The 72,089-nt window shown below is 40.3% G+C and overlaps 1 protein-coding gene across 1 annotated transcript; it reads left to right on the forward strand.

Moving 5' to 3' along the window:
- The first annotated feature begins 25,374 nt into the window (after positions 1–25,374).
- On the forward strand, positions 25,375–52,344 carry LOC128661247 (gastrula zinc finger protein XlCGF26.1). Its single transcript, XM_053715525.1, has 3 exons — positions 25,375–25,433; positions 43,130–43,203; positions 50,855–52,344. Exons 1-3 carry the CDS (start codon positions 25,375–25,377, stop codon positions 52,216–52,218), a joined length of 1,497 nt encoding a protein of 498 aa, XP_053571500.1. The 3' UTR covers positions 52,219–52,344.
- The last annotated feature ends 19,745 nt before the right edge of the window (positions 52,345–72,089 follow it).

The raw sequence follows: 72,089 nt of genomic DNA on the forward strand, positions 1-72,089 counted from the left end.
TGTGATATTTATATAGGGAGAGAGGGCTGTACCCTGTGATGTGTGATATTTATATAGGGAGAGAGGGCTGTACCCTGTGATGTGTGATATTTATATAGGGAGAGAGGGCTGTACCCTGTGATGTGTGATATTTATATAGGGAGAGAGGGTTGTGCCCTGTGATGTGTGATATTTATATAGGGAGAGAGGGCTGTACCCTGTGAGGTGATATTTATATAGGAGAGAGGGCTGTACCCTGTGATGTGTGATATTTATATAGGGAGAGAGGGCTGTACCCTGTGATGTGTGATATTTATATAGGGAGAGAGGGCTGTACCCTGTGATGTGTGATATTTATATAGGGAGAGAGGGCTGTACCCTGTGAGGTGTGATATTTATATAGGAGAGAGGGCTGTGCCCTGTGATGTGATATTTATATAGGGAGAGAGGGCTGTACCCTGTGATTTGTGATATTTATATAGGGAGAGGGCTGTACCCTGAGATGTGTGATATTTATATAGGGAGAGAGGGCTGTACCCTGTGATGTGTGATATTTATATAGGGAGAGGGCTGTACCTTGTGATATTTATATAGGGAGAGGGCTGTACCATGTGATGTGTGATATTTATATAGGGAGAGAGGGCTGTACCCTGTGATGTGTGATATTTATATAGGGAGAGAGGGCTGTACCCTGTGATGTGTGATATTTATATAGGGAGAGGGCTGTACCCTGTGATGTGTGATATTTATATAGGGAGAGAGGGCTGTGCCCTGAGATGTGTGATATTTATATAGGGAGAGGGCTGTACCTTGTGATATTTATATAGGGAGAGGGCTGTACCATGTGATGTGTGATATTTATATAGGGGAGAGGACTGTACCCTGTGATGTGTGATATTTATATAGGGAGAGGGCTGTACCATGTGATGTGTGATATTTACATAGGGAGAGAGGGCTGTACCCTGTGATGTGTGATATTTATATAGGGAGAGGGCTGTACCCTGAGATGTGTGATATTTATATAGGGAGAGGGCTGTGCCCTGTGATATTTATATAAGGGGAGAGGGCTGTGCCCTGTGATATTTATTTAAGGGGAGAGGGCTTTGCCCTGTGATATTTATTTAAGGGGAGAGGGCTGTGCCCTGTGATATTTATATAAGGAGAAGAGGGCTGTGCCCTGTGATATTTGATATGTATATAGGGGGAGAGGGATGTGCCCTGTGATATTTGATATGTATATAGGGGGAGAGGGATGTGCCCTGTGATATTTGATATGTATATAGGGGCAGAGGGCTGTGCTGTGTGATATTTATATAGAGAGAGAGGGCTGTGCTCTGTGATGTGTGATATTTATATAGGGGCAGAGGGCTGTACCCTGTGATATTTATATAGGGGGAGAGGGCTGTGCCCTGTGATATTTATATAGGGGCAGAGGGCTGTGCCCTGTGATATTTATATAGGGGGAGAGGGCTGTGCCCTGTGATATTTATATGGGGGAGAGGGCTGTGCCCTGTGATATTTATATAGGGGGAGAGTGCTGTGCTCTGTGATATTTATATAGGGGGAGAGGGCTGTGCTGCTCTCTGCTAGTGAATGGGTTAAAACACAATGTGCAGCTCTCTGTGCTAGTGAAGGGTTTATACACACTGTGCTGCCCTCTGTGCTAGTGAAGGGTTAATACACACTGTGCTGCTCTATGTGCTAGTGAAGGGTTAATACACACTGTGCAGCTGTGCTCTGTGATATTTATATAGGGAGAGAGGGCTGTACCCTGTGATGTGTGATATTTATATAGGGAGAGAGGGCTGTACCCTGTGATGTGTGATATTTATATAGGGAGAGAGGGCTGTACCCTGTGATGTGTGATATTTATATAGGGAGAGAGGGCTGTACCCTGTGATATTTATATAGGGAGAGAGGGCTGTACCCTGTGATGTGTGATATTTATATAGGGAGAGGGCTGTACCCTGTGATGTGTGATATTTATATAGGGAGAGGGCTGTACCCTGTGATGTGTGATATTTATATAGGGAGAGAGGGCTGTACCTTGTGATTTGTGATATTTATATAGGGAGAGAGGGCTGTACCTTGTGATTTGTGATATTTATATAGGGAGAGGGGGCTGTATCCTGTGATGTGTGATATTTATATAGGGAGAGGGCTGTACCATGTGATGTGTGATATTTATATAGGGAGAGAGGGCTGTACCCTGTGATGTGTGATATTTATATAGGGAGAGAGGGCTGTACCCTGTGATGTGTGATATTTATATAGGGAGAGAGGGCTGTACCCTGTGATGTGTGATATTTATATAGGGAGAGAGGGCTGTACCCTGTGATGTGTGATATTTATATAGGGGGAGAGAGGGCTGTACCCTGTGATGTGTGATATTTATATAGGGAGAGAGGGCTGTACCCTGTGAGGTGTGATATTTATATAGGGAGAGAGGGCTGTACCCTGTGATGTGTGATATTTATATAGGAGAGAGGGCTGTACCCTGTGATGTGTGATATTTATATAGGGAGAGAGGGCTGTGCCCTGTGATGTGATATTTATATAGGGAGAGAGGGCTGTACCCTGTGATATTTATATAGGGAGAGGGCTGTACCCTGAGATGTGTGATATTTATATAGGGAGAGGGCTGTACCTTGTGATATTTATATAGGGAGAGGGCTGTACCATGTGATGTGTGATATTTATATAGGGAGAGAGGGCTGTACCCTGTGATGTGTGATATTTATATAGGGAGAGGGCTGTACCTTGTGATATTTATATAGGGAGAGGGCTGTACCATGTGATGTGTGATATTTATATAGGGAGAGAGGGCTGTACCCTGTGATGTGTGATATTTATATAGGGAGAGAGGGCTGTACCCTGTGATGTGTGATATTTATATAGGGAGAGAGGGCTGTGCCCTGAGATGTGTGATATTTATATAGGGAGAGGGCTGTACCTTGTGATATGTGATATTTATATAGGGGATATTTATATAGGGGAGAGGACTGTACCCTGTGATGTGTGATATTTATATAGGGAGAGGGCTGTATATATAAATATCACACATCACAGGGTACTGCCCTCTCCCTATATAAATATCACACATCACAGGGTACAGCCCTCTCCCTATATAAATATCACACATCACAGGGTACAGCCCTCTCTCCCTATATACAGATCACACATCACAGGGCACAGCCTGTGAGGTGTGATATTTATATAGGAGAGAGGGCTGTGCCCTGTGATGTGATATTTATATAGGGAGAGAGGGCTGTACCCTGTGATGTGTGATATTTATATAGGGAGAGGGCTGTACCCTGAGATGTGTGATATTTATATAGGGAGAGAGGGCTGTACCCTGTGATGTGTGATATTTATATAGGGAGAGGGCTGTACCTTGTGATATTTATATAGGGAGAGGGCTGTACCATGTGATGTGTGATATTTATATAGGGAGAGAGGGCTGTACCCTGTGATGTGTGATATTTATATAGGGAGAGAGGGCTGTACCCTGTGATGTGTGATATTTATATAGGGAGAGAGGGCTGTGCCCTGAGATGTGTGATATTTATATAGGGAGAGGGCTGTACCTTGTGATATTTATATAGGGAGAGGGCTGTACCATGTGATGTGTGATATTTATATAGGGGAGAGGACTGTACCCTGTGATGTGTGATATTTATATAGGGAGAGGGCTGTACCATGTGATGTGTGATATTTACATAGGGAGAGAGGGCTGTACCCTGTGATGTGTGATATTTATATAGGGAGAGGGCTGTACCCTGAGATGTGTGATATTTATATAGGGAGAGGGCTGTGCCCTGTGATATTTATATAAGGGGAGAGTGCTGTGCCCTGTGATAATTATTTAAGCGGAGAGGGCTGTGCCCTGTGATATTTATTTAAGGGGAGAGGGCTGTGCCCTGTGATATTTATATAAGGAGAAGAGGGCTGTGCCCTGTGATATTTGATATGTATATAGGGGGAGAGGGATGTGCCCTGTGATATTTGATATGTATATAGGGGGAGAGGGATGTGCCCTGTGATATTTGATATGTATATAGGGGCAGAGGGCTGTGCTGTGTGATATTTATATAGAGAGAGAGGGCTGTGCTCTGTGATGTGTGATATTTATATAGGGGCAGAGGGCTGTACCCTGTGATATTTATATAGGGGGAGAGGGCTGTGCCCTGTGATATTTATATAGGGGCAGAGGGCTGTGCCCTGTGATATTTATATAGGGGGAGAGGGCTGTGCCCTGTGATATTTATATGGGGGAGAGGGCTGTGCCCTGTGATATTTATATAGGGGGAGAGTGCTGTGCTCTGTGATATTTATATAGGGGGAGAGGGCTGTGCTGCTCTCTGCTAGTGAATGGGTTAAAACACAATGTGCAGCTCTCTGTGCTAGTGAAGGGTTTATACACACTGTGCTGCCCTCTGTGCTAGTGAATGGTTAATACACACTGTGCTGCTCTCTGTGCTAGTGAAGGGTTAATACACACTGTGCAGCTCTCTGTGCTAGTGAAGGGTTAATACACACTGCTGCTCTCTGTGCTAGTGAAGGGGTTAATACACACTGTGCTGCTCTCTGCTAGTGAATGGGTTAAAACACAATGTGCAGCTCTCTGTGCTAGTGAAGGGTTTATACACACTGTGCTGCCCTCTGTGCTAGTGAAGGGTTAATACACACTGTGCTGCTCTCTGTGCTAGTGAAGGGTTAATACGCACTGTGCTGCTCTCTGTGCTAGTGAATGAGTTAATACACACTGTGTTGCTCTCTGTGCTAGTGAAGGGTTTATACACACTGTGCTGCTCTCTGTGCTAGTGAAGGGTTAATACACACTGTACTGCTCTCTGTGCTAGTGAAGGGTTAATACTCACTATGCTGCTCTCTGTGCTAGTGTTAAGGGTTAATACACACTGTTCAGCTCTGTGTGCTAGTGAAAGGTTAATACTCTCTGTGCTAGTGAAGGGTTAATACGCACTGTGCTGCTCTCTGTGCTAGTGAATGAGTTAATACACATGGATGCATAATTATTTCACAAGGTAGGGAGGTCTGCCTGTATAGAGAGAGGTAAGGTAGGGAGGTCTGTGTGTATAGAGAGAGCTAAGGTAGGGAGGTCTGCCTGTATAGAGAGGTAAGGTAGGGAGGTCTGTGTGTGTATAGAGAGGTAAGGTAGGGAGGTCTGCCTGTATAGAGAGAGGTAAGGTAGGGAGCTCTGTGTGTGTATAGAGAGGTAAGGTAGGGAGGTATGTGTGTGTATAGAGAGAGGTAAGGTAGGGAGGTCTGCGTGCGTGTATAGAGAGAGGTATGGTAGGGAGGTCTGCATGTATAGAGAGAGGTAAGGTAGGGAGGTCTGCGTGTATAGAGAGAGGTAAGGTAGGGAGGTCTGCGTGTATAGAGAGAGGTAAGGTAGGGAGGTCTGCGTGTATAGAGAGAGGTAATGTAGGGAGGTCTGTGTGTGTATAGAGAGGTAAGGTAGGGAGGTCTGTGTGTATAGAGAGAGGTAAGGTAAGGAGGTCTTATTGTATAGAGAAAGGTAAGGTAAGGAAGTCTGTGTGTATAGAAAGAGGTAAGGTAGGGAGGTCTGCCTGTATAGAGAGAGGTAAGGTAGGGAGGTCTGTGTGTGTGTATAGAGAGGTAAGGTAGGGAGGTCTGCGTGTATAGAGAGAGGTAAGGTAGGGAGGTCTGCCTGTATAGAGAGAGGTAAGGTAGGGAGGTCTGTGTGTGTATAGAGAGGTAAGCTAGGGAGGTCTGCGTGTATAGAGAGAGGTAAGGTAGGGAGGTCTGCGTGTATAGAGAGAGGTAAGGTAGGGAGGTCTGCGTGTATAGAGAGAGGTAAGGTAGGGAGGTCTGCCTTTATAGAGAGAGGTAAGGTAGGGAGGTCTGCGTGTATAGAGAGAGGTAAGGTAGGGAGGTCTGCGTGTATAGAGAGGTAAGGTAGGGAGGTCTGCCTGTATAGAGAGAGGTAAGGTAGGGAGGTCTGCATGTATAGAGAGAGGTAAGGTAAGGAGGTCTGTGTGTATAGAGAGAGGTTAGGTAGGGAGGTCTGCATGTATAGAGAGAGGTAAGGTAAGGAGGTCTGTGTGTATAGAGAGAGGTTAGGTAGGGAGGTCTGCATGTATAGAGAGAGGTAAGGTAAGGAGGTCTGTGTGTATAGAGAGAGGTTAGGTAAGGAGGTCTGCGTGTATAGAGAGAGGTAAGGTAGGGAGGTCTGCCTGTATAGAGAGAGGTAAGGTAGGGAGGTCTGTGTGTATAGAGAGAGGTAAGGTAGGGAGGTCTGCCTGTATAGAGAGAGGTAAGGTAGGGAGGTCTGCCTGTATAGAGAGAGGTAAGGTAGGGAGGTCTGCGTGTATAGAGAGGTAAGGTAGGGGAGGTCTGCCTTTATAGAGAGAGGTAAGGTAGGGAGGTCTGCGTGTATAGAGAGAGGTAAGGTAGGGAGGTCTGCCTGTATAGAGAGAGGTAAGGTAGGGAGGTCTGCCTGTATAGAGAGAGGTAAGGTAGGGAGGTCTGCATGTATAGAGAGAGGTAAGGTAAGGAGGTCTGTGTGTATAGAGAGAGGTTAGGTAGGGAGGTCTGCATGTATAGAGAGAGGTAAGGTAAGGAGGTCTGTGTGTATAGAGAGAGGTTAGGTAAGGAGGTCTGTGTGTATAGAGAGAGGTAAGGTAGGGAGGTCTGCTCTTCCTGTAGGTATAGTTTAGTTGCTGGTTGTGATTTCAGTGAGCAAAAGCAGTAATTATAGATAAAGAAATAAACCTAAAAGAGCATTTCCTGTACATTCAAAGAGGCTGTGTTATGTAATATGTGTTCCCCTTTATATGCTCCCAGTGACTTGTTATACCAGCTACAGAGTTAAATACACAGGAAATTGCTCCTTTATGTTTATTCTCATTCAAACAACCATCCGTTGTTCTCGAATATTCCCATTCAGATCTGCTTATCAATCTCTCAATACACACAGACCAATACTTCCTGATATTAGGTAGTTAGCGCTCATTTTTATTCTGTAAAGTATATTATATAGGTAGTTACCGCTTATACTTATTGTGTAAAGTGTATTATATAGGTAGTTACCGCTTATATTTATTCTGTAAAGTATATTATATAAGTAGTTACCGCTTATACTTATTTTGTAAAGTATATTATATAGGTAGTTGCTGCTTATATTTATTCTGTAAAGTATATTATATAGGTAATTAGATATTTATTCTGTAAAGTATATTATATAGGTAGTTACCGCTTATATTTATTCTGTAAAGTATATTATATAGGTAGTTACCGCTTATATTTTTTCTGTAAAGTATATTATATAAGTAGTTACCGCTTATACTTATTCTGTAAAGTATATTATATAAGTAGTTACCGCTTATATTCTGTAAAGTGTATTATATAGGTAGTTACCGCTTATATTTATTCTGTAAAGTATATTATATAAGTAGTTACCGCTTATACTTATTATGTAAAGTATATTATATAGGTAGTTGCTGCTTATATTTATTCTGTAAAGTATATTATATAGGTAATTAGATATTTATTCTGTAAAGTATATTATATAGGTAGTTACCGCTTATATTTATTCTGTAAAGTATATTATATAGGTAGTTACCGCTTATATTTATTCTGTAAAGTATATTATATAAGTAGTTACCGCTTATACTTATTCTGTAAAGTATATTATATAAGTAGTTACCGCTTATACTTATTCTGTAAAGTATATTATATAGGTAGTTACCGCTTATACTTATTCTGTAAAGTATATTATATAGGTAATTATCTCATATTTATTCTGTAAAGTATATTATATAGGTAGTAACCGCTTATACTTATTCTGTAAAGTATATTATATAGGTAGTTACCGCTTATACTTATTCTGTAAAGTATATTATATAGGTAATTATCTCATATTTATTCTGTAAAGTATATTATATAGGTAGTAACCGCTTATACTTATTCTGTAAAGTATATTATATAGGTAGTTCTCAAATGTATTCTGTAAAGTATATTATATAGGTAGTTCTCATATGTATTCTGTAAAGTAAATTATATAGTTACCTTTCATATTCATTGTGTTAAAGGGACAGTCAACCCAAAACGGCTTTTAAATCCTACATATAGAGTTTAAAACGATTATTATTTTTAAATGTAGCCCAATTTTCAACAATATTGCTTTAGCATGTAAAAAGACTTACTATGTTTGTTTCTGTAGTTTAAATATTTCCGCCTGCCCCATCCCCTATTTCGTCACAAGCGTCTTCTCGCATTCACTTTTCTATTGTACACGCTCCCGGCGTTTGTGCCTTTAAGTGTATATCCTTCTACAGAGGATTTAGTAATTGATTCTCCCCCCGCACCTTATGAGAGATAATATAGTGTATTTCTGATTAAAGACAGAATCATTATTCACATCCAGCTAAGTCACGTGATATGTTGGCACCCAGATAAGTGCCTGGCATTTAGTGACATAACACTATGTACTGTACTTGCTCAGAGCAAACGCTAACCTAAGAGTTATATGCAGATGCATTTCATACCAATATTAGTTGTTTATATATTGAAGAAATAAGTGTGCAGTTTTAGTCTCTGGAACATAATTTCCCTAGTTATGAAACGTGTTTCCTTATCTCCTCTGCTGAGGCCAGTTAGGGCTGGCTATAAATTAACTCATAGAGGTTCTAATGTCACTTTAACCCTTTGAATGTTGCAATGACTAATGTTCCACAGGTTTTATCTTCAGAGGTGTTTACACAGGGCAAAGTCTGAAAAACACAAAAGTGCCTGTTTAATATATAACCACCAAACGTGTATTTATCTTTGTCACTTGTCATCGGTTACTTGATATAGTCAATGGGTAGAAAGTTGTAAACTGAAATGTGCATATGTGTATTTCACTTTTAAATAGAAGCATTTTCCCACTAGTAAGTAATGTGCGGCATACGCACATATGCTGGGAGGCCCCTGCACCAGTATTCATGTTAACAAAGCTGGCGGTGGTGTGTATTGTGTCTGTGTCGTACACTCTCTGTGCATGAGTACAGGTGCACAGGCCCTCACAGCATATGTGCGTATGCCACTAAAACCAGTAATAACCTTTTACTAGAAGCATTTCTTTCATGTAATTAGCAAGAGTCCATGAGCTAGTGACGTATGGGATATACATTCCTACCAGGAGGGGCAAAGTTTCCCAAACCTCAAAATGCCTATAAATACACCCCTCACCACACCCACAAATCAGTTTTACAAACTTTGCCTCCTGTGGAGGTGGTGAAGTAAGTTTGTGCTAGATTCTACGTTGATATGCGCTCCGCAGCAGGTTGGAGCCCGGTTTTCCTCTCAGCGTGCAGTGAATGTCAGAGGGATGTGAAGGGAGTATTGCCTATTTGAATTCAATGATCTCCTTCTACGGGGTCTATTTCATAGGTTCTCTGTTATCGGTCGTAGAGATTCATCTCTTACCTCCCTTTTCAGATCGACGATATACTCTTATATTTACCATTTCCTCTACTGATTCTCGTTTCAGTACTGGTTTGGCTTTCTACAAACATGTAGATGAGTGTCCTGGGGTAAGTAAATCTTATTTTCTGTGACACTCTAAGCTATGGTTGGGCACTTTTATATAAAGTTCTAAATATATGTGTTTAAACATTTATTTGCCTTGACTCAGGATGTTCAACGTTCCTTATTTTCAGACAGTCAGTTTCATATTTGGGATAATGCATATGAATAATTCAATTTTTTCTTACCTTAAAATTTGACTTTTTTTCCTGTGGGCTGTTAGGCTCACGGGGGCTGAAAATGCTTCATTTTATTGCGTCATTTTTGGCGCGGACTTTCTTGGCGCAAAAAATTTCTTGTCATTTCCGGCGTCATACGTGTCGCCGGAAGTTGCGTCATTTTTTTGACGTTTTTGCGCCAAAAAATGTCGGCGTTACCGGATGTGGCGCCATTTTTGGCGCCAAATAATGTGGGCGGCTTTTTTGGCGCTAAAAAATTTGAGCGTCATTGTTGTCTCCACAATATTTAAGTCTCATTATTTATTGCTTCTGGTTGCTAGAAGCTTGTTCATTGGCATTTTTTTCCCATTCCTGAAACTGTCATTTAAGGAATTTGATCAATTTTGCTTTATATGTTGTTTTTTCTATTACATATTGCAAGATGTCTCAAATGGACTCTGAATCAGAAGCCACTTTTGGAAAAACGCTTAACTGAGTTTCAGTTCTACCAAAGCTAAGTTCATTTATTTTAAATGTTATAAATGTTTATCTTTAGCTATGGTTTGTAATAAGATATTATGTTATACTTTTACATGCGGATTCCATTAGTATTTATGCTTTATATATTTTCTTTTCTTACAAGAAATATTTAGAAGACTTATAAGAAATATTTTTCTGATTCTATGTTATGGCTTTGTCTGACTTCGTGCCTTCTAATAAAATTTTTAGGTCTTTTTCACTTCTTTTTTAATTATTGAAGTTTCAAATGACCAACAACATACTGATTTTATCCTTCTCTGATGATGTTTTTTTTCAGAAATTTTCTTCATCAGATATTGACACTAACAAATCTACTTTTTTATTATTTTTCAATTATTAAAGTACATTTGTTCTTTGTTGAAAAGGTGTTGATTATTTTGGATATTAAGGTAACTAGTTCTTTAAGACTAGCTGACATTATTTCTGCCTATTTATTTCTTTAGAGGTTTAGGGAATGGAATAGGCTGAGAATTTTCTTTTATTCCTTCTTCAAAGGTTTTAAACTATATTCTTTGCCAGCAGTTAAATTCAATTTGGAGGGTTCTCCAATTTATTGGGGCTATCTCTAATTCTACTAATTATGCTATTGTTTCTATAGCAAAATAGTATTTATTTTCCTTTAGATAGTTGTATCTTATTTATGGAAAATTATTTAGTTTCAGGTACTTTTCTTGGTCCTGTGATTTATTTGGATATTGCAATTGCTTCATTTTCTCTGTTTACTTTAAGATCAAGTATCAGATTATGATTTATTTTAGCATTGTTAAAGGGACAACATTTACTAGACTAGGTGCTGTTGCATTTGTCTTGTTGTTTTGCATTTATTGATTATGCAAGTCCACTGTATTGGCTGGTCCTTTAATCTGGACTATCATGCTAATAATTTCATTTGTGTCTTCATTTTATTGAATATTTTCGCAAATGAGGGTTAATCTATGTCTTTAGCTTTTTTAGCTAGAAGAATTTTGTGATTTTTAAAAAAAAATAATAATCCATATTTCCTTTGTTCTAAGATAATCAATTATTTGTTTTATAATTGGATTCAATTCTTAACTGTTACTCTGGGCTTCAAAGTTGAGTTCTAAGACTAAAACTTTAAGCTTATACTAGTTTGGTTGTTCTTATTAAGGAACGAATTCCTGAGTTCTTTCCCAAGTAACATGTCTATAATTGGAGTTCGAAATCAGCTCCCTAATTTTGCGATGTACGTGCCGTATTCCAGCTTGGCTGGTAAGGGGCAGGTTAAGGCTTCTTTGAAATTTATTTTGTCCAAAATTTCTTTGACTTTATTCCAGCAAGGCTAACACTTTCTTTAACTGTGTTTCTGTCCTATATATTTTGGGTACTGTTGAAGCATGGCTGGGCACCCATGGGGTTCAAGCGCTGCTCAGACCTGGAATCTTCTGGGGTATTTCTTCCAGTTTCTTTTGAGGAACCGGGTTTTGGAGTTTTATTCAAACTATTTTGCCTTTTTATGGTCTTTGATAGCATTATTTGTTTTCATTAGATACAATAAATGCATATTTTCATTTTTCTGTTTTCATTCAGATTATTTTCTGAGGTTGCGGAATCTCATATGATTCACTTACTCTTCAGGACATAGTTAGAGGATCTTCTTTTCTAAAGCTCTTGATCCCTCACACAAGGGTCACCTTTTTTAGGTTTCCAGATAGTTTGTGTCACTGTCCTTGTCTCTATCAGACAAGGGATAATGTTATTGGGTTCCGTCTATCGGTACCTTTAGTCTCTATTATTTCCTTCAGTTGCTATATATGCATAGAAGTTTTAGGTCTTATGGCCACAGCATTGGATTCAATTCCCTTTGCTCATTTTCTCTAGAAAGAACCTTTTCAGTCTTTTATAAGTGTTGTTTCTTCAAGAACATGATTGGAGGATCAATTTACCAAAAAGTTTGATTCCTCAGACAAGGGTAACCTTTTTAGGTTTCCTGATGGATTCAGTGTTCTTGATTCTGTCTCTGACGGACAAGAGGCGTCTGAAATTGGTTTCAGCTTATCGAAACCTTCAGTCTCAATCATTCCCTTCGGTAGCTTTATGCATGGAAATTCTAGGTCTTATGACTGCTGCATTGGATGCGATTCCCTTTGCTCGTTTTCACATGCGACCTCTTCAGCTCTGTATGCTGAACCAGTGGTGCAGGGATTATACAAAGATATCTCAATATCTTTAAAACCGATTGTTCGACACTCTCTGACGTGGTGGACAGATCACCATTGTTTAGTTCAGGGGGCTTCTTTTTGTTCCTCCAACCTAGACTGTGATCTCAACAGATGCAAATCTGACAGGTTGGGGAGCTGTATGGGGGTTTCTGACAGCACAAGGGGTTTGGGAATCTCAGGAGGTGAGATTACCAATCAACATTTTTGGAACTCCGTGCAATTTTCAGAGCTCTTCAGTCGTGGCCTCTTCTAAAGAGAGAGTCGTTCATTTGTTTCTAGACGGACGATGTCACAACCGTGGCATATGTCAATCATCAAGGAGGAACTCACAGTCCTCTGGCTATGAAAGAAGTCTCTCGAATACTTGTATGGGCGGAATCCAGCTCCTGTCTAATTTCTGCGGTTCATATCCCAGGTATAGACAATTGGGAAGCGGATTATCTCAGTCGCCAAACACTACATCCGGGCGAATGGTTTCTTCACCCAGAGGTATTTCTTCAGATTGTTCAAATATGGGGACTTCCAGAAATAGATCTGATGGCTTCTCATCTAAACAAGAAGCTTCCCAGGTATCTATCAGATCCAGGGATCCTCAGGCAGAAGTAGTGGATGCATTGTCACTTCCTTGGAAGTATCATCCTGCTTATATCTTTCCGCCTATAGTTCTTTTTCCAAGATTCTAAGGAACGTTCGTTTATTCTGCTGGTGGCTCCAGCATGGCCTCACAGGTTTTGGTATGCGGATCTTGTCCGGATGGCCACTTGCCAACCGTGGACTCTTCTGTTAAGACCAGACCTTCTATCACAAGGTCCTTTTTTCCATCAGGTTCTCAAATCCTTCAATTTGAAGGTATGGAGATTGAACGCTTGATTCTCAATCATAGAGGTTTCTCTGACTCTGTGATTAATACTATGTTATTATCGAGTCTGGAAGATTTTCATTTCTTGGTGTTTTTCTCATCTTTTTTCTTGGCATTCTTTTAGAATTCCTAGAATTTTACAGTTTCTTCAGGATGGTTTGGATAAGGTTTGTCTGCAAGTTCCTTGAAAGGTCAAATCTCTGCTCTTTCTGTTCTTTTTTTTCACAGAAAGATTGCTAGTCTTCCTGATATTCATTGTTTTGTACAAGCTTTGGCTCGTATAAAACCTGTTATTAAGTCAATCTCTCCTCCTTGGAGTTTGAATTTGGTTCTGGGGGCTCTTCAAGCTCCTCCGTTTGAACCTATGCATTCGCTAGACATTAAATTACTTTCTTAGAAAGTTTTGTTTCTTTTGGCCATCTCTTCTGCTAAGAAGAGTTTCTGATTTATCTGCTCTTTCTTGTGAGTCTCCTTTTCTAATTTTTCATCAGGATAAGGCGGTGTTGCGAACTTCTTTTACATTTTTACCTAAGGTTGTGAATTCTAACAACATTAGTAGAGAAATTGTGGTTCCTTCATTGTGTCCTAATCCTAAGAATTCTAAGGAAAACTCGTTGCATTCTTTGGATGTAGTTAGAGCTTTGAAATATTATGTTGAAGCTACTAAGGATTTCCGAAAGACTTCTAGTCTATTTGTTATCTTTTCCGGTTCTAGGAAAGGTCAGAAGGCTTCTGCCATTTCTTTGGCATCTTGGTTAAAATCTTTGTTTCATCATGCCTATGTCGAGTCGGGTAAAACTCCGCCTCAAAGGATTACAGCTCATTCTACTAGGTCAGTTTCTACTTCCTGGGCGTATAGGAATGAAGCTTCAGTTGATCAGATTTGCAAAGCAGCCACTTGGTCTTCTTTGCATACTTTTACTGAATTCTACCATTTTGATGTGTTTTCTTCTTCTGAAGCAGTTTTTGGTAGAAAAGTACTTCAGGCAGCTGTTTCAGTTTGATTCTTCTGCTTATAATTTCAGTTTTTTTCATTATAAGATTTAAACTTTATTTTGGGTGTGGATTATTTTCAGCGGAATTGGCTGTCTTTATTTTATCCCTCCCTCTCTAGTGACTCTTGCGTGGAAGATCCACATCTTGGGTAGTCATTATCCCATACGTCACTAGCTCATGGACTCTTGCTAATTACATGAAAGAAAACATAATTTATGTAAGAACTTACCTGATAAATTCATTTCTTTCATATTAGCAAGAGTCCATGAGGCCCACCCTTTTGTGGTGGTTATGATTTTTTTGTATAAAGCACAATTATTCCAATTCCTTATTTTATATGCTTTCGCACTTTTTTCTTATCACCCCACTTCTTGGCTATACGTTAAACTGATTTGTGGGTGTGGTGAGGGGTGTATTTATAGGCATTTTGAGGTTTGGGAAACTTTGCCCCTCCTGGTAGGAATGTATATCCCATACGTCACTAGCTCATGGACTCTTGCTAATATGAAAGAAATGAATTTATCAGGTAAGTTCTTACATAAATTATGTTTTTTACTACTGGAAGTATATTGGGGAAATGCTTTTATTTCACATTGGCACGAACTTGCGCTTATTCCAGTCGTGACCTTTCTATCCCTTTAGAGCTAAAAACCTAATTATATCAAGTCTAGAAAATGGTTAAAAGTAGATGTTTATGTCTAATTATTTATACATGAGAGTTGCTGTAATAAGTTTTGCATTTAGCAGACCCAACAGGCTTTTTATTTAAAAAAACAAAACCGAATTTTCCATTTTTTTCCTAAATATACTGAAAGTTTATGTTTTACCCAGTGGAAGCTACCGGCCTCGCTAGCTGCAGCCATTTGTACAATACATTAATTACGTGTCTAAACGTATATGTCTAGGCCGGTATGAAGGGGACTAAAGGGACAGTCAAGTTAAAAAAAAAATGTCATGTTTCAAATAGGGCATGTCATTTTAAACAACTTTCCAATTTAATTTTATCACCAATTTTGCTTTTTGTTCTCTTGATATTCTTAGTTAAAAGCTAAACCTAGGGAGGCTCATGATAATTTCTAAGCCCTTGAAGGCCGCTTCTTATCACATGCTTTTTTATTTGCTTTTCACAATAGGGGAGAGCTAGTTCATGTAAGCCATATAGATAGCATTGTGATCACGCCCGTGGCTTGTGCCAGACACTGCACTAATTGGCTAAAGTGAAAGTCAATAGATAATAAGTAAGATGTCATGTGATCAGGGGGCTGTCAGTAGATGCTTAGATAAAAGGTAATCACAGAGGTAAAGTATATTAATATAACTGAGATAAGGGGCAGTCTGCAGAGGCTTAGATACAGGGTAATTACAGAGGTAAAAAGTATATTAATATAACTGAGATAAGGAGCAGTCTGCAGAGGCTTAGATACAGGGTAATCACAGAGGTAAAAAGTATATTAATATAACTGAGATAAGGAGCAGTCTGCAGAGGCTTAGATACAAGGTAATCACAGAGGTAAAAAGTATATTAATATAACTGAGATAAGGAGCAGTCTGCAGAGGCTTAGATACAAGGTAATCACAGAGGTAAAAAGTATATAAATATAACTGAGATAAGGAGCAGTCTGCAGAGGCTTAGATACAGGGTAATCACAGAGGTAAAAAGTATATTAATATAACTGAGATAAGGAGCAGTCTGCAGAGGCTTAGATACAGGGTAATCACAGAGGTAAAAAGTATATTAATATAACTGAGATAAGGGACAGTCTGCAGAGGCTTAGATACAGGGTAATCACAGAGGTAAAAAGTATATTAATATAACTGAGATAAGGGACAGTCTGCAGAGGCTTAGATACAAGGTAATCACAGAGGTAAAAAGTATATTAATATAACTGAGATAAGGGACAGTCTGCAGAGGCTTAGATACAGGGTAATCACAGAGGTAAAAAGTATATTAATATAACTGAGATAAGGGACAGTCTGCAGAGGCTTAGATACAGGGTAATCACAGAGGTAAAACGTATATTAATATAACTGAGATAAGGAGCAGTCTGCAGAGGCTTAGATACAGGGTAATCACAGAGGTAAAAAGTATATTAATATAACTGAGATAAGGAGCAGTCTGCAGAGGCTTAGATACAGGGTAATCACAGAGGTAAAAAGTATATTAATATAACTGAGATAAGGAGCAGTCTGCAGAGGCTTAGATACAAGGTAATCACAGAGGTAAAAAGTATATTAATATAACTGAGATAAGGAGCAGTCTGCAGAGGCTTAGATACAAGGTAATCACAGAGGTAAAAAGTATATAAATATAACTGAGATAAGGAGCAGTCTGCAGAGGCTTAGATACAGGGTAATCACAGAGGTAAAAAGTATATTAATATAACTGAGATAAGGAGCAGTCTGCAGAGGCTTAGATACAGGGTAATCACAGAGGTAAAAAGTATATTAATATAACTGAGATAAGGGACAGTCTGCAGAGGCTTAGATACAGGGTAATCACAGAGGTAAAAAGTATATTAATATAACTGAGATAAGGGACAGTCTGCAGAGGCTTAGATACAGGGTAATCACAGAGGTAAAAAGTATATTAATATAACTGAGATAAGGGGCAGTCTGCAGAGGCTTAGATACAGGGTAATCACAGAGGTAAAAAGTATATTAATATAACTGAGATAAGGGACAGTCTGCAGAGGCTTAGATACAGGGTAATCACAGAGGTAAAACGTATATTAATATAACTGAGATAAGGAGCAGTCTGCAGAGGCTTAGATACAGGGTAATCACAGAGGTAAAAAGTATATTAATATAACTGAGATAAGGGACAGTCTGCAGAGGCTTAGATACAGGGTAATCACAGAGGTAAAAAGTATATTAATATAACTGACATAAGGAGCAGTCTGCAGAGGGTTAGATACAAGGTAATCACAGGTAAAAAGTATATTAATATAAATGAGATAAGGGGCAGTCTGCAGAGGCTTATATACAAGGTAATCAGAGGTAAAAAGTATATTAATATAACTGAGATAAGGGGCAGTCTGCAGAGGCTTAGATACAAGGTAATCACAGAGGTAAAAAGTATATTAATATAACTGAGATAAGGGACAGTCTGCAGAGGCTTAGATACAGTGTAATTACAGAGGTAAAAAGTATATTTCTATAACAGATAAGGAGGCAGCCTGCAGAAGCTTAGATACAGGGTAATTACAGAGGTAAAAAGTATATTTCTATAACAGATAAGGGGGCAGTGTGCAGAAGCTTAGATACAGGGTAATTACAGAGGTAAAAAGTATATTTATATAACAGATAAGGAGGCAGTCTGCAGAGGCTTAGATACAAGGTAATCACAGAGGTAAAAAGTATATTAATATAAATGAGATAAGGGGCAGTCTGCAGAGGCTTAGATACAAGGTAATCACAGGTAAAAAGTATATTAATATAAATGAGATAAGGGGCAGTCTGCAGAGGCTTAGATACAAGGTAATCAGAGGTAAAAAGTATATTAATATAACTGAGATAAGGGGCAGTCAGCAGAGGCTTAGATACAGGGTAATCACAGAGGTAAAAAGTATATTAATATAACTGAAATATGGAGCAGTCTGCAGAGGCTTAGATACAAGGTAATCACAAAGGTAAATAGTATATTAACCCCTTAATGACCAGACCATTTTTCAATTTTCTTACCCTTAATGACAATGGCTATTTTTACATTTCTGCAGTGTTTGTGTTTAGCTGTAATTTTCCTCTTACTCATTTACTGTACCCACACATATTATATACCGTTTTTCTCGCCATTAAATGGACTTTCTAAAGATACCATTATTTTCATCATATCTTATAATTTACTATAAAAAAATATAAAATATGAGGAAAAAATTGAAAAATCACACACTTTTTCTAACTTTGACCCCTAAAATCTGTTACACATCTACAACCACCAAATAACACCCATGCTAAATAGTTTCTAAATTTTGTCCCAAGTTTAGAAATACCCAATGTTTACATGTTCTTTGCAAGTTATAGCGCAATAAGTACAAGTAGCACTTTGCTATTTCCAAACCACCTTTTTTCAAAATGAGCGATAGTTGCATTGGAACCCTGATATCTGTCAGGAATACCTGAATATCCCTTGACATGTATATATTTCTTTTTAGAAGACATCCCAAAGTATTGATCTAGGCCCATTTTGGTATATTTCATGCCACCATTTCACCGCCAAATGCGATCAAATAAAAAAAATTGTTGACTTTTTCACAATTTTTTTCACAAACTTTCAGTTTCTCACTGAAATTATTTACAAACTGCTTGTGCAATTATGGCATAAATGGTTGTAAATGCTTCTCTGGGATCCCCTTTGTTCAGAAATAGCAGACATATATGGCTTTGGTGTTGCTTTTTTGTAATTAGAAGGCTGCTAAATGTCACTGCACACCACGCGTGTATTATGCCCAGCAGTGAAGGGGTTAATTAGGGAGCTTGTAGGGAGCTTTTAGGTTTAATTTTAGCTTTAGTGTAGTGTAGTAGACAACCCCAAATTATTGATCTAGGCCCATTTTAGTATATTTCATGCCACCGTTTCCCCGTCAAATACGATCAAATAAAAAAAAACTGTTATATTTTTCACAATTTTAGGATTCTCACTGAAATTATTTACAAACAGCTTGTGCAATTATGGCACAAATGGTTGTAAATGATTCTCTAGGATCCCCTTTGTTCAGAAATAGCAGACATATATGGCTTTGGCGTTGCTTTTTGGTAATAATAAGGCCGTTAAATGCTGCTGCGCACCACACTTGTAATATGCCCAGCAGTTAAGGGGTTAATTAGGTAGCTTGTAGGGTTAATTTTTAGCTTTAGTGTAGAGATCAGCCTTCCATCTGACACATCCCACCCCCTGACCCCCCTCAAACAGCTCTCTTCCCTCCCCCACCCCACAATTGTCCCCGCCATCTTAAGTACTGGCAGACAGTCTGCCAGTACTGAAATAAAAAGCATTTTTTTTTTTTTTATTATTTTCTTCATACAGTCTGCAGTGATGGATCCCCCTTACCTCAAAACCTCCCTGATCCCCCCATACATCTCTCTAACCCTCCCCCCTACCTATTTGCCGCCATCTTGGGTACTGGCAGCTGTCTGCCAGTACCCAATTTGCCCCCAAAAATAGGTTTTTTTTACTTTTTTTATTTAAAACATTAGTTTTCTGTAGTGTAGCTGCCCCCCCCTCAATAATCTACATCCCTCCCCCTCCCAGATCCCTTACTTAACAACGGAGATCCCTTCCTTCAATTGCATCATCGTTTTTTTTTACAGGAGTGCATAAGTTGCGTGCGCGCGCACGCGCGCACACAACCCACCCCCCGCCCCCCCCCCGGCCGCAACCGCCGACAGAACAACATTTGAGCCGATCGGGCTACAACTTTGAAAAAAAAAAGCCAACGCAATTGAGAGGAGTTGCTCCCACCCACCAACGAATGTGTGAGCCGCAATAGACGATGCAGAGAGGGTCACAGAGTGGCCCTCTCTGCATCGGTGGGTAAAATATGGGATTGCAGTGATGGCTCAATGTTGAGGCATCACTACAATCCCTTGTAAGCAGCTGGAAGCGATCATGATCGCTTCCAGCACTTCAAACAACAGAGGACGTACCAGGTACGTCAATTGTCATTAAGGGGAGCTTTTCCTATGACGTACCTGGTACGTCCTCTGTCATTAAGGGGTTAATATAACTGAGATAAGGAGCAGTCTGCAGAGGCTTAGATACAAGGTAATCACAAAGGTAAATAGTATATTAATATAACTGAGATAAGGAGCAGTCTGCAGAGGCTTAGATACAAGGTAATCACAAAGGTAAAAAGTATATTAATATAACTGAGATAAGGAGCAGTCTGCAGAGGCTTAGATACAAGGTAATCACAAAGGTAAATAGTATATTAATATAACTGAGATAAGGAGCAGTCTGCAGAGGCTTAGATACAGAGTAATCAGAGGTAAAAAGTATATTAATATAACTGTGTTTGTTATGCAAAACTGGGGAATGGGTAATAAAGGGATTATCTATCTTTTTAAACAACAATAATTCTGGTGTTGCATGAATATCCGCAAACACAGAACGCTAAATGATTTTTATAACCCAGTGCCATCTGTGACACACGAGGAACTGTTTAGCTTTGTGAATCTGAACTACATCCATATAACCATCCACTGTTTCCATTGTACGCTCTGCATGTGGTGCAAGTTTATGTGCAGACGATGGCTGTGGCTGGTCTGCAATATCTGGTATAGGCTAAACCTGATTTATATCCCTGTGCTCATGCAACCTACACAGTGATTGTAATACTGCCCTCTATCTGCCTCTAGTGACATCTTGTGGACATATAATAATATGACATCAAAAACAATATAACATTATTTAAAGGCAATGTACTATTTAGCTATAATTTCTTAAGTGCAATGTATAAACGCACAGTTATCTGACATGCGGAAATAATTCTTTATTAGACAAAGAACATCATACTAATTTTAGTCTAACCATCAAAATAGTCATTTTCCTAAAATATCTGGTAAAGATTTATTGTGGAGATTGTGCTGTTTCTCACCAATCAGTAGATTTTACACTGGTGCTGGATTTGTTTGCTTCTGATTATGCAGAATTGTACTGCTACAGCTCTCCTGCAGCCAAAAAACCAGAGCTCCCGGCGTGGAGGGGCTACCGCAGCCAGCTCCAAAACAGCTCTTCCTGAGGTCAAACTGTTTACTTCTGCTTGTGAGGGCATCTTCCCAGTGCTCCATACTAGGGTCCTCACCTCTTCCACTGCTGATTACAGTACTGGGTAGGTCTGTGAGACTTGCCTGTCCTGACTGCCCTCCACCTACCCAAACAATGCCCGCCCAAGGTGCGCCCAGCACTGACAGACCAGCACTGCTGCTTGTTATGCAGGTAGAAATAAACCAGCCACGCGGGCAAGAAACTAACCAGCTGCACCACACTCAATGTTAGGTGCCTCTGGCAGCAGCAAGGGGCACCCATATGTGTATTGGATCTAATGTTAATAGTACCCAGGTTTTTGTTTTCATTATGTACTGACAAATATAGTTTTTTCATTTATTTTATGAATTTATTATGGTTTGTTTGAGAAATACACTATAGTTGGTAACACAATTTCCCCCCAGAAATGCTGAATAAAAACTATTGTGTTAGTGGACTCCGTTTGCACAATAAGGTATAAAGCAGTCTCTGCTTGTTGTATAAATAAAGATGTATCAAGGGAAGGGAGTAACCCAGATACGTGTGGGGGAATAGCGAGTACATCTTGTTGCTTTTATACCTATTGTGCCAGAGGCTACATGGTTACTTTAAATACTGTTGGTAGAATTCCTGCCCATAGCTATTGAACTTGGTGACGTCTTACAATTGAATGATTATGAACATTATAACTTGTAAAAGGGGCATTTTTTGTATGTTTGTGGGATGAAAACAAAGCTTTTTTTCTGGGCTATGTCATTATGTCCTATAAAGCTGTGGGCTTGTTCTTTATCTGCCAATGAGCCGCCATCTCCTGCGCCAGCTTTGCACAGACAACGCCTTTCCTCTTCATTTCAAAATCTAAACCACTTTACCATAAGCATCATCGTATGATATAAAAACCTATTCCCACTAACAAATCTAAACCACTTTACCATAAGCACCATCGTATGATATAAAAACCTATTCCCACTAACAAATCTAAACCACTTTACCATAAGTATCATCGTATGATATAAAAACCTATTCCCACTAACAAATCTAAACCACTTTACCATAAGCATCATTGTATGATATAAAAACCTATTCCCACTAACAAATCTAAACCACTTTACCATAAGCACCATCGTATGATATAAAAACCTATTCCCACTAACAAATCTAAACCACTTTACCATAAGCACCATCGTATGATATAAAAACCTATTCCCACTAACAAATCTAAACCACTTTACCATAAGCACCATCGTATGATATAAAAACCTATTCCCACTAACAAATCTAAACCACTTTACCATAAGCATCATTGTATGATATAAAAACCTATTCCCAATAACAAATCTAAACCACTTTACCATAAGCATCATTGTATGATATAAAAACCTATTCCCACTAACAAATCTAAACCACTTTACCATAAGCACCATCGTATGATATAAAAACCTATTCCCACTAACAAATCTAAACCACTTTACCATAAGCATCATTGTATGATATAAAAACCTATTCCCACTAACAAATCTAAACCACTTTACCATAAGCATCATTGTATGATATAAAAACCTATTCCCACTAACAAATCTAAACCACTTTACCATAAGCACCATCGTATGATATAAAAACCTATTCCCACTAACAAATCTAAACCACTTTACCATAAGTATCATCGTATGATATAAAAACCTATTCCCACTAACAAATCTAAACCACTTTACCATAAGCATCATTGTATGATATAAAAACCTATTCCCACTAACAAATCTAAACCACTTTACCATAAGCACCATCGTATGATATAAAAACCTATTCCCACTAACAAATCTAAACCACTTTACCATAAGCATCATTGTATGATATAAAAACCTATTCCCACTAACAAATCTAAACCACTTTACCATAAGCACCATCGTATGATATAAAAACCTATTCCCACTAACAAATCTAAACCACTTTACCATAAGCACCATCGTATGATATAAAAACCTATTCCCACTAACAAATCTAAACCACTTTACCATAAGCACCATCGTATGATATAAAAACCTATTCCCACTAACAAATCTAAACCACTTTACCATAAGCATCATTGTATGATATAAAAACCTATTCCCAATAACAAATCTAAACCACTTTACCATAAGCATCATTGTATGATATAAAAACCTATTCCCACTAACAAATCTAAACCACTTTACCATAAGCACCATCGTATGATATAAAAACCTATTCCCACTAACAAATCTAAACCACTTTACCATAAGCATCATTGTATGATATAAAAACCTATTCCCACTAACAAATCTAAACCACTTTACCATAAGCATCATTGTATGATATAAAAACCTATTCCCACTAACAAATCTAAACCACTTTACCATAAGCACCATCGTATGATATAAAAACCTATTCCCACTAACAAATCTAAACCACTTTACCATAAGTATCATCGTATGATATAAAAACCTATTCCCACTAACAAATCTAAACCACTTTACCATAAGCATCATTGTATGATATAAAAACCTATTCCCACTAACAAATCTAAACCACTTTACCATAAGCACCATCGTATGATATAAAAACCTATTCCCACTAACAAATCTAAACCACTTTACCATAAGCATCATTGTATGATATAAAAACCTATTCCCACTAACAAATCTAAACCACTTTACCATAAGCACCATCGTATGATATAAAAACCTATTCCCACTAACAAATCTAAACCACTTTACCATAAGTATCATTGTATGATATAAAAACCTATTCCCACTAACAAATCTAAACCACTTTACCATAAGTATCATCGTATGATATAAAAAACCTATTCCCACTAACAAATCTAAACCACTTTACCATAAGCACCATCGTATGATATAAAAACCTATTCCCACTAACAAATCTAAACCACTTTACCATAAGCATCATCGTATGATATAAAAACCTATTCCCACTAACAAATCTAAACCACTTTACCATAAGTATCATCGTATGATATAAAAACCTATTCCCACTAACAAATCTAAACCACTTTACCATAAGTATCATCGTATGATATAAAAACCTATTCCCACTAACAAATCTAAACCACTTTACCATAAGCATCATCGTATGATATAAAAACCTATTCCCACTAACAAATCTAAACCACTTTACCATAAGCATCATTGTATGATATAAAAACCTATTCCCACTAACAAATCTAAACCACTTTACCATAAGCACCATCGTATGATATAAAAACCTATTCCCACTAACAAATCTAAACCACTTTACCATAAGCACCATCGTATGATATAAAAACCTATTCCCACTAACAAATCTAAACCACTTTACCATAAGCATCATTGTATGATATAAAAACCTATTCCCACTAACAAATCTAAACCACTTTACCATAAGTATCATCGTATGATATAAAAACCTATTCCCACTAACAAATCTAAACCACTTTACCATAAGCATCATCGTATGATATAAAAACCTATTCCCACTAACAAATCTAAACCACTTTACCATAAGCACCATCGTATGATATATATATGGGACAAATATGCAGATAGAGGTGTTCTCTCTCTCTCTCTCTCTCTCTCTCTCTCTTCTCTCTTCTCTCTTCTCTCTTCTCTCTTCTCTCTCTTCTCTCTCTTCTCTCTTCTCCCTTCTCCTCTTCTCCCTCTTCTTCTCTTTCTTCTCTCTCTTTCTTCTCTCTCTTTCTTCTCTCTCTTTCTTCTCTCTCTTTCTTCTCTCTCTTTCTTCTCTCTCTTTCTTCTCTCTCTTTCTTCTCTCTCTTTCTTCTCTCTCTTTCTTCTCTCTCTTTCTTCTCTCTCTTTCTTCTCTCTCTTTCTTCTCTCTTCTCTCTCCTCTTCTCTCTCTCTCTTCTCTCTCCTCTTCTCTCTCTCTCTTCTCTCTCCTCTTCTCTCTCCTCTTCTCTCTCCTCTTCTCTCTCCTCTTCTCTCTCTCTCTCCTAAACCAGCACTCTTAAAGGGACACTAAACCCAATTTCTTTCTTTAATGATTCAGATAGAGCCACAATTTTAAGCAACTTTCTAATTTACTTCAATTATCAATTTTTCTGCGTTCTCTTACTATCTTTTTTTTTTTTTTTTTTTTTTTTTAAAGTGAAGGTCAATTTTATGTATTCTAAATACATCCGTTTGAAGATTATGCTAAAAACATTAAAGTCGCTGACTTTATATGTATAAATATTGAGTACTTTGCAAAGAAAATTTATATTCAATGTACCTTCGTTATCACGCTTAGCTCCGCCCATACAACACTTCCTTATTCTTCTCCTCTGACGCCGCTTTGGTTATTACAAGCGGACTACGCTCATGCACCCTTGTTGTCTTTGCATAGTTAGCTCAATAGCGCATGCGCAACATTCACGGACGTTACTTTATGGATAAAGACATTGTATCATTCATTGCAATGTAAGTCTTTCAGTGACTCACTCGCAAGATCGTTCTGGACACTCCAAAAGTTTATTGTATTTTTCAATACTTTATAAACGGTCAGTATATCAATTATAATGTATGTTTAAACATACTATTTTATGTTGTTGAAAACGTAAAGAACAATGAAGCGAGATAATAACTAATTACTATGTTAGCCAAATTTAGTTGATTAATAAAAAATAATTCCATAAAGATGTGTATATCGATTATAATGTTGGCTAATTCGTTATTTAGATGCGCTGCCTCCTCATTCTTACCTGTTCTTATTGATCATAGCTAATTGCAGAGGATGCGAGTGAGCGATGCTGTGGATTCAAAGTAACAACAATTTTGCGAGCGGACAACGCATGCGCGTAACATGAACGAGCATGCTGAAAATGACGCGATGTTTCTTTACACGCATGCGCAGAAGGTCTCAATGACGAAACAGAAAAGGGGCTGGACGCCACGGGGTACAACAATAGATTGGAGGTTAAATGTGTCACTCAATAGAGGCTCGCTGACGGGCGGAATATACAGCATAAACGGAGCGCATTAAAAACTTTAAATTTTAAACTTTTGCTTGGATTTATCGAGTATTTTGATAACATATTAAAAAATGCTAAGCACAACCCCAGACTTGACCTTCACTTTAAAGCAGGAATGTATAAGCTTAGGAGCTGGACCATTTTAGGTTAAGCACCATGGATAGTACTTGCTTATTGGTGTCTACATTTAGCCACCAATCAGCAAGCATTACCCAGGTTCGTAACCAAAAATGGTCCGGCTCCTAAGCGTCACATTCCTGCTTTTCAAATAAAGATACCAAGATAATGCAGAAAAAATGATAATTGGAGTAAATTAGAAAGTTGCTTAGAATTGTTGCTCTATCTGAATCGTGAAATAAAAAAAATTGGGTGTAGTGTCCCTTTAAATGTACAGTCTCTCCTTATAGTTTTAGCAGTAAGGTTAGACGATCTGTTGGTTTAGTGCCACTGTGTGAGGTATAATAAAGTCCTCTAGTACAAGGAAGATCCGTATAGTAACACACCCCTACTACTGTACTATCTGTATAGTAACACACCTCTACTGCTGTACTATCTGTATAGTAACACACCTCTACTGCTGTACTATCTGTATAGTAACACACCTCTACTGCTGTACTATCTGTATAGTAACACACCCCTACTGCTGTACTATCTGTATAGTAACACACCTCTACTGCTGTACTATCTGTATAGTAACACACCCCTACTGCTGTACTATATGTATAGTAACACACCTCTACTGCTGTACTATCTGTATAGTAACACACCTCTACTGCTGTACTATCTGTATAGTAACACACCCCTACTACTGGGCTGTCTGTGTATAGTAACACACCTCTACTGCTGTACTATCTGTGTATAGTAACACACCTCTACTACTGTACTATCTGTATAGTAACACACCTCTACTGCTGTACTATCTGTATAGTAACACACCCCTACTGCTGTACTATCTGTATAGTAACACACCCCTACTGCTGTACTATCTGTATAGTAACACACCTCTACTGCTGTACTATCTGTATAGTAACACACCTCTACTGCTGTACTATCTGTATAGTAACACACCTCTACTGCTGTACTATCTGTATAGTAACACACCTCTACTGCTGTACTATCTGTATAGTAACACACCTCTACTGCTGTACTATCTGTATAGTAACACACCTCTACTGCTGTACTATCTGTATAGTAACACACCTCTACTGCTGTACTATCTGTATAGTAACACACCTCTACTGCTGTACTATCTGTATAGTAACACACCTCTACTGCTGTACTATCTGTATAGTAACACACCTCTACTGCTGTACTATCTGTATAGTAACACACCTCTACTGCTGTACTATCTGTATAGTAACACACCTCTACTGCTGTACTATCTGTATAGTAACACACCTCTACTGCTGTACTATCTGTATAGTAACACACCTACTGCTGTACTATCTGTATAGTAACACACCTCTACTGCTGTACTATCTGTATAGTAACACACCCCTACTGCTGTACTATCTGTATAGTAACACACCCCTACTGCTGTACTATCTGTATAGTAACACACCCCTACTACTGGGCTGTCTGTGTATAGTAACACACCTCTACTGCTGTACTATCTGTATAGTAACACACCCCTACTACTGGGCTGTCTGTGTATAGTAACACTCCTCTACTGCTGTACTATCTGTATAGTAACACACCCCTACTACTGGGCTGTCTGTGTATAGTAACACACCTCTACTGCTGTACTATCTGTATAGTAACACACCCCTACTGCTGTACTATCTGTATAGTAACACACCCCTACTGCTGTACTATCTGTATAGTAACACACCCCTACTGCTGTACTATCTGTATAGTAACACACCCCTACTACTGGGCTGTCTGTGTATAGTAACACACCTCTACTGCTGTACTATCTGTATAGTAACACACCCCTACTACTGGGCTGTCTGTGTATAGTAACACTCCTCTACTGCTGTACTATCTGTATAGTAACACACCCCTACTACTGGGCTGTCTGTGTATAGTAACACTCCTCTACTGCTGTACTATCTGTGTATAGTAACACACCCCTACTGCTGTACTATCTGTTTAGTAACACACCTCTACTGCTGTACTATCTGTATAGTAACACACCCCTACTGCTGTACTATCTGTATAGTAACACACCCCTACTGCTGTACTATCTGTATAGTAACACACCTCTACTGCTGTACTATCTGTATAGTAACACACCCCTACTGCTGTACTATCTGTATAGTAACACACCCCTACTGCTGTACTATCTGTATAGTAACACACCTCTACTGCTGTACTATCTGTATAGTAACACACCTCTACTGCTGTACTATCTGTATAGTAACACACCCCTACTGCTGTACTATCTGTATAGTAACACACCTCTACTGCTGTACTATCTGTATAGTAACACACCTCTACTGCTGTACTATCTGTATAGTAACACACCTCTACTGCTGTACTATCTGTGTATAGTAACACACCTCTACTGCTGTACTATCTGTGTATAGTAACACACCCCTACTGCTGTACTATCTGTATAGTAACACACCCCTACTGCTGTACTATTTGTATAGTAACACACCCCTACTGCTGTACTATCTGTGTATAGTAACACACCCCTACTGCTGTACTATCTGTATAGTAACACACCCCTACTACTGGGCTGTCTGTGTATAGTAACACTCCTCTACTGCTGTACTATCTGTGTATAGTAACACACCCCTACTGCTGTACTATCTGTTTAGTAACACACCTCTACTGCTGTACTATCTGTATAGTAACACACCCCTACTGCTGTACTATCTGTATAGTAACACACCTCTACTGCTGTACTATCTGTATAGTAACACACCTCTACTGCTGTACTATCTGTATAGTAACACACCTCTACTGCTGTACTATCTGTATAGTAACACACCTCTACTGCTGTACTATCTGTATAGTAACACACCTCTACTGCTGTACTATCTGTATAGTAACACACCTCTACTGCTGTACTATCTGTATAGTAACACACCTCTACTGCTGTACTATCTGTATAGTAACACACCTCTACTGCTGTACTATCTGTATAGTAACACACCTCTACTGCTGTACTATCTGTATAGTAACACACCTCTACTGCTGTACTATCTGTATAGTAACACACCTCTACTGCTGTACTATCTGTATAGTAACACACCTCTACTGCTGTACTATCTGTATAGTAACACACCTCTACTGCTGTACTATCTGTATAGTAACACACCTCTACTGCTGTACTATCTGTATAGTAACACACCTCTACTGCTGTACTATCTGTATAGTAACACACCTCTACTGCTGTACTATCTGTATAGTAACACACCTCTACTGCTGTACTATCTGTATAGTAACACACCTCTACTGCTGTACTATCTGTATAGTAACACACCTACTGCTGTACTATCTGTATAGTAACACACCTCTACTGCTGTACTATCTGTATAGTAACACACCCCTACTGCTGTACTATCTGTATAGTAACACACCCCTACTGCTGTACTATCTGTATAGTAACACACCCCTACTACTGGGCTGTCTGTGTATAGTAACACACCTCTACTGCTGTACTATCTGTATAGTAACACACCCCTACTGCTGTACTATCTGTATAGTAACACACTCCTACTGCTTTACTATCTGTATAGTAACACACCCCTACTGCTGTACTATCTGTATAGTAACACACCCCTACTGCTGTACTATCTGTATAGTAACACACCCCTACTGCTGTACTATCTGTATAGTAACACACCTCTACTGCTGTACTATCTGTATAGTAACACACCCCTACTGCTGTACTATCTGTATAGTAACACACTCCTACTGCTTTACTATCTGTATAGTAACACACCCCTACTGCTGTACTATCTGTATAGTAACACACCCCTACTGCTGTACTATCTGTATAGTAACACACTCCTACTGCTTTATTATCTGTATAGTAACACACCCCTACTGCTGTACTATCTGTATAGTAACACACCTCTACTGCTCTACTATCTGTATAGTAACACACCTCTACTGCTGTACTATATGTATAGTAACACACCTCTACTGCTGTACTATATGTATAGTAACACACCCCTACTGCTGTACTATCTGTATAGTAACACACCTCTACTGCTGTACTATCTGTAAAGTAACACACCTACTGCTGGGCTGTATGTATAGTAACACACCTCTACTGCTGTACTATCTGTATAGTAACTAGGGGTGCCACCTCGGCCATGTTTTCCTGGACACTTATGAGTTACACATGCTGCAGGGTGTGCAGAGGGCAACATGCATTGTGCTGTTCATCACCATTATTTATGTGATGTCCAGAGGCACAATGCATGTTCCGCCCTGCTTACCCTGCAGCATGTGTAACTCATAAGTGTCCAGGAAAACATGGCCGAGGTGGCAACCCTAATAGTAACACACCTCTACTTCTGTACTATCTGTATAGTAACACACCCCTACTGCTGTACTATATGTATAGTAACACACCTCTACTGCTGTACTATATGTATAGTAACCCACCTCTACTGCTGTACTATATGTATAGTAACACACCTCTACTGCTGTACTATATGTATAGTAACACACCCCTACTGCTGTACTATATGTATAGTAAGACACCTCTACTGCTGTACTATATGTATAGTAACACACCTCTACTTCTGTACTATATGTATAGTAACACACCTGTACTTCTGTACTATCTGTATAGTAACACACCTACTGCTGTACTATCTGTATAGTAACACACCTCTACTGCTGTACTATATGTATAGTAACACACCTCTACTTCTGTACTATCTGTATAGTAACACACCCCTACTGCTGTACTATATTTATAGTAACACACCTCTACTGCTGTACTATATGTATAGTAACACACCTCTACTGCTGTACTATATGTATAGTAACACACCCCTACTGCTGTACTATATGTATAGTAACACACCTCTACTGCTGTACTATATGTATAGTAACACACCTCTACTGCTGTACTATATGTATAGTAACACACCCCTACTGCTGTACTATATGTATAGTAACACACCTCTACTGCTGTACTATATGTATAGTAACACACCTCTACTGCTGTACTATATGTATAGTAACACACCCCTACTGCTGTACTATCTGTATAGTAACACACCTCTACTGCTGGGCTATTTTCTGAAACCCCTTCCCTTCACCTCTGATGAAGCGCACGTGCGTTTGTGTGAAACGTGTCCGGTCTGTCTTTCAGTGACCCTAATGCTGCTGTTGGTTTGTACTAATAGACGTGAATGTTTGGGAGTATTTATTCTAGTGACCTCTCTGTTAGTGTTAAAGGGACGTTTTGAGGTTCTCTCCGCCGAGTGCAGCCTCTCTGCATGTTGTAGTATGAGATTGCAGACACCGTGAAGTGAGAGTGAATACAACTGATGGGTTTATAGAATTACATTCATATAAATAGTCCTTTTTGTTTAAAGGGACAGTAAAGTCCAAAATAAACGTTCATGATTCAGATCGGGCAGTCACTAAAATAACTTTCCAATTTACTTTTATTCTCAAATTTGCTTTGTGCTAAACCTAGGTACTCTCATGTGCTAATTTCAAAGCCCTTGAAGACCGCCTCTTATCTGAATGCATTTGATAGGTTGTCACAACTAGAGGGCGTTAGTTCATGTGTGCCAAATAGATAACATTTTGCTCACTCACATGGAGTTATTTATGAGTCAGCACTGATTAGCTAAAATGCAAGTCTGTAAAAAGAACTGAGATAAGGGGGCTGTCTGCAGAGGCTTAGATATAAGGTAATCACAGAGGTAAAAGGTATATTAATATAACTGAGATAAGGAGCAGTCTGCAGAGGCTTAGATATAAGGTAATCACAGCAGTAAAAGGTATATTAATATAACTGAGATAAGGGGGCAGTCTGCAGAGGCTTAGATACAAGGTAATCACAGAGGTAAAAAGTATATTAATATAACTGAGATAAGGGGCAGTCTGCAGAGGGTTAGATACAAGGTAATTACAGAGGTAAAAAGTATATTAATATAACTGAGATAAGGAGGCAGTCTGCAGAGGCTTAGATACAAGGTAATCACAGAGGTAAAGGTATATTAATATAACTGAGATAAGGAGCCGTCTGCAGAGGCTTAGATACAAGGTAATCACAGAGGTAAAAGGTATATTAATATAACTGAGATAAGGAGCAGCCTGCAGAGGCTTAGATACAAGGTAATCACAGAAGTAAAAGGTATATTAATATAACTGAGATAAGGAGCAGTCTGCAGAGGCTTAGATACAAGGTAATCACAGAGGTAAAAGGTATATCAATATAACTGAGATAAGGAGCAGTCTTCAGAGGCTTAGATACAAGGTAATCACAGAGGTAAAAAGTATATTAATATAACTGAGATAAGGAGCAGTCTGCAGAGGCTTAGATACAAGGTAATCACAGAGTTAAAAAGTATATTAATATAACTGAGATAAGGGGCAGTCCACAGAGGGTTAGATACAAGGTAATTACAAAGGTAAAAAGTATATTAATATAACTGAGATAAGGGGCAGTCTGCAGAGGTTTAGATACAAGGTAATTACAGAGGTAAAAAGTATATTTAATATAACTGAGATAAGGAGCAGTCTACAGAGGCTTAGATACAAGGTAATTACAGAGGTAAAAAGTATATTAATATAACTGAGATAAGGAGCAGTCTTCAGAGGCTTAGATACAAGGTAATCACAGAGGTAAAAAGTATATTAATATAACTGAGATAAGGAGCAGTCTGCAGAGGCTTAGATACAAGGTAATCACAGAGGTAAAAGGTATATTAATATAACTGAGATAAGGAGCAGTCTGCAGAGGCTTAGATACAAGGTAATCACAGAGGTAAAAGGTATATCAATATCACTGAGATAAGGAGCAGTCTTCAGAGGCTTAGATACAAGGTAATCACAGAGGTAAAAAGTATATTAATATAACTGAGATAAGGAGCAGTCTACAGAGGCTTAGATACAAGGTAATCACAGAGGTAAAAAGTATATTAATATAACTGAGATAAGGAGCAGTCTGCAGAGGCTTAGATACAAGGTAATCACAGAGGTAAAAGGTATATCAATATCACTGAGATAAGGAGCAGTCTTCAGAGGCTTAGATACAAGGTAATCACAGAGGTAAAAAGTATATTAATATAACTGAGATAAGGAGCAGTCTACAGAGGCTTAGATACAAGGTAATCACAGAGGTAAAAAGTATATTAATATAACTGAGATAAGGAGCAGTCTGCAGAGGCTTAGATACAAGGTAATCACAGAGGTAAAAAGTATATTAATATAACTGAGATAAGGGGCAGTCTGCAGAGGCTTAGATACAAGGTAATTACAGAGGTAAAAAGTATATTAATATAACTGAGATAAGGAGCAGTCTGCAGAGGCTTAGATACAAGGTAATCACAGAGTTAAAATGTATATTAATATAACTGAGATAAGGGGCAGTCCACAGAGGGTTAGATACAAGGTAATTACAAAGGTAAAAAGTATATTAATATAACTGAGATAAGGGGCAGTCTGCAGAGGCTTAGATACAAGGTGATCACAGAGGTAAAAAGTATATTAATATAACTGAGACAAGGAGCAGTCTGCAGAGGCTTAGATACAAGGTAATCACAGAGTTAAAAAGTATATTAATATAACTGAGATAAGGGGCAGTCTGCAGAGGCTTAGATACAGGGTAATCACAGAGGTAAAAAGTATATTAATATAACTGAGATAAGGGGCAGTCTGCAGAGGCTTAGATACAATATAATCACAGAGGTAAAAAGTATATTAATATAACTGAGATAAGGGGCAGTCTGCAGAGGCTTAGATACAATGTAATCACAGAGGTAAAAAGTATATTAATATAGCTGAGATAAGGAGCAGTCTGCAGAGGCTTAGATACAGGGTAATCACAGAGGTAAAAAGTATATTAATATAACTGAGATAAGGAGCAGTCTGCAGAGGCTTAGATACTGGGTAATCACAGAGGTAAAAAGTATATTAATATAACTGAGATAAGGAGCAGTCTGCAGAGGCTTAGATACAAGGTAATCACAGAGTTAAAATGTATATTAATATAACTGAGATAAGGGGCAGTCTGCAGAGGCTTAGATACAAGGTAATTACAGAGGTAAAAAGTATATTAATATAACTGAGATAAGGAGCAGTCTGCAGAGGCTTAGATACAAGGTAATTACAGAGGTAAAAAGTATATTAATATAACTGAGATAAGGAGCAGTCTGCAGAGGCTTAGATACAAGGTAATCACAGAGGTAAAAAGTATATTAATATAACTGAGATAAGGGGCAGTCTGCAGAGGTTTAGAAACAAGGTAATTACAGAGGTAAAAAGTATATTAATATAACTGAGATAAGGAGCAGTCTGCAGAGGCTTAGATACAAGGTAATCACAGAGGTAAAAAGTATATTAATATAACTGAGATAAGGGGCAGTCTGCAGAGGCTTAGATACAAGGTAATTACAGAGGTAAAAAGTATATTAATATAACTGAGATAAGGAGCAGTCTGCAGAGGCTTAGATACAAGGTATTTACAGAGGTAAAAAGTATATTAATATAACTGAGATAAGGAGCAGTCTGCAGAGGCTTAGATACAAGGTAATCACAGAGGTAAAAAGTATATTAATATAACTGAGATAAGGAGCAGTCTGCAGAGGCTTAGATACAGGATAATCACAGAGGTAAAAAGTATATTAATATAACTGAGATAAGGGGGCAGTCTGCAGAGGCTTAGATACAAGGTAATTACAGAGGTAAAAAGTGTATTAATATAACTGAGATAAGGAGCAGTCTGCAGAGGCTTAGATACAAGGTAATTACAGAGGTAAAAAGTATATTAATATAACTGAGATAAGGGGCAGTCTGCAGAGGCTTAGATACAAGGTAATTACAGAGGTAAAAAGTATATTTCTATAACAGATAAGGAGGCAGCCTGCAGAAGCTTAGATACAGGGTAATTACAGAGGTAAAAAGTATATTTCTATAACAGATAAGGAGGCAGCCTGCAGAAGCTTAGATACAAGGTAATTACAGAGGTAAAAAGTATATTTCTATAACAGATAAGGAGGCAGTCTGCAGAAGCTTAGATACAGGGTAATTACAGAGGTAAAAAGTATATTTCTATAACAGATAAGGAGGCAGTCTGCAGAAGCTTAGATACAGGGTAATTACAGAGGTAAAAAGTATATTTCTATAACAGATAAGGAGGCAGCCTGCAGAAGATTAGATACAGGGTAATTACAGAGGTAAAAAGTATATTTCTATAACAGATAAGGAGGCAGTCTGCAGAAGCTTAGATACAGGGTAATTACAGAGGTAAAAAGTATATTTCTATAACAGATAAGGAGGCAGCCTGCAGAAGCTTAGATACAGGGTAATTACAGAGGTAAAAAGTATATTTCTATAACAGATAAGGAGGCAGCCTGCAGAAGATTAGATACAGGGTAATTACAGAGGTAAAAAGTATATTTCTATAACAGATAAGGAGGCAGCCTGCAGAAGCTTAGATACAGGGTAATTACAGAGGTAAAAAGTATATTTCTATAACAGATAAGGAGGCAGCCTGCAGAAGCTTAGATACAGGGTAATTACAGAGGTAAAAAGTATATTTCTATAACAGATAAGGAGGCAGCCTGCAGAAGATTAGATACAGGGTAATTACAGAGGTAAAAAGTATATTTCTATAACAGATAAGGAGGCAGCCTACAGAAGCTTAGATACAGGGTAATTACAGAGGTAAAAAGTATATTTCTATAACAGATAAGGAGGCAGCCTGCAGAAGCTTAGATACAGGGTAATTACAGAGGTAAAAAGTATATTTCTATAACAGATAAGGAGGCAGCCTGCAGAAGCTTAGGTACAGGGTAATTACAGAGGTAAAAAGTATATTTCTATAACAGATAAGGAGGCAGCCTGCAGAAGCTTAGATACAGGGTAATTACAGAGGTAAAAAGTATATTTCTATAACAGATAAGGAGGCAGCCTGCAGAAGCTTAGATACAGGGTAATTACAGAGGTAAAAAGTATATTTCTATAACAGATAAGGAGGCAGCCTGCAGAGGCTTAGATACAGGGTAATTACAGAGGTAAAAAGTATATTTCTATAACAGATAAGGAGGCAGTCTGCAGAAGCTTAGATACAGGGTAATTACAGAGGTAAAAAGTATATTTCTATAACAGATAAGGAGGCAGCCTGCAGAAGCTTAGATACAGGGTAATTACAGAGGTAAAAAGTATATTTCTATAACAGATAAGGAGGCAGTCTGCAGAAGCTTAGATACAGGGTAATTACAGAGGTAAAAAGTATATTTCTATAACAGATAAGGAGGCAGTCTGCAGAAGCTTAGATACAGGGTAATTACAGAGGTAAAAAGTATATTTCTATAACAGATAAGGAGGCAGCCTGCAGAAGCTTAGATACAGGGTAATTACAGAGGTAAAAAGTATATTTCTATAACAGATAAGGAGGCAGCCTGCAGAAGCTTAGATACAGGGTAATTACAGAGGTAAAAAGTATATTTCTATAACAGATAAGGAGGCAGCCTGCAGAAGCTTAGATACAGGGTAATTACAGAGGTAAAAAGTATATTTCTATAACAGATAAGGAGGCAGCCTGCAGAAGCTTAGATACAGGGTAATTACAGAGGTAAAAAGTATATTTCTATAACAGATAAGGGGCAGTCTGCAGAAGCTTAGATACAGGGTAATTACAGAGGTAAAAAGTATATTTCTATAACAGATAAGGAGGCAGTCTGCAGAAACTTAGATACAGGGTAATTACAGAGGTAAAAAATATATTTCTATAACAGATACGGAGGCAGCCTGCAGAAGATTAGATACAGGGTAATTACAGAGGTAAAAAGTATATTTCTATAACAGATAAGGAGGCAGTCTGCAGAAGCTTAGATAAAGGGTAATTACAGAGGTAAAAATTATATTAATATAACTGAGATATGGGGCAGTCTGCAGAAGCTTAGATACAGGGTAATTACAGAGGTAAAAAGTATATTTCTATAACAGATAAGGAGGCAGTCTGCAGAAGCTTAGATACAGGGTAATTACAGAGGTAAAAAGTATATTTCTATAACAGATAAGGAGGCAGCCTGCAGAAGCTTAGATACAGGGTAATTACAGAGGTAAAAAGTATATTTCTATAACAGATAAGGAGGCAGTCTGCAGAGGCTTAGATACAGGGTAATTACAGAGGTAAAAAGTATATTTCTATAACAGATAAGGAGGCAGCCTGCAGCAGCTTAGATACAGGGTAATTACAGAGGTAAAAAGTATATTTCTATAACAGATAAGGTGGCAGCCTGCAGAAGCTTAGATACAGGGTAATTACAGAGATAAAAAGTATATTTCTATAACAGATAAGGACGCAGCCTGCAGAAGCTTAGATACAGGGTAATTACAGAGGTAAAAAGTATATTTCTATAACAGATAAGGATGCAGTCTGCAGAAGCTTAGATACAGGGTAATTACAGAGGTAAAAAGTATATTTCTATAACAGATAAGGAGGCAGTCTGCAGAAGGTTACCAGGGTAATTACAGAGATAAAAAGTATATTTCTATAACAGATAAGAAGGCAGTCTGCAGAAGATTAGATACAGGGTAATTACAGAGGTAAAAAGTATATTTCTATAACAGATAAGAAGGCAGTCTGCAGAAGATTAGATACAGGGTAATTACAAAGGTAAAAAGTATATTTCTATAACAGATAAGGAGGCAGCCTGCAGAAGATTAGATACAGGGTAATTACAGAGGTAAAAAGTATATTTCTATAACAGATAAGGAGGCAGCCTGCAGAAGCTTAGATACAGGGTAATTACAGAGGTAAAAAGTATATTTCTATAACAGATAAGGAGGCAGCCTGCAGAAGCTTAGATACAGGGTAATTACAGAGGTAAAAAGTATATTTCTATAACAGATAAGGAGGCAGCCTGCAGAAGCTTAGATACAGGGTAATTACAGAGGTAAAAAGTATATTTCTATAACAGATAAGGAGGCAGCCTGCAGAAGCTTAGATACAGGGTAATTACAGAGGTAAAAAGTATATTTCTATAACAGATAAGGAGGCAGCCTGCAGAGGCTTAGATACAGGGTAATTACAGAGGTAAAAAGTATATTTCTATAACAGATAAGGAGGCAGCCTGCAGAAGCTTAGATACAGGGTAATTACAGAGGTAAAAAGTATATTTCTATAACAGATAAGGAGGCAGCCTGCAGAAGCTTAGATACAGGGTAATTACAGAGGTAAAAAGTATATTTCTATAACAGATAAGGGGCAGTCTGCAGAAGCTTAGATACAGGGTAATTACAGAGGTAAAAAGTATATTTCTATAACAGATAAGGAGGCAGTCTGCAGAAACTTAGATACAGGGTAATTACAGAGGTAAAAAATATATTTCTATAACAGATACGGAGGCAGCCTGCAGAAGATTAGATACAGGGTAATTACAGAGGTAAAAAGTATATTTCTATAACAGATAAGGAGGCAGTCTGCAGAAGCTTAGATAAAGGGTAATTACAGAGGTAAAAATTATATTAATATAACTGAGATATGGGGCAGTCTGCAGAAGCTTAGATACAAGGTAATTACAGAGGTAAAAAGTATATTTCTATAACAGATAAGGAGGCAGCCTGCAGAAGATTAGATACAGGGTAATTACAGAGGTAAAAAGTATATTTCTATAACAGATAAGGAGGCAGCCTGCAGAAGCTTAGATACAGGGTAATTACAGAGGTAAAAAGTATATTTCTATAACAGATAAGGAGGCAGTCTGCAGAGGCTTAGATACAGGGTAATTACAGAGGTAAAAAGTATATTTCTATAACAGATAAGGAGGCAGCCTGCAGAGGCTTAGATACAGGGTAATTACAGAGGTAAAAAGTATATTTCTATAACAGATAAGGAGGCAGCCTACAGAAGAATAGATACATGGTAATTACAGAGGTAAAAAGTATATTTCTATAACAGATAAGGAGGCAGCCTGCAGAAGCTTAGATACAGGGTAATTACAGAGGTAAAAAGTATATTTCTATAACAGATAAGGAGGCAGCCTGCAGAAGATTAGATACAGGGTAATTACAGAGGTAAAAAGTATATTTCTATAACAGATAAGGATGCAGCCTGCAGAAGCTTAGATACAGGGTAATTACAGAGGTAAAAAGTATATTTCTATAACAGATAAGGATGCAGCCTGCAGAAGCTTAGATACAGGGTAATTACAGAGGTAAAAAGTATATTTCTATAACAGATAAGGAGGCAGCCTGCAGAAGCTTAGATACAGGGTAATTGCATAGGTAAAAAGTATATTTCTATAACAGATAAGGAGGCAGCCTGCAGAAGATTAGATACAGGGTAATTACAGAGGTAAAAAGTATATTTCTATAACAGATAAGGAGGCAGCCTGCAGAAGATTAGATACAGGGTAATTACAGAGGTAAAAAGTATATTTCTATAACAGATAAGGAGGCAGTCTGCAGAAGCTTAGATACAAGGTAATTACAGAGGTAAAAAGTATATTTCTATAACAGATAAGGAGGCAGTCTGCAGAAGATTAGATACAAGGTAATTACAGAGGTAAAAAGTATATTTCTATAACAGATAAGGAGGCAGTCTGCAGAAGCTTAGATACAGGGTAATTACAGAGGTAAAAAGTATATTTCTATAACAGATAAGGAGGCAGTCTGCAGAAGCTTAGATACAGGGTAATTACAGAGGTAAAAAGTATATTTCTATAACAGATAAGGAGGCAGTCTGCAGAAGCTTAGATACAGGGTAATTACAGAGGTAAAAAGTATATTTCTATAACAGATAAGGAGGCAGCCTGCAGAAGCTTAGATACAGGGTAATTACAGAGGTAAAAAGTATATTTCTATAACAGATAAGGAGGCAGTCTGCAGAAGCTTAGATACAGGGTAATTACAGAGGTAAAAAGTATATTTCTATAACAGATAAGGAGGCAGCCTGCAGAAGCTTAGATACAGGGTAATTACAGAGGTAAAAAGTATATTTCTATAACAGATAAGGATGCAGTCTGCAGAAGCTTAGATACAGGGTAATTACAGAGGTAAAAAGTATATTTCTATAACAGATAAGGAGGCAGTCTGCAGAAGGTTACCAGGGTAATTACAGAGATAAAAAGTATATTTCTATAACAGATAAGAAGGCAGTCTGCAGAAGATTAGATACAGGGTAATTACAGAGGTAAAAAGTATATTTCTATAACAGATAAGAAGGCAGTCTGCAGAAGATTAGATACAGGGTAATTACAAAGGTAAAAAGTATATTTCTATAACAGATAAGGAGGCAGCCTGCAGAAGATTAGATACAGGGTAATTACAGAGGTAAAAAGTATATTTCTATAACAGATAAGAAGGCAGCCTACAGAAGCTTAGATACAGGGTAATTACAGAGGTAAAAAGTATATTTCTATAACAGATAAGAAGGCAGTCTGCAGAAGATTAGATACAGGGTAATTACAAAGGTAAAAAGTATATTTCTATAACAGATAAGGAGGCAGCCTGCAGAAGATTAGATACAGGGTAATTACAGAGGTAAAAAGTATATTTCTATAACAGATAAGGAGGCAGCCTGCAGAAGCTTAGATACAGGGTAATTACAGAGGTAAAAAGTATATTTCTATAACAGATAAGGAGGCAGCCTGCAGAAGATTAGATACAGGGTAATTACAGAGGTAAAAAGTATATTTCTATAACAGATAAGGAGGCAGTCTGCAGAAGATTAGATACAGGGTAATTACAGAGGTAAAAAGTATATTTCTATAACAGATAAGGAGGCAGCCTGCAGAAGCTTAGGTACAGGGTAATTACAGAGGTAAAAAGTATATTTCTATAACAGATAAGGAGGCAGTCTACAGAAGCTTAGATACAGGGTAATTACAGAGGTAAAAAGTATATTTCTATAACAGATAAGGAGGCAGCCTGCAGAAGATTAGATACAGGGTAATTACAGAGGTAAAACGTATATTTCTATAACAGATAAGGAGGCAGTCTGCAGAAGATTAGATACAGGGTAATTACAGAGGTAAAAAGTATATTTCTATAACAGATAAGGAGGCAGCCTGCAGAAGCTTAGATACAGGGTAATTACAGAGGTAAAAAGTATATTTCTATAACAGATAAGGAGGCAGCATGCAGAAGATTAGATACAGGGTAATTACAGAGGTAAAAAGTATATTTCTATAACAGATAAGGAGGCAGCCTGCAGAAGCTTAGATACAGGGTAATCACAGGGGTAAAAAGTATATTAATATAACTGAGATAAGGGGGCAGTCTGCAGAAGATTAGATACTGGGTAATTACAGAGGTAAAAAGTATATTTCTATAACAGATAAGGAGGCAGCCTGCAGAAGATTAGATACAGGGTAATTACAGAGGTAAAAAGTATATTTCTATAACAGATAAGGAGGCAGCATGCAGAAGCTTAGATACAGGGTAATTACAGAGGTAAAAAGTATATTTCTATAACAGATAAGGAGGCAGTCTGCAGAAGCTTAGATACAGGGTAATTACAGAGGTAAAAAGTATATTTCTATAACAGATAAGGAGGCAGCCTGCAGAAGCTTAGATACAGGGTAATTACAGAGGTAAAAAGTATATTTCTATAACAGATAAGGAGGCAGCCTGCAGAAGCTTAGATACAGGGTAATTACAGAGGTAAAAAGTATATTTCTATAACAGATAAGGAGGCAGTCTGCAGAAGATTAGATACAGGGTAATTACAGAGGTAAAAAGTATATTTCTATAACAGATAAGGAGGCAGCCTGCAGAAGATTAGATACAGGGTAATTACAGAGGTAAAAAGTATATTTATATAACAGATAAGGAGGCAGCCTGCAGAAGCTTAGATACAGGGTAATTACAGAGGTAAAAAGTATATTTCTATAACAGATAAGGAGGCAGTCTGCAGAAGATTAGATACAAGGTAATTACAGAGGTAAAAAGTATATTTCTATAACAGATAAGGAGGCAGCCTACAGAAGCTTAGATACAGGGTAATTACAGAGGTAAAAAGTATATTAATATAACTGAGATATGGGGCAGTCTGCAGAGGCTTAGATACAAGGTAATTACAGAGGTAAAAAGTATATTTCTATAACAGATAAGGAGGCAGCCTGCAGAAGCTTAGATACAGGGTAATTACAGAGGTAAAAAGTATATTTCTATAACAGATAAGGAGGCAGCCTGCAGAAGCTTAGATACAGGGTAATTACAGAGGTAAAAATTATATTTCTATAACAGATAAGGAGACAGCCTGCAGAAGATTAGATACAGGGTAATTACAGAGGTAAAAAGTATATTTCTATAACAGATAAGGAGGCAGCCTGCAGAGGCTTAGATACAAGGTAATTACAAAGGTAAAAAGTATATTAATATAACTGAGATAAGGAGCAGTCTGCAGAGGCTTAGATACAAGGTAATCACAGAGGTAAAATGTATATTAATATAATCATGTTGCTTATACAAAACTGGGGAATGGGAAATAAAGGGATTATCTATCTTTTTAAGCAATAACATTTTTGGTGTTTACTGTCCCTTTAATATACATAGAGATACATAACTAGGTGGCACAGGAATTTCAAGCAAATTTTTTAAAGGGACATGAAACATTTTTTTTCTTTTTGTGATTCAGATAGAACTTAGGATTTTAAACAACTTTCCAATTTACTTCTATTATCATTTTTTTCATTCTCTTGGTATCCTTTGTTAAAAGCACAGCAATGCACTACTGGGAGCTAGCTGAATTACATTGAGTGCACGAATGACAAGAGGCATATATCTGCAGCCACCAATCAGCAGCTAGTTCCCAGTAGTGCATTACTGCTCATAAGCCTACCTAGGTATGCTTTTCAACAAAAGATGCCAAGAGAATGAAGCATATTAGATAACTGAAGTAAAATGGCCTGACCTGTCTGAATTATGTGTTTAATGACCCATCTAGAAGGACCCAGACAATAAATGGGCAGATGAATTAGCATTTAGTATACGTAATACTCGTGTTTTTATCATAATCTTCATATTCAATATCGTTTATTTTACCAGACCAGCTATAGATACCGGTGCTGATAACGTAGACGAGAATCGTCTGCCTGAGCCAATGGAGTCGCACGTGTTAGGTGAGTAAATCCCAGATATGGTGCTGGTAATAATAATAGTAATTATAATAGTAGTAATAATAATAATAGTAGTACTAATAGTAATTATAATAATAGTAATAATAATAGTAGTAATAACAATAATAGTAATAATTATGTCACACCACGCCGCTCTAGCCGTTGCTAGGGGCGCGGCGTCTCCTTCCCTGCTCGTTGCCAGGGGCAGTATCGGCTCCGGGTGCGTGCGGCGCTGACGTCATCGCTGCACGCTCCGGATGCCGGTCTGAGCTCAGTGGCGCGAATCTGTGCCTATTTAAATGCTCAAAGAACGATCTGTCACTGCCCAAGTATAGGTGTTACTTTGTCTGCTCCTGGGTGTGACAGATTGTTCTTTCTTGTGCCTGATAACTGTTGCTGAACCTGCCTGTCTGACTACTCTACCTGCCTTAACCCTTAAACTGCTGGACTGCTTTTACTGTTGCCAAACCCTGCCTGCCTGAACATTCTAGTGGTTTATCCTTGGACTGCTTTACTGTTACCAAACCCTGCCTGCCTGACCATTCTAGTGGTTTATAATTGAACTGCTTTTACTGTTGCCTATCCCTGCCTGCCTGACCATTCTAGTGGTTCATACTTGGACTGCTCTGCCGTTGCCGCTGGGGACTGTCCTGCCTGTGGTGAGTGCCGCCTTCCTCATCTCACTAACTTTCTCTGCTCTGGGATCCCTATCATTCCGGCTCGATGCCGGGATAACAAGACTACTGGTCGAGTTTGGTCTGATAGAGGAGTATCCCACGAGCGTTACAAATAGTAATAATAGTAATAATAATAGTAATAATAGTAGTAATAATAATAATAGTAGTAATAATAATAATAGTAATAATAGTAATAATAATAATAGTAATAATAGTAGTAATAATAATAATAGTAATAATAGTAGTAATAATAATAATAGTAATAATAGTAGTAATAATAATAATAGTATTAGTAGTAATTATAATAATCATTCAAATTTGTTAATCTTCAATTAGAGGTTTTTGTCAATTTTAAACAACTTTACAATTTATTTATTGGCTGCAAAAAGATGCCTTGTGTGATTGGCTTACCCATGTGCATTGTTGTTTCTTCAACAAAAGATACTAAGAGAGTGATGCAAATTAGATAGTAGAAGTAAATTGGAACGTTATTTAAATCGTATTCTCACGGCATAAATCTACACAATGGGAAAAGCATATTCTACTCTCTAAACCAATCAGACCTCTTGGAACTATATTGGGTAACTATATTTGACACTACATGGACACCTAATGTCACAAATACAGATTAAAACCAAACCTCTATAAAGTATCAGCCTCCCCTCCTACCCCGTCCCATCTCTATCCTGCCCTACTTTACCCACTCCTCCTAAATATCAGACCTTATGGATATTGTTATAAATATGAATAACGTATGTTAAAATTGTAACTACTGTGTTTGTTCTAGGACCTGCGAGTCCCTTCTACATTTACGCTTTCTGACTCATTGTATCAGATGACATTTCTGTTTAGATAAAAAAAAAAAAAAAAAATCTTATTCTCAAAATCGGAGGGTTTCAAAGTCTAAGACAGTGGGCCTCCCCTTTTGCGAAACTTTCAAGATGACCCCCCCCCCCCCACACACACACACACACACGCTTGTAATGTATTCTTAAAATTGACTAAATACGCACACACACAGACACACAATCTCATACACACACAATCGCATATACCGTATTGTGCCGAGTATAGGCCGCACCCGCTTATAAGCCGCACCCTTAAAGTTTGGTGCCATTTTACAGAAAATTTAAATTTTCACCTCCACACTTTTCCTCCTCTCCCTGCAAAATTTTCCAGGCACCATGACCAGGCTCCACTGTCAGCTTGAGCCATCTCCAAAAAAAACTAAAAGTGTATATGTATAAATTATAATGTCTATATATGTGCAAAGCGGACTGTGTTTAATGTTAATTGGATCCAATTGAAGCTTAAACATCTGTCAGATGCTCCCTGCTCACAGTAATGTCTCTATTTAGTCCTAAACTCAGGAGGGTTATGCTGAGGACCGTAAGTATGGGTAAGTCAGGTTATGCACTCGGTGTTCGGGTAGAATGTATGTACAAGTTATGGGAACTACCTTGTCATCCGAGGCTTCCACATCTGAGCCATTCTCTAAACGTATGTACTCCCCACTTTCAAGAACAGACCGCCGCTACTCCTTGTGCCAATCCTCTGCTTCCCACGTCATCGTAATTGATAGTCCCAATCACGCTCCTTGAAGCAATCCATTTCTGCCAATAGGTCTATTGAACAACAGGAACCAACCTCCAGAAAATTTAAACAGCGGTTCCAGTAACAAAAAAATGAAGAGGATCCTGGGTCTATATGATGTTTTTACTGAAGATAAATTAAGTTCACCTTTTAACTTTAACACCCGTGATCCTCTTCATTTTTTGCTATCTCCAAGTCTGTCCACCTGCTGCCCAGCCCCAGACGCCCACAGCAGCTCCCATTGTTACGCTCCTCACTGCTGCGTCCTACTCCCCTCCTGTCTGCTCCGCTCCAGCCGTCCATAGCACACACGCTGCTGCAAAAACGGCAAATAATATCCGATTATAGGCCACATCTGATTATAGGCCGCATCCCTAATTTAAAGATTTACATTTGGGGAAAAAAGTGCGGCTTATACTCGGGACAATACAGTATTTATACACACACATATATACAGACACACAATATATATATATATATATATATATATATATATATATACAAACACACTCACATATACACACACAATCGCATATATTTATACACACACATATATACAGACACACAATATATATATACACACTCATATACACACACAATCAACTTTACCAAGCAGTGATTGGGGGTGTAAGGTGCCGTTTAGAATTGTTCTTATTGGTCCATTTTTTATTCAATGTCCCGGTTATGGAAGATTCTGATTTTTTGGAGACTGATGTCTCTGATTCAGATTCTACTTCTTGCAAAGAATACAAATTGGCCCAGGGGATACATGCCCATCAGTTATGTTCTGAATGCCGATTTAGAGTGCTCTTTTCCTCGGGATCGGGGAATCAGGGGCCTGCTGAGCCATCCGCCTCTCGGATGCGGCGAGTTCCCTACCACCAACTCTTACAACGCATGCAGGTAACCCAAACGCTGCTTATCCTTCTATGGAGAGCGGCCTGTACCCATCGGAGGTTACAACACGGTTCCGCATGGCCATATCTTTGGCGCTGGGGCATCTGCACCTCCCGGGAGTGTGCTTACAATATTGTCCGTGTTCTGTTAAACGGGGCTTGTCAGGCATGGTATCGCATGGTCCAGTTCAGCCCTCTGGTGGAAAGACTGTCCCTGTGGCCTCAGGGGGTCAACATTTGGGGCCGGAGTCTTCATTTGTCCCGGCAGAGGTATGTTGCGCTTTTCGTTACAGACTGGCATGCCTTCGTGTTTTACTGAGGCACGTTTTGGCGTTGCTGGAGGATCCCGCTCTTAATGGGTCTGGGAACTCTCAGTCTTTCTCTTCGAATGGCTTGCATGATCAGACATAAGGGATGAAAGTAATCTTCTTATAGTCTTTATTATTTGAGTATCCTTTCCAGTTCTGAGCTTGGAAGACTCGGATTCCTGTTGGGCTGGTCCTGCGGGTGTGTCCATTCTTCCTGGGCGATAGCCTACAGGTTGCCTTATCTTTTATTTTATTTCGGTGAGGATGGATTTTATTTGTAAATCTCATGTTGTTGTAATATTTCCTTCGGAAACTTTCTTCTCTGGAATTGATACTCACGACTTTGTGATTGCACTGTTTACCTCTACAAAAGTTTGTTCAAAGAGTGAGGATGTGCTAGTCCTATGTTTGTCTGTCGTTTATCCCTCAATCTTGGGGGAAACTCTATGTGGCCTTGACAGTACTGGGGCCCTTGGTTTGAGGCTGATCCTGACTGGGTACAAATCCTTCTGTCTTTGCGGTCTAGCTCAGACACGTGGCGCCTTTTATGCAGGGCTGGTCCGGTGAGGGCCACTATGTTTTGTGTTGTTTTCCTTGTTTTTATTTACTAGTTTCAGCTAGCATTCTGAGAGGACTTGAGGGTCCGTGGTTTGCTTAGGGGTATGGGGGATTGAGTTCAGTCCTCATTAGCCTCTCAATCTAGTCAGCCGGGACTCCGTTGAGATCCGCTGCAACATACTCAGTTCTCCGATTTTTGCGGGAACTAGAGTGTTCCTTCCCGTTGTGTGTTGGAAGTTTGGTGGATTTAGGTCCTTCTTACTGCCGGTCCTTGGCGGCCTTGCCTTTTCAAGGCCTCTTTGTGAGTGTCCTGTTAAGACTTGTTCCTTTTAGAGGTTCTCTTCCATCTGGTCGAGATTTTCTGGACTTCGTCCATTTTTTTTTCTTGTGCCTTTGGCTGTTTAAACAATTTAGGAAGTGAGGACCATGCAGCTTTGTCTACTACCGGGAGTTAGTCGTCTCCGTATTAGGGACGATAGACGGTGTTGTCTCCTTTTCCAAGCTTTGCTTAGGGGATTTTTCTACCAGGGTTCAGGATGCTCTGCATTTTTCTTCCTTCAGGATGCTCTGCATTTTTCTTCCTTGGGTGTGGTCATCCGAAAAGTTAATCTGAAAGGATTATGGAGACTAGCCTTTCTTCTACTCTCTCTTCGGGGGACTCTGTTCTCGTTATCATTTCCCTTAGTCTTGGATGTCATGTGCAATGTCCTTGGAGTCTTTGTGTTCTAGAGTAATTGAGTGACATTGTTGCGGCCTAGCACATTGTTGGGGGGGGGGTATTGACCTCCTGCTCTTTCCTTGGGCTGGGAATTACGAGTGAGTCTTGTACCCGTTTATCCGGGTTAGCCCGGTTATCATTCCCTGTGATGTTTGATTTATTCAGACCGGGTATCTTGTGTTCCTTGGGGTGTCGTTTGTTTTAAGACGATTCTGGGTCCCGGGTTCTTGTCTTGGGTCCTTCTTGGATGTGTGGAGACTTATAATCCTGCGGACTGGTTCGGGAAGACCCAGTTTTTTTTTCAGGGAGACTATGTTATGACATAGGGGCTAGCTCATTGGGCTTGTAAACAACAAATGTTGCCTAGCGGTTAGCTAGGTTGTTTGTTCGAATACAGCTGCGGGCACTCCACCTTCGGGTAATGGTTATAAACTCTATGGCATGACTTGTCCTTCGGACGGAGTGTGCTCCTTTTCATGGTGTCTGGATGATTTTTCATTTGATCCGAGCAGGGGTTTCCTCTCTCTGGAGGGTCATTGTCCTGCCCTGTGTGTAGGAGGTTGGAACAGGTGGCTTTATTTCCGTTAGGGGCAGCAGTCTGCTGCTCTGTGGGTTGCACTGTTCCAACTGTTGGAAATTGAAGTCTCCATGTGGAGACTGTCTAAGAGAGTTGTGTCAGGTCTTCCTAAGGATCTATTGCACTTTTCTCTGTACCAGGTCCTAGGGGGTTCTCCTTGGGAGTACCTTTTTTGGAGGAGCGGATTGGGTTGGCACCGAAGCTCTGTTGGGGTGGGTGAGTCCTTCCATTCTTTCTATTCCCTGGGGGCTTGTGGTTGGGGTCTTTCTGTTCCCCCTGTCTATCAAACTTGCCCGACACTTGGGCTGGTCTGGTGTTTGGAGCAGGATATGAGATCTGTTGCTCTGATATTTCGTCCTCGGGTCATTCGAGGTACGGTGAGCTTATTTGAGGTTTCTGCTTTTTCTCCACGTTCTGATCTGTGGGAAGGACTGGCGGCTTTTAGATAGCCTGCAACATTATTCAATGGTTAGTGGATGCTTAGCAGACTGAAGGATCCTATCTTCAGCTGCTCTTTACTTATTTACTTATTTTTAGATGACTGCACGTCAGATGTTCACCTATCTGAGCTTGCTGCACAAGGTTTTGTTTCTGAATCAATATTCTTGGCTACCTTTTTGCGACTTGGGGACCTTCGTCTTCATTTGCCTTCTAGAGTGCGGTTGCACTGTGTCAGGGGAAGATTCTCTTCTCTGTTTTCCGACTTTCGACCTTAGCCCATGATTTCGGCATCTCTGGGGCCTGGGCATTGCCTCCCCTTGTTTCTACGAGACTGGTTGGGTCTCTGTTAGCCTGGCCCGGTTTCTCGGGTTTGTGCTCTGTGTTTTTATTTAGGATTCGTGCCCTTTTTAGGGTTTTTTTCTGGAATTCCTTATGGTTGTTTTCTCCGTGTCTTTTCTCCTTTGTGGAAGAATATGGTAGTCTGTTCCCTTTCTCTAGTAAGGGGTGTGTTGTTAGAGACCAACTGCTGGGCGATGGTGTCTCCTGGTCCTGTTGGCTCTGTCGAGTCTTGTTTCCTGCCGTCTCTAGCAAGGCTTGTAGACTATCTGCGGGTCAGTGTCCTTGAGCCTTTTCCTTTTTTTCAAGCATGTTCTCGGCTTCGGACAAAGCAGGATTTTGTTGGGTAGGCGTTTTCAGGCCTGGTGCCCTCAGAATGGGCCGCCTTTTGTAACCTCCCGTTTTAGCATTGTGTCCTCTATAGCTTGGGTATTGTTTTCCCAAAAGTAATTAATGTAGCTGTGGACTCTTTCCATTTATGAAGAAAAACTTAATTATGCTTACCTGATGATAATTTTCTTTTCTTCTGATGCAAAGAGTCTACAGCTCCCAACCCGTATTTTTTCTGTGAGGCGTCCGTATTTTTTTGTTCTTCTGGCACCTTTTCACCCTGATATTTCTTCTACTGTTCCTTGTTTCTTAGGCAGAATGACTGGGGGATGAGGGAAGTGGGGGAGGTATTTAAGCCTTTGGCTGGGGTGACTTTGCCTCCTCCTGGTGGCCAGGTTCTGAATTCCCAAAAGTAATGAATGCCGCTGTGGACTCTTTCCATCTGAAGAAAAGGAAATTATCAGGTAAGCATAGTTTAAGTTTTTTTTGTGAAGTATAACCGGCACTGCATGAGCTCAAACCATGTTCAAATATACAAAATTATATGGGTGACAGCTTTCAGGGTCTCTCCAAATGCCCCAAAATAATAGTGCATAAAGAATAGAGCTGATACAACTGGAGTGCAGCTTTCCGTTCTTTATAGAATAGAATCAAATACAACCCTGTTTAATTACTAGCATTACTGAAATATGACTGTGCTATATTGATAGCAGGCAGGAATACCGACTACAAATGAATAATGGAACACAATTATATTTGGTTATTGCTAATAGCAGATTACCTTATTATAGGGGCGGTATCCGCACATTACATCAGTTCATCCTTCCTGCCCGGAAACCCGCCAGCTACCAGCTGTGTGCACCGTATAGTGCAGCTAAAATGGATCAGCTTAGAACGCTGTACAAGCCTTCTGTTCAGTGCGCCTTCTCTGCCACACTCCTCTTTGGCTTAGTTAGCGTGGCAGTGTTCCAGCGCATCCCCTAACCTGCGTTGTTTTTTTATGAGCTGACAATGACACTTGCCATGTGTAGTGGTGAAATAAGGACGAGGGCAGGATGTAGGTGAAAGAAGGCTTTGTGTTTGTTGTCTTGGGGGGTGGGGGTGATGACTAAGACATTAACAACTCTTGCTTTAAGGTGTTTTCCAGGGTAAATAGTATTGATTTATATTCACATACTGGAAGTTTTTTAATTTTTTTATTTTTTTTTATTTTATTGTAGAAAACATCTCAAATACTACACATCCACTCCAGAGAACAGCAAAAAGTCCTTTAATACCAGGTGGCCCAAATGCACAGAGATCTAATGGTGATCACCAATTGCTGGATGTGTCCCAGCAGACATTTGAAGATAATGATCAACTGACAGAACTTGGTCTACACATAATATGCGTAGAGATCAAACAGGAAGAAATAGATCACCCCATAGCTCACCAAATAAGTCTTACAGAGGATAAAACTTCCATGTTTACAGAGAGTTCAAAAAGCTCTATAAAAAAGGAAACTCCCCAATCTGAGCAAATGACTGATGAAGAAACAGGTCACCTCATATATCGCCAAATAATTCCCACAGAGGATGCAAGTTCAAAAAGTTTTGTAAAAAAGGAAACTCCTCAATCAGAACATCTGACTGAAGAAGAGGAAAAGCGTTTTAAATGCGCTGAATGTAATAAAACCTTTGCATACAAGTCATGTCTCACACGGCACCAAAAGCTTCATACAGGGAAGGAAGTATATACCTGCAATGAGTGTGGGAAATGTTTTACACACAAATATAATCTGGCATATCATGAAAAGACCCACACAGGTGAGAAGCCGTTCACATGCACAGAGTGTGGAAAAGCTTTTACACAAAAACGTAACCTTAAAGTTCATGAAAAGATCCATAGAGGGGAGAAACCATACACATGTCCAGACTGTGGGAGAATGTTCACAAAAAAGTCAGCCCTACAAAGTCACCAAAGGATTCATGGTGTGGAGACGCCTTTCATCTGTATAGAGTGCGGGGAAAGTTTTAAAATGAAAAGTCATCTGAGATCTCATTTGCGGGTTCATAAATTAGACAAACCATTTACTTGCAAAGTGTGTTGGAAAAGCTTTTCACATAAGACTCATTTTGATTCTCATATGCGAATTCATACAGGGGAAAAGCCATTTAGTTGTGCAGAGTGTGGGAAAAGCTTTGTACAACGGATTAGTCTCATATTTCATGAGAGGACTCACACAGGGGAGAGGCCTTTCACATGTACGGAGTGTGGTAAAAGTTTTACACGGAAGAATTATCTCAAATGTCATGGGTGTGTTATTACAGGGGGGAAACCATTTACTTGTGCAGAGTGTGGGAAAAGTTTTACACAACGGATTAGTCTCATATTTCACGAAAGAACTCACACAGGGGAGAGGCCTTTCACATGTACAGAATGTGGAAAAAGTTATACACGAAAGAGTTATCTGAAATCTCATGGATGTATTTACACAGGGGGGAAACCATTCCCTTGTACAGAGTGTGGGAAAAGTTACACTAGGAAGAGTCATCTCAAATCTCATCTGTGCATTAAGACGGAGAAAAAACATACAAAAGTATAAAGTTTGAGGTTTATTAGTATGAATCCTATTGTCAGTCTCCTGACTCACCCAATAATTTGTTTTGATTCACATGTTTATAATGTTGAAAATGTTTTAATAAAATGTGCATCTGCTAAACCATCGTTAGATCTGCGCAGGAGAGTAACCTTTTACTTACATGAGTATGGGAAAAGCTTTATACAAAAGTCATATCCCCTCCTAATCAACCATCGCAAGTGCTCCTCATTGTTCTTTAATTTATTGCAACATCCAAAATATAAATGTCAATTCAGTAGTCCCCTTGTCTTCCTCTCCAATTTATGTTCTGGTTGCACTCTGGCCTTACACTGCTTAAATCCTGTCATACATTAAAACCTCTCTTTAGACCACCAAGAGCCAGCACAGTGTCACCACCTTGCTATTATTACTAAGACTCCACCTCTTGAATGATCAGCATTATCTACATTGCTTGTCTCTGCCCCCAGCACACCTGGCCCAACCCCTTAACTGTTGCCAAGAGTTCTAATAGGTTAGTTCTAGGTGTTTTTCACACAAGTAAAAACACTCATATGTACAGAATAGGGAACTAGTTGCACATAACACTAATATCTTTATGCAGAAGAATGTAGGGAAATGTTTTATAGATCAAAACTCTGGTCCGTTACTGACACATGAAAAGCCTGTTGTGCGCACAGCATTTACCTAAAGCCTTTTCTTATAACAAACATTTAGATCATTTCATATCAGAGGAACAGCAGGATCATGTAGTCTTGATCATGTTAATTAGATGGGTAATTTTGTCCTAAATATGAGTTTATTTGATGTAAAAGATCAAACCTACTGAAGTGCATGTAAAGATATAGAATGTATCATTGTGTCTGAGGGAAGCTTTATTTTACAGGATGTGATGATACCAAAAACGAAGAAAACATAAACCGAGGGACTACAATTCTGGATCATATTAGCGTTTGGTAGTTTGATTTCAGTGAATGAACCCATCGTGTACTAAGGGCGGGGCCTATTTTTTAAGACATCTATATTTTGGCATCATTGTTAGTTTTTTTATATATATTTTTATAATAATAATTTATTTTTTGGCTTAACAGTTTATCTTCATCAATAATAGTTCAATTGATGAGATGACATTACAAAAATTTATTTTTTTAATAATTAAAGCTATTTTTCTATTTGTATCCTGCATTTATAACAAAGTTCAATTGAAAATGTCAAACTATAAACTGTCCAGTGAAGTTTTAACTATTTGTATCTACTGTTAATTTATGGCATATACAGGACAGGTCTTGCTGATATGTTGTATAGTGGGAAAAATCAAATAAAAACAAAGATCTCAGAAGAGCAACAATGTAAGCTGATACAAATAGCAAAAGGAACAAAAAAACATTAGTGGTTGCTGTGTAAAGTATGTTAAAACCACAGCACATCTATTAGAACAGAACATTAATTCACCCATTTATGTTTCTATAAAATTCAAAGCCAAGAGCCCAGTACCACGGGTGTAACCAGAAACTGCAGCACCAAAGGGAAGATATGAAGCAGAGCCCTTACCAATATTCGCTTAATACACTCACCCACATATATAATGGTATTTTGTAAATCCCATTTACATACATATGAGCACATAGAAATGTAATTAAAGCTAATAAAGATACAAACACATATTTTGGCTTAATAGCTGTAAAGCAAGGTAGAACCCATACCAGGTTTACTAATTTAATATAATGAGCAGAAAATGTATCCTATTTATAGAAGGCTTTAAAAAGAAAAACATAAGTATACGATAAAATACAATTTCCTTTTTAATTTTATCTGTTTTGTTTGGAAATGTTATTTTTATGATTTAGAAAAATAAGAAAACAAAATCAGGGATTATGAAATAATGTGATCATTAAATGTGTGCAATTTATCTTTGAGAATTTGGAATCTAAATGTTATTTTTTTTTAAATATATGTATGATTCATTAGAAATCATTTTGTAACCAAGATGTACATTCTCTGATTTATAAATAAATAAATAAGATCAAAAAGTAATGTAATAAATAAATACATAAAAAATTGTGATTACTGCTACATATAGTCGGTGTCCTTTATCTTGATGAGATTCATATGGGGCCCCCTGGAGGTGGGGGCTGGTATTGGCCACACCACTGAAGATGCTGGTAGATAAACTATATGGCCAAAAGTATGTTTACACCGGACCATCACACCTACTGTATATGAGCTTGTTAGAGATCCCTTTCCAAAGCCATGGGAATTATTATGGAATTGGGCCCTGCGGCTATAACAGTTACACCTCTTCTGGGATGGCTTTCCACGAGATTTTAGAATCTGTGTCCACTCAACCAAAAGAGCATTTGTGATGTCAGGCTCCGATGCCGGATGAGACGGTCTGGCAGGCAATTACCGTTACATTCATTATAATGTTCAGTGGGGTTAATGTCAGGGCTCAAGTTACTACACACAAAACTCATTAAACCGCTGTACCAGAAAAGGCCTTTCCCAAACTGTTGCCACAAAGTCGGAAGCTCCCAATTGTTTAAAATGCCTTTGTATCCTGTAGCCTTAAGATGACCCCTTAATGGGACTAAGAGGTTTAGCTCAAATGTTGAAAAACAGGTCCAGACCATTATCCCTCCTCCACTTAACTGTACAGTAGGCACTATGCTTTCTCCTGCCTTCCGTCACACCTTTCTATCACACTGCAAGATAGTGAAGTGGGATACATCTCACTGTGGCGGTTTGCCTTACACCACTGTAGCCAACACTTGGCGTTGTGTATAATGATACAAGGTTTGTGTACAGCTGCGTGACCATAAAAAACATTTCATGAAGCTCCCAACGCACAATTCTCGTGCTGATGTACTGTAGTGATACAACAGGTAGGTCATTTTTACAGTCCTGAACAATGAGTTTGTGTGGCTACCACTTAGTGGTAGGTACCTAGATGCCTGGACTTTAGAATAACAGCACTTATTAGTAGGGCAGAAATGTCACAAACTGACCTGTGGCTAAGGTGGTGTCCTATGGCAGTGCCAGGTTCAGTAATGACCCATTGTACAGCTAATAGTTGTCTGGAGATTACATGGGGGCAGCTGAGACACAACAGAAATATCTGTAATTACACAGGGCTGACTTATCAAGGCTAACCTTGTTACATATCTCACTAATTACCTTTAGCTAATAACTGCTAAACAATGGGCATTATACTAACATAATGACCATTTGTGCCATGATTGCACAAGCTGTTAGTAAATCATTTCGGTGAGAAACCCAAAGTTTGTGGAAAAAAATTACAACTATTTTTATTTGATCACATTTGGCGGTGAAATAGTGGCATGAAATATAAATGGTGGGCCTAGATCAATACCTTGGGTTGTCTACTTAAAAAATATATATAGTTTTGACAAGTAAATTTAAAAAAAAAAAAAACACAAGGCTCTTTCTGTTTAAATGGAGTGATGTCAAAAAGGCTAATAGTTCCAGTTTTTTGGGCAAGTTATTCTCTGAAAGTCCCAGTAGTGAAGGGGTTAAGTATGGAGATGTGCAGTACAATAATCAGAAGAATTTACATGATACAAATAGATTTATTAGGTTTGTTTTGTAATGTAGGTTTTTAGAAGGTAGTTAGTATCTTTTTAATTGTATTTATCTGTATTTCTTCTATAAGATACGACAAGTGCACTGATTCATCCTTTGCTTGTGGGATATTATCCTCCTGCTAACAGGAAGTGGCAAAGAGCACCACAGCAGAGCTGTCTATATAGCTCCTCCCTTGACTCCACCCCCCATTCATTCTCTTTGCCTACTCTAAGTAATAGGAAGGGTAAAGTGAAAGAGGTGTTAAAATGTTAGTTTTTATTTTCTTCAAGCAAGACTGTTTTATTTTAAATGGTACAGGTGAGTGCTATTTTTTCCCAGGAAGCAGATGGATGAAGATTTCTGCCTGGAGACTGATGATCTTAGCAGTTGTCACTAAGATCCAGAGTAGTTCCCACAGAATGGCTGAGGAGTACTTAAGAAACTTCAGTGTGAGGAACGTTTTTCATGCTATATGCAGTGAGGTATGTTCAGTCATTTTTTTCTGGAGAGATTGTGTTATTTCAGAATTGGCTGACAGTATCCCCATGAGGGAAAGGGTAAGCAGTAATCCTAATGTATAGAGAGGGGTATTACTGGACCTGTATGTTGGGCTGAAAAAATGGTTGACACTGATGACATGATATTTGTGGGCAAACGATTCTATGTTGGGAGTTAAAATAACGTTTTTTGTGGCAAACGTTTTCAATTTATTTTAGCAATGGAGGGTACACATGGCTTCATTTAGATGGTTATATGAACCCACATGGCTAGGTTTTAGACCGCTCTGGTGCGGTTATTGTTAAGGCTGTGAGACATAGTTAGATGGGCGGGGCCTATTTTCGCGCCTCAGTTGCGCAGTTGTATTTCCCATGCAAGCAGCAAGCTCCAACTCCGGTGGGCCTTTCAGGAAAGTTTGGGCCTAATCAAAGGGTTAATCTGATTTTGCAGACCCCTGAGGGCAGGTATGTGCCACAGCAGGGCTGTGGCGAGGTGCAGGGGGTGTTTTTGTTTAACCATAACGTTTTTTGGTATAACGTTTTTTGTTCTTAAGGGTTAAGTATTCCTTTCCTTGTGGGGCAATCTTAGCTGACAAGTTGGGATACATTCATCATAAAATTTAGATAATTTTATCGTTTTAAAGCAGTTTTGGAAAAATTGTATGCTTTTTTTCTCTTAAAGGCGCAGTACCGTTTTTTCAGATTGTTATTTTTTTCACAAAATAAAGTGTTTTCAAGCCTGTTTGTGGTCATTACTAGCCTGTTTTAACATGTCTGACATTGAGAAAAGCCAATGTTCTATGTGTTTAGAAGCCATTGTGGAACCCCCACTTCAAATGTGTCCCTCTTGTACTGAAAGGGCCTTACATTGCAAAGAACATATTTTAGCTGATTTAAGTATGACTCAGGATGATTCTCAGTCAGAAGAGAATCAGGTTATGCCATCTTCTTCTCCCCAAGTGTCACTACCTTTAACGCCCGCCCAAGCGACGCCAAGTACTTCTAGTGCGTCTAATTCTTTCACCCTGCAAGATATGGCTACAGTTATGTCTACTACCCTTACCCTTATCTAAACTGCCTGGTTTACAGGGTAAGCGCAGTAGGTCCGGTATTAGAGTAAATGCTGAGCCCTCTGATGCTTTATTGGCCATCTCCGATGTACCCTCACAGTGTTCTGATTTGGGGGTGGGGGAATTGCTGTCTGAGGGAGAGCTTTCTGATTCAGGAAAGATGTTCCCTCAAACAGACTCAGATGTGACGGCCTTTAAGTTTAAGCTTGAACACCTCCGCTTGTTACTCAGGGAGGTTTTAGCGACTCTGGATGATTGTGACCCTATTGTCATCCTGCCAGAGAAACTGTGTAAAATGGATAAATATCTAGAGTTCCCTACTTACACTAATGTTTTTCCAGTCCCTAGAAGAATTTCGGACATTGTTACTAAGGAATAGGATAGACCAGGCATTCCGTTCTCTCCCCCTCCTACTTTTAAGAAAATGTTTCCCATATCTGACACCATTCGGGATTCGTGGCAGACGGTCCCTAAGGTGGAGGGAGCTATTTCTACCCTGGCTAAGCGTACAACTATACCTATTGAGGACAGTTGTGCTTTCAAAGATCCTATGGATAAAAAATTAGAAGGGCTTCTAAAGAAGTTGTTTATTCATCAGGGTTTTCTTCTGCAACCTATAGCGCGCATTGTTCCAGTAACTACTGCAGCAGCTTTTTGGTTTGAGGCTCTAGAGGAGTCTCTTAAGGTTGAGACCCCATTAGATGATATTTTGGATAGAATTAAGGCTCTCAAGCTAGCAAATTCTTTTATTACAGATGCCGTTTTCCAAATGGCTAAATTAGCGGCTAAGAATGCAGGCTTTGCCATTTTAGCGCGTAGAGCGTTATGGCTTAAGTCATGGTCTGCTGATGTGTCATCTAAATCCAAGCTTTTAGCTATTCCCTTTAAGGGTAAGACCCTATTCGGGCCTGAACTAAAGGAGATAATTTCTGACATTACTGGAGGTAAAGGTCATGCCCTTCTGTTACAAACTGCTATGTGTAACTGGCCCTTTAAATGGAAAATTGCCCTGCTTCCCTGGATTTTGGAGAAGCCTATTTGCCAGCCTCCTTCCTCATGACTATGGCCCCTGGAAGATTGTGCCCCTGAGAACATATTAACTTTTATTGGGTGTGTATGGCCCTTTAAGAACCATCTGGGGACATATTGTGACTTTGATGAACAATGCCCCTTTAAGACTATGTCCCCAGACCTGTGAAATGACTTGTCCCTGGCTTTCTCCCACTTGGTTCAGTTTCATTGTGTGCCATTAAGAGTTAATTTTGTTCAATTCTAAATACAAGTTTGCTGGGATCAGCTCTAATTAGGTTTAGTGACTTTCCCATTGTCTAATCAGACTAGTATTGATAAGGTGGACTGCATTGTTTTCTTGTGTGTAATGTTATCTGCTGTTGTGGCCTGTCAAAGGGAGTGTCTCTCTAATATCAAATGTGTGATGGGGGATTTTATGCCTCCCCCTGAGAGTGTCCTGTTTGCATGTAACCTGAATAAAAGCAGGCTGTGTGCTCCAGCACATGAGACCTATTTCTGACCCTCTAACTTGCAGCTTTGACTCATGTTTGTAGGATACAGCTTATAATCACTACAGGGATTGCTATGCTCTTCATACTCCCTTAGCTACAGGGATTGCTACAGAAGGAAGAGGTTCACCTACTGGAGCCTGGTCATAGGTCCAGGGCGCAGAGCAGACGGCGAGATACCAGCCCAGCAGCGGTGGTTCATAGAGTCTGCATTACTTATGGTGGCTACGCAGCAGTTATAGTGTCCACGGTGCTGCTGCTCCTTTGGTGAGCGCTAGGAGCATCCTTTTCTACGGTCCAACTTCCAGCCAGCCTGGAGGCAACCGTAACATTTGGCGGCAGCGGTGGGATCGCGTCCTAGCGCAAGGAGCAGCACCACAACAGCACTGGTATCGTAGGAGAGTAATTGAGGGCAACGCTAGCCACTGCGCAGCGTCCCTACCTACAGCAGCATGGAGCTGACAAGACACTGGTCAGAACCCTGTGAAGAGCACCTCAACCTGATCCGTCGCTATGAGGGCGCTGATTTCGTTCCAGAGGTAAAGAGGCGGCTAGTCCGATATGGTGCAGACCCTGCACAGGAGGTAGTCAGTCGCCTCATCCGGGAATTGGCTACTGAGAACGAAGCGGCACGAGCCTTTGAGCGCCAACTGTGGAGTTTGAGGGTATGGACACCTGGTCTCTCTCCCCAGCCGCAGCATGTTCCACAGGGAGAGGAGAGCAGTGACCTCCCTCCCCAGCGGCAGTATACTGTGCAGAGGGAAGAGACAACCGGTCTCCTTCCCCAACCCCAACCAGAGATACCAGAGGCAGCAGGCCTCATAGACTGGTCCTGGGAGGACCCCCAGCAGGCAGGTGGAGATGGGACCGCAGTCTCTCTACCGGCCCAACAGGGATGCTGGGCAGGCGGCCCAGATCCCCAGCGACAGACCCAGCTACAGGGAGGGGAGAGCATCGACCTCCCTCCCCAGCCGGAGTGTGCCTTCCAGGGAGAGGAGACAACCGGTCTCTCTCCCCAGCCGCAGCATGTTCCACAGGAAGCGGAGAGCATCGACCTCCCTTCCCAACGGCCGCCGGAGTATCAGGAGGAGGAGGTAAGCCAATCTCCCCCTCCCCAGCTAACTCCTAACTTGGGCCCAGGGTTAACAGTGGAGATGTTAAACCCCACTGACCCCCACGTTCCCTTTGCCACCGGGCAGGACTATGCCCCAATTCCCCCAGCAGAAGAGCTGGCATCAGGACAGAGCGCTGCTGGCCTCTGCCCTACAGACCTTGTCCTTGTTACAGGACTGGCCTGCAAACCCCTCACCCCAGCAGAAGCGCTGACGGAGGTCAGAAAATCAAAGATCTTAACCACTTGCCGAGCACTTTATTCCATTCCTCGGCCATCAGTGGCTCAGTGTATGGAGGTAATTAGACTAATGGTAGGGGCAATGGACATAGTTCCGTTTGCTCGCTTACATCTCAGACCACTGCAGCTGTGCATGCTCAGACAGTGGAATGGGGATTATGCAGATTTATCTCCGCAGATAAATCTGGATCTAGAGACCAGAGACTCTCTTCTTTGGTGGTTGTCACAGGATCATCTGTCCCAGGGAATGTGCTTCCGCAGGCCAGCATGGGTCATAGTGACGACGGACGCCAGCCTCTTGGGCTGGGGTGCAGTCTAGAATTCCCAGAAGGCTCAGGGTGTGTGGACTCAGGAGGAGTCCTTACTACCAATAAATATTCTGGAACTGAGAGCGATATTCAACGCGCTTCAAGCGTGGCCTCAGCTGGCTTCGGCCAAATTCATAAGATTCCAGTCGGACAATATCACTACTGTAGCATATATCAATCATCAAGGGGGAACAAAGAGTTCTCTAGCGATGATAGAGGTTTCCAAAATAATTCAATGGGCAGAGACTCACTCTTGCCATCTATCAGCTATATATATCCCAGGAGTGGAGAACTGGGAAGCGGATTTTCTAAGTCGTCAGAATTTTCATCCGGGGGAGTGGGAACTCCATCCGGAGGTGTTTGCAAAATTGATTTATCAATGGGGCACACCGGAATTGGATCTGTTGACATCTCGTCAGAATGACAAACTTCCTTGTTACGGGTCCAGATCAAGGGATCCTCAAGCAGTACTGATAGATGCTCTAGCAGTACCGTGGTCGTTCAACCTGGCTTATGTGTTTCCTCTTCCACCTCGTCTGATTGCAAGAATCAAACAGGAGAGGGCTTCGGTAATATTGATAGCGCCTGCGTGGCCATGCAGCACTTGGTTGCATACCTGGTGGAAATGTCATCTCTGCCACTGTGGAAACTGCCACTGAGACAGGACCTTCTCATTCAGGGTCGGTTCCAACATCCAAATCTAGTTTCTCTGCAGCTGACTGCCTGGAGATTGAACGCTTGATTCTATCTAAGCGGGGATTCTCTGAATCAGTCATTGATACCTTGGTTCAGGCTGTCAGTAGGAAAATTTATCATAAGATATGGCGTAAATATCTTTATTGGTGCGAATCCAAAGGCTACTCATGGAGTAAGATCAGGATTCCTAGGATTTTGTCCTTTCTCCAAGAAGGATTGGAGAAGGGGTTATCAGCTAGTTCCCTAAAGGGATAGATTTCTGCTTTGTCAATCTTACTACACAAGTGTCTGGCAGATGTCCCAGACGTTCAGTCGTTTTGTCAGGCTTTGGTTAGAATTAAGCCTGTGTTAACTTTAAACCTGTTGCTCCACCATGGAGTTTTAATTTAGTTCTTAATGTTCTTCAAGGGGTTCCGTTTGAACCCATGCATTCCATAGATATTAAACTTCTATCTTGGAAAGTTCTGTTTTTAGTTGCTATCTCTTCTGCTCGAAGAGTTTCTGAGCTATCTGCGTTACAATGCGACTCGCCTTATCTTATATTCCATTCAGATAAGGTGGTTTTGCGTACTAAACCTGGATTCCTTCCTAAGGTTGTTTCAAATAAGAATATTAATCAGGAAATTGTTGTTCCTTCTCTGTGTCCTAACCCTTTTTCTAAGAAGGAGCGTCTGTTACATAACTTGGACGTGGTTCGTGCTTTGAAGTTTTACTTGCAAGCGACCAAGGATTTCCGTCAAACATCTTCTCTGTTTGTTGTCTATTCTGGAAAGCGTAGAGGTCAAAAATCTACGGCTACCTCTCTTTCTTTTTGGCTGAAAAGCATCATCCGTTTGGCATACGAGACTGCTGGACAGCAGCCTCCTGAAAGAATTACAGCTCATTCTACTAGAGCGGTGGGTGGCTTCCACATGGGCTTTTAAAAACGATGCTTCTGTTGAACAGATTTGTAAGGCTGCGACTTGGTCTTCCCTTCATACCTTTTCCAAATTTTACAAATTTGATACTTTTGCTTCTTCTGAGGCTATTTTTGGGAGAAAAGTTCTTCAAGCAGTGGTGCCTTCCGTTTAGGTATCTGTCTTGTCCCTCCCGTTCATCCGTGTCCTGTAGCTTTGGTATTGTATCCCACAAGTAAAGGATGAATCCGTGGACTCGTCGTATCTAGTAGAAGAAAAGGAAATTTATGCTTACCTGATAAATTGATTTCTTCTATGATACGACGAGTCCACGGCCCGCCCTGTCAATTTAAGACAGATTATATTTTTTTGTTTATAACTTCAGTCACCTCTGCACCTTTTAGTTTCTCCTTTTACTTCCTATACCTTCGGTCGAATGACTGGGGGGTGGAGTCAAGGGAGGAGCTATATAGACAGCTCTGCTGTGGTGCTCTTTGCCACTTCCTGTTAGCAGGAGGATAATATCCCACAAGTAAAGGATGAATCCGTGGACTCGTCGTATCATAGAAGAAATCAATTTATCAGGTAAGCATAAATTTCCTTTTTAATTGGGGTTAAGTTAGGGGGTGTTAGGTTATGGGGTTTAGTTATTAGTTTAATACTTTGCATTGTGGAGGGATGGCAGTTTAGGGGTTATTCGGTACCATTGCGTTGTGGGGAATAGCAGTTAAAGGGTTTATAACTTTTATTAGTGATTGCGATAAGGGGGGGGGATAGCAGTTTAGGGGTTTTGAATTGCGTTTTGACATGTCGGTTTATTCATTTTTTTTTGGTTTCGAGTTTTACGTGTCAATTCAACATTTTAAAAAGAAATATGCTTTATTTTTAACTTACACGTGCAATATACTGGCGTAAGTTACTGGAGATGCCAGAAATACGTAGTTGCGCATATTTCTGAACCTCGCCAGTTTGTCAGACTTACGACAGTATATCATATGGCGAAGTGTTATGTGATTCAGCCGATTAGCGAGGTGAACTTACAGACGCCGTGGGTTTCAACAGTTGCACTTAAAAAAAAAATATGCAACATATGTGATCGCGCCCACATTGTTTAACCCCTTCGCCCCCAAAAAGACGTGTCTATATATATATATATATATATAAAGTCCAAACAGATCGCACTCTAGACTTCAAAAAGCAACAACCCAGGGTGCAGCAAACAATATATAGACAGAAGCATAGAAGCGCACTCCAATAGGAATCCTTTGGTCGATATTTCACTTTATTTGTGAATGTTTTCGGACCATACGATCCGTCCTCAGACAAAAAGTGTTTCATCAGACAAAGTAAAAACACATAGGGTATTATGGTTTACAGCGCACATAAGCAGGTGACCGTTATCTTCTGTGTGTGTAGGGAGAACGTCTGCTGAAAAGCTCACACTAACTCCTCTGAGCTGTAGATGACACCCAACAGCAGCCAGATACCGGTGAACTCTTAACAGACCTCTGAAAGGGAAGGGGGGCAGATCGTAGCTCCCTGCTGTTAACCCCACTCAGAGGAATGATAGAAAGATGGCATTTTGTGATCTCCACTTGCCCTGCTTCAAAAGGAAGTGAATGCTAGATCCCAGTAGTGCATCACTACTTCAACAAAGGGTACAAAAAGAATGAAGCAAATTAGATAGAGCATACCATTTTAAACAAGTTTCCAATTTCTATCTCAACCGCAAAAGAAAAATGTTGGGTTTCATCTTCCTTTAATTATATTAATAGAGGCATAATGCACCTGGAAAAACATATAGACATGAAAAAAATCCTCTCTCATTTATACTAAAAGGAACATAATACTCATATGGTAAATCACTTGAAAGTGATCAGCATTACTGTAAAAATCTGAGAAGAAAATTATCACCTGATCATCTCTGTAATGCTTGTGGGATATTTCTCTATCAGACCAAACTTGGCCAGTAGTCTTCTTATCCCAGCGTCAAGTGGAAGGATAAGGAAATATCCCAGAACAAAGTGAGATGTATGAAATGAGGTAAGCAGTACTGACAGTAGACAGGGCAGTCCAAGGAATGAGCAGCACTGGGTAAAACTGCAGCTTGGTCAGACGAGCAGAGTTCAGCAACAAAAAGGCAATCCAGCAATGCAGGGGTTAAACAGGCAGAGTTCAGTAACAATATGGCAATCCAGCAATGCAGGGGTTAAACAGCAGAGTGGTCAGACAGGCAGAGTTCAGGAACAATAAGGCAATCCAGGGGTTAAACAGCAGAATGGTAAGGCAGGCATAGTTCAGTAACAATAAGGCAATCCAGCAATGCAGGGGTTAAACAGGCAGAGTGGTCTGACAGGCATAGTTCAGTAACAATATGCCAATCCAGCAATGCAGGGGTTAAACAGCAGAGTGGTCAGACAGCCAGAGTTCAGTAACAATAAGGCAATCCAGCAATGCAGGGGTTAAACAGCAGAGTGATCAGACAGGCAGAGTTCAGTAACAATAAGGCAATCCAGCAATTCAGGGGTTAAACAGCAGAGTGGTCAGGCAGGCAGAGTTCAGTAACAATAAGGCAATCCAGCAATTCAGGGGTTAAACAGGCAGACTGATCAGACAGGCTGAGTTCAGTAACAATACGGCAATCCAGCAATTCAGGGGTTAAACAGGCAGAGTGGTCAGGCAGGCAGAGTTCAGTAACAATACGGCAATCCAGCAATTCAGGGGTTAAACAGGCAGAGTGGTCAGACAGGCTGAGTTCAGTAACAATAAGGTAATCCAGCAATGCAGGGGTTAAACAGGCAGAGTGGTCAGGCAGGCAGAGTTCAGTAACAATACGGCAATCCAGCAATTCAGGGGTTAAACAGGCAGACTGATCAGACAGGCTGAGTTCAGTAACAATAAGGTAATCCAGCAGTTCAGGGGTAAAACAGCAGCGTGGTCAGACAGGCAGAGTTCAGTAACAATAAGGTAATCCAGCAATGCAGGGGTTAAACAACAGAGTGGTCAGACAGGCAGAGTTCAGTAACAATAAGGCAATCCAGCAATGCAGGGGTTAAACAGGCAGAATGGTCAGACAGGCAGAGTTCAGTAACAATAAGGCAATCCAGCAATTCAGGGGTTAAACAGGCAGAGTGGCCAGACAGCCAGAGTTCAGTAACAATAAGGCAATCCAGCAATGCAGGGGTTAAACAGGCAGAGTGGTCAGACAGGCACAGTTCAGTAACAATAAGGCAATCCAGCAATGCAGGGGTTAAACAGCAGAGTGGTCAGACCGGCAGAGTTCAGTAACAATAAGACAATCCAGCAATTCAGGGGTTAAACAGGCAGAGTGGTCAGACAGGCAGAGTTCAGTAACAATAAGGCAATGCAGGGGTTAAACAGGCAGAGTGGTCAGACAGGCAGAGTTCAGTAACAATAAGGCAATCCAGCAATGCAGGGGTTAAACAGGCAGAGTGGTCAGACAGGCAGAGTTCAGTAACAATACGGCAATCCAGCAATGCAGGGGTTAAACAGGCAGAGTGGTCAGACAGGCAGAGTTCAGTAACAATAAGGCAATCCAGCAATGCAGGGGTTAAACAGGCAGAGTGGTCAGACAGGCAGAGTTCAGTAACAATAAGGCAATCCAGCAATTCAGGGGTTAAACAGGCAGAGTGGTCAGACAGGCAGAGTTCAGTAACAATACGGCAATCCAGCAGTTCAGGGGTTAAACAGCAGAGTGGTCAGACAGGCAGAGTTCAGTAACAATGAGGCAATCCAGCAATGCAGGGGTTAAACAGGCAGAGTGGTCAGACAGGCAGAGTTCAGTAACAATACGGCAATCCAGCAATGCAGGGGTTAAACAGAAGAGTGGTCAGACAGGCAGAGTTCAGTAACAATAAGGCAATCCAGCAATTCAGGGGTTAAACAGGCAGAGTGGTCAGACAGGCAGAGTTCAGTAACAATAAGGCAATCCAGCAATGCAGGGGTTAAACAGGCAGAGTGGTCAGACAGGCAGAGTTCAGTAACAATAAGGCAATCCAGCAATGCAGGGGTTAAACAGGCAGAGTGGTCAGACAGGCAGAGTTCAGTAACAATAAGGCAATCCAGCAATGCAGGGGTTAAACAGGCAGACTGGTCAGACAGGCAGAGTTCAGTAACAATACGGCAATCCAGCAATGCAGGGGTTAAACAGGCAGACTGGTCAGACAGGCAGAGTTCAGTAACAATATGGCAATCCAGCAATGCAGGGGTTAAACAGGCAGAGTGGTCAGACAGGCAGAGTTCAGTAACAATAAGGCAATCCAGCAATGCAGGGGTTAAACAGGCAGAGTGGTCAGACAGGCAGAGTTCAGTAACAATACGGCAATCCAGCAATGCAGGGGTTAAACAGGCAGAGTGGTCAGACAGGCAGAGTTCAGTAACAATAAGGCAATCCAGCAATTCAGGGGTTAAACAGGCAGAGTGGTCAGACAGGCAGAGTTCAGTAACAATAAGGCAATCCAGCAATTCAGGGGTTAAACAGGCAGAGTGGTCAGACAGGCAGAGTTCAGTAACAATAAGGCAATCCAGCAGTTCAGGGGTTAAACAGCAGAGTGGTCAGACAGGCAGAGTTCAGTAACAATAAGGCAATCCAGCAAGTAACACCCAGGAGCACACACAGTACGTCCTATTCTTCTCTTGGATATATTCTTCCATGGCTTTGCTTTCAGCTTTGGACAGTGGATAAGTCCTTCCTTTAGGAAGTGGGGCTCCAGGAAAGAGGTCAGTTTTGCAGTCATAAGGGCTATGAGGTGGTAGCACGTCAGCTGCTTTCTTTTAAAAGATATCCGTAAAGTCTGCATATACTGAGGGAAGGTTAGAAGGGGTCAGAAGGCCGCTATAGGAAGGTGTTGTAGTGGAGTAACCATAGCCAAGCTGGAGTGAAAACAGGATTTACCCCAGGAGGCCAACTGTCCTTCAGTCCAGTCACATTGAGGATTGTGTTTACGTAGTCAAGGAAGACCAAGGATAACTGGCTGCGGAGGAGAATGAATGACATCAAACTGCAACTGTTCAGAATGTAGGACCCCACAGTCATGGTTAGGGGTGCTGATTCAAAATGGATTAAACCTGATCCAAGGGGAGTGCCATCCAGAGTGGTTATATTTAGACATTGTTTTTTCTGGAGAAGAGGAAACCCTGCGTGAATCATAAAACTGTCATCTAGGAAATTTCTGGCTGCCCCTGAATCAACAAAGGCCTAATCTTGGACAGAGATCTGGAGAAAGGTGAGGGTAACAGGTACCAAGATCTGAGAAGAGCGAAGGGAATAAGTAGTGGCCATGCTTAGAGGTACCCCACTCTTATCCTTTAAGTGTTGGCTTTTCCCGGCAGTATATCAAAATTCTTAAGTTGGTGTGCATTAGAACCACAATAGAAGCACAGTGTTAATCTCCTTCTTCTCTGTCTTTCAGATTCTGAGTATTTAAGGGAAGAGAAATCCATAGGTTCCTCTTCAGAGTTAACGGGAGGTGCTGGAAGGGTAGAGGGCAGTCTATTGGCTGGATGCGTAGGAGGATGAGAGGGAAGGATTCTGCAAGTTTTCTCTCTCTTAGCTTATCTTTCCTGTAAGCGAGAATCCAGACTGATGCAGAGTGCTATAAAATCATCCAAGGAAGAGGGAACATCACGTTAAATGAGCTCATCCTTGATGGGCTTATGCAGGCCTCTCCAGAAGGCCGCCTTGAGAGCACTGCAATCCCAACTGGTCTCAAGTGCTAAGGTGTGAAATTTGATGGCGTACTGTGCCACAGATCTATTGCTCTGGCGGAGATCCAAGAGAGAGTACTCTGCAGCAGAAGTGCGACCAGAAGTACCAAATACGGAAGATAATGCAGACATTAAGGTATCAGCATCGTTCTGGAGGTGAGCACTCTGTTCCAAAAGGGGAGAGACCCAAGCTAGGGCCTTGTTTATCAACAAAGAAATGATAAAGGTAATCTTTGACTGATGAGACTGGAAGGTATGAGGGTCATTGCGGAAATGCAATCTGCACTGGTCAAGAAAACCCCTACAGTCTGTAGTGCCATCAAACTTGTCAGGCAACGCTATCCAGGATATGCTACCAGAAGTAGGGGAGGAGGTTGCGGTACTAGCAGCAGGGACAGACTGTGTGGCCACAGGCGCAGCATTTTTCTCTGCAACAAGTGATAAGAGCATAGTGGTAATAGTCTCCAATTTGGAAGTTCAGGCTTTGCAGGTGTGATGCGTGGGTTCCCAGGATCTGTCCCTGAAGAAAGATTGCTTTAGTTACCTCATTTGGGTCCATGGCCCAAGTATAATGTAATGCTTGTGGGATATTTACGTATCAGACCAAACTTGGCCAGTAGTCTTCTTATCCCGGCGTCAAGTGGAAGGATAACTAAATATCCCAGAACAAAGTGAGATGTATGAAATGAGGTAAGCAGTACTCACAGTAGACAGGGCAGTCCAAGGAATCAGTAGTACTCGGTAAAACAACAGCGTGGTCAGACAGGCAGAGTTCAGTAACAAAAAGGCAATCCAGCAGTTCAGGGGTTAAACAGCAGAGTGGTCAGACAGGCAGAGTTCAGTAACAAAAAGGCAATCCAGCAGTTCAGGGGTAAAACAGCAGCGTGGTCAGACAGGCAGAGTTCAGTAACAAAAAGGCAATCCAGCAGTTCAGGGGTAAAACAGCAGAGTGGTCAGACAGGCAGAGTTCAGTAACAATAAGGCAATCCAGCAGTTCAGGGGTTAAACAGCAGCGTGGTCAGACAGGCAGAGTTCAGTAACAAAAAGGCAATCCAGCAGTTCAGGAGTTAAACAGCAGAGTGGTCAGACAGGCAGAGTTCAGTAACAAAAAGGCAATCCAGCAGTTCAGGGGTAAAACAGCAGCGTGGTCAGACAGGCAGAGTTCAGTAACAAAAAGGCAATCCAGCAGTTCAGGGGTAAAACAGCAGAGTGGTCAGACAGGCAGAGTTCAGTAACAATAAGGCAATCCAGCAGTTCAGGGGTTAAACAGCAGCGTGGTCAGACAGGCAGAGTTCAGTAACAAAAAGGCAATCCAGCAGTTCAGGGGTAAAACAGCAGCGTGGTCAGACAGGCAGAGTTCAGTAACAAAAAGGCAATCCAGCAATGCAGGGGTTAAACAGGCAGAGTGGTCAGACAGGCAGAGTTCAGTAACAATAAGGCAATCCAGCAATGCAGGGGTTAAACAGGCAGAGTGGTCAGACAGGCAGAGTTCAGTAACAATAAGGCAATCCAGCAATGCAGGGGTTAAACAGGCAGAGAGGTCAGACAGGCAGAGTTCAGTAACAATACGGCAATCCAGCAATGCAGGGGTTAAACAGGCAGAGTGGTCAGACAGGCAGAGTTCAGTAACAATAAGGCAATCCAGCAATGCAGGGGTTAAACAGGCAGAGTGGTCAGACAGGCAGAGTTCAGTAACAATAAGGCAATCCAGCAATTCAGGGGTTAAACAGGCAGAGTGGTCAGACAGGCAGAGTTCAGTAACAAAACGGCAATCCAGCAGTTCAGGGGTTAAACAGCAGAGTGGTCAGACAGGCAGAGTTCAGTAACAATGAGGCAATCCAGCAATGCAGGGGTTAAACAGGCAGAGTGGTCAGACAGGCAGAGTTCAGTAACAATACGGCAATCCAGCAATTCAGGGGTTAAACAGGCAGAGTGGTCAGACAGGCAGAGTTCAGTAACAATAAGGTAATCCAGCAATGCAGGGGTTAAACAGGCAGAGTTCAGTAACAATAAGGCAATCCAGCAATGCAGGGGTTAAACAGCAGAGTGGTCAGACAGGCAGAGTTCAGTAACAATAAGGCAATCCAGCAATTCAGGGGTTAAACAGCAGAGTGGTCAGACAGGCAGAGTTCAGTAACAATAAGGCAATCCAGCAATTCAGGGGTTAAACAGGCAGAGTGGTCAGACAGGCAGAGTTCAGTAACAATAAGGCAATCCAGCAATGCAGGGGTTAAACAGGCAGAGTGGTCAGACAGGCAGAATTCAGTAACAATAAGGCAATCCAGCAGTTCAGGGGTTAAACAGCAGAGTGGTCAGACAGGCAGAGTTCAGTAACAATAAGGCAATCCAGCAATGCAGGGGTTAAACAGGCAGAGAGGTCAGACAGGCAGAGTTCAGTAACAATAAGGCAATCCAGCAATGCAGGGGTTAAACAGGCAGAGTGGTCAGACAGGCAGAGTTCAGTAACAATAAGGCAATCCAGCAATGCAGGGGTTAAACAGGCAGACTGGTCAGACAGGCAGAGTTCAGTAACAATACGGCAATCCAGCAATGCAGGGGTTAAACAGGCAGAGTGGTCAGACAGGCAGAGTTCAGTAACAATACGGCAATCCAGCAATGCAGGGGTTAAACAGGCAGAGTGGTCAGACAGGCAGAGTTCAGTAACAATAAGGCAATCCAGCAATGCAGGGGTTAAACAGGCAGAGTGGTCAGACAGGCAGAGTTCAGTAACAATAAGGCAATCCAGCAGTTCAGGGGTTAAACAGCAGAGTGGTCAGACAGGCAGAGTTCAGTAACAATAAGGCAATCCAGCAATGCAGGGGTTAAACAGGCAGAGTGGTCAGACAGGCAGAGTTCAGTAACAATAAGGCAATCCAGCAGTTCAGGGGTTAAACAGCAGAGTGGTCAGACAGGCAGAGTTCAGTAACAATAAGGCAATCCAGCAGTTCAGGGGTTAAACAGCAGAGTGGTCAGACAGGCAGAGTTCAGTAACAATAAGGCAATCCAGCAAGTAACACCCAGGAGCACACACAGTACGTCCTATTCTTCTCTTGGATATATTCTTCCATGGCTTTGCTTTCAGCTTTGGACAGTGGATAAGTCCTTCCTTTAGGAAGTGGGGCTCCAGGAAAGAGGTCAGTTTTGCAGTCATAAGGGCTATGAGGTGGTAGCACGTCAGCTGCTTTCTTTTAAAAGATATCCGTAAAGTCTGCATATACTGAGGGAAGGTTAGAAGGGGTCAGAAGGCCGCTATAGGAAGGTGTTGTAGTGGAGTAACCATAGCCAAGCTGGAGTGAAAACAGGATTTACCCCAGGAGGCCAACTGTCCTTCAGTCCAGTCACATTGAGGATTGTGTTTACGTAGTCAAGGAAGACCAAGGATAACTGGCTGCGGAGGAGAATGAATGACATCAAACTGCAACTGTTCAGAATGTAGGACCCCACAGTCATGGTTAGGGGTGCTGATTCAAAATGGATTAAACCTGATCCAAGGGGAGTGCCATCCAGAGTGGTTATATTTAGACATTGTTTTTTCTGGAGAAGAGGAAACCCTGCGTGAATCATAAAACTGTCATCTAGGAAATTTCTGGCTGCCCCTGAATCAACAAAGGCCTAATCTTGGACAGAGATCTGGAGAAAGGTGAGGGTAACAGGTACCAAGATCTGAGAAGAGCGAAGGGAATAAGTAGTGGCCATGCTTAGAGGTACCCCACTCTTATCCTTTAAGTGTTGGCTTTTCCCGGCAGTATATCAAAATTCTTAAGTTGGTGTGCATTAGAACCACAATAGAAGCACAGTGTTAATCTCCTTCTCTGTCTTTCAGATTCTGAGTATTTAAGGGAAGAGAAATCCATAGGTTCCTCTTCAGAGTTAACGGGAGGTGCTGGAAGGGTAGAGGGCAGTCTATTGGCTGGATGCGTAGGAGGATGAGAGGGAAGGATTCTGCAAGTTTTCTCTCTCTTAGCTTATCTTTCCTGTAAGCGAGAATCCAGACTGATGCAGAGTGCTATAAAATCATCCAAGGAAGAGGGAACATCACGTTAAATGAGCTCATCCTTGATGGGCTTATGCAGGCCTCTCCAGAAGGCCGCCTTGAGAGCACTGCAATCCCAACTGGTCTCAAGTGCTAAGGTGTGAAATTTGATGGCGTACTGTGCCACAGATCTATTGCTCTGGCGGAGATCCAAGAGAGAGTACTCTGCAGCAGAAGTGCGACCAGAAGTACCAAAT

The sequence above is a fragment of the Bombina bombina genome, chromosome 5 (assembly GCF_027579735.1).
Source record: "Bombina bombina isolate aBomBom1 chromosome 5, aBomBom1.pri, whole genome shotgun sequence".
In the NCBI taxonomy this organism is placed as follows: Eukaryota; Metazoa; Chordata; class Amphibia; order Anura; family Bombinatoridae; genus Bombina; species Bombina bombina.

What these genes read in the sequence shown, in the direction of transcription:
- LOC128661247 (XM_053715525.1), top strand. Translation starts at nt 25,375, where the DNA reads ATGCGCAACATTCACGGACGTTACTTTATGGATAAAGACATTGTATCA. An exon ending in ATTGTATCATTCATTGCAAT is followed by an intron (nt 25,434 to 43,129) that starts GTAAGTCTTTCA and finishes TTATTTTACCAG; the next exon opens with ACCAGCTATAGATACCGGTG. An exon ending in AATGGAGTCGCACGTGTTAG is followed by an intron (nt 43,204 to 50,854) that starts GTGAGTAAATCC and finishes ATTTTATTGTAG; the next exon opens with AAAACATCTCAAATACTACA.